General features: G+C 35.5%; 1 protein-coding gene across 1 annotated transcript; it reads right to left on the minus strand.

Annotated features, from left to right (window-relative positions):
- Positions 1-864: 864 nt before the first annotated feature.
- Positions 865-23,670, minus strand: CHORDC1 (cysteine and histidine rich domain containing 1). The gene is made up of 11 exons (XM_074372837.1): positions 23,252-23,670; positions 19,686-19,735; positions 16,949-17,005; positions 15,527-15,684; positions 13,459-13,562; positions 12,662-12,720; positions 8,916-8,986; positions 8,115-8,220; positions 6,047-6,166; positions 5,551-5,613; positions 865-5,257 (listed from the first exon to the last, which is right to left on the minus strand). Exons 1-11 carry the CDS (start codon positions 23,313-23,315, stop codon positions 5,111-5,113), a joined length of 999 nt encoding a protein of 332 aa, XP_074228938.1. The 5' UTR covers positions 23,316-23,670; the 3' UTR covers positions 865-5,110.
- Positions 23,671-72,089: the final 48,419 nt, after the last annotated feature.

The raw sequence follows: 72,089 nt of genomic DNA on the forward strand, positions 1-72,089 counted from the left end.
CAATGTGGTATCCTAGAAGGATCCTGGAACAGAAAACAGACACTAGGTAAAAACTAAGGAAATCAGAATAAAGTATGGACTTCAGATAATAATACTTATCAGTGCCGGCTTATTACTTGTAACGAGTGTACCTCACTACTTAATAGTGGAAATGGGGTGAAATATATGGCAACTCTCTGTACTATCTTCACAATTTTTCTTCAAGTCCAAAACTGTTCTGAAACAAAAAGTTAATTTGAAAAAAAGTGATAAAAAAGACAACAAAATGCAAGCCTAATTAATTAGACTTCCATGCTGCTAGTGTTTTTCAGTTTATTGTACAACCGAATAAAATGTAAATTCTTCTGCAAACTTCTGACCTCCACTCTCAAGAATTTCTGATTTAGTAGGTCCTATAGGTTGGGGACAAAGAATTTGCATTTTAACAGATTCAAAGATGCTGATAGTGTTGGTCTAAAAGTGGTATTTTGATAACCAAGGACCTGGCTTAGAAGATGAAAGCCAAATTTCAAATGATCCTTTGCTCTCTGTCCCATGTTTACAATCTTACCTGTCTTTCTTATGCAGATATCTTATGCTGCAGACTTAAGATTGTTTTAACCATGTCTCATATTAATGGGGGAAAAAAAGATAAGTCTGATGCTGTTTCATTACAGTTAATCTAACACAGATATGAATTCCTATCTATGAAGTCACTATCAGAGTGGCAATGGGCAACTTCTTTTTGACCTGGGGATTCTGAAACTTCTTTGGAAACTGTTTAAAGAAACCAGAGACCCTAAGAGCTGTCAAATTACAAATAGTGAAGTTTTAAATCCAGGTATTATTATAAGCAAAATCATACAGACAAAAGAACTACACACGTTATTTTACAAATTTATTTTCTAACAAAACATATCAAAGTAAAACTTGTTCCTGATAACTAAACACAGTGTTACTAGTTTTCCATGCTATGTGACAATGTTTTTTGGAACCCATTAATTCAACTGACAGACATAAGCAGCATATAGTTAAGAGCACAGAACACAGGGCCAGGGTGCCTGAGTTTAAAATCTCTACTCCGTACTCAATAGTTCTGATGCGAGGCAAGTTCCTTAACCTGTGCCATTACTCAGTTTCTTCCTTGTAATACAAAAACAGAACCTACCTCAAAGGGTTGTCGTGAGGATCATGTCCATATTCATAAAAGTCCCTAGAACAGTGACTGGCCCATAAACAAGTGCCACATGTCTTGATATTTACAAGAGCCAACCAACATGCCAAGTGCTGTACTAGAAAATGGGGATGTAACAGTCAACCAAAACACAGTCAAGGTTACACGCCATCTTTAAGAGGACAAAGACATTAACAAGTTAATCATACAAATAAAATATTAATAAATATGGAACTGCAAACTGAAATGAGCATTACGAAGAAAAGGACCACAGTATTTTTTTAAAGTTAATACACTCACCTAGTCTCATTTTTACAGGAAGGGAAGGTACTGTGAGTTCAGGGAGATTTCCCTCTCCCAGGCTTAATCAGTTATCTTACTTCTATTAGCAGTCTTAAAAAAATAATTTCACAATCCAATCATTTGGATACTGTATTTGCTTAGTCAAAAAGGAATGGCAAATTAAATTATTTTGACACATACTCTTTAAGCAACATAAAAATGTCTTCAATAGACATTAAAGGTGGACTACTAAATTGGAAAACTAAGTCATTAATTAGTATTTAATAAAAACATGTTCTTTAGAAAAACTGTTTCTGAAGGAATTCTTCACAACTAAGAACTCTATAAATACTTAAAATTAACAACTATGCAAAAGAAAAACCTTTGCAAGCTCAGTATTTTAGGAATAATACCAAATGTATATAGCACCAGGCATCTACACTTAAATAAAAAAGCAAGCCATGCAACAACTCCAGACGAGTTTCGGCTGTAAAATACTTGGGCAGTAAGTAAGAAGGCAGTCAAGTAAAACACCAGCTTCCTACTCACCCAACAAACAATTAAAAGAAATGAAAGGAAACACCTATTAATAAAACTTAAAAACAAGCTGGACTTAGCTGGCATTTTAGAACTGAGGCTAGGGTATTATGACATAGGTAAAAGAATCAAATAGTTACCAAATATGAATGCCAGATCAAAATAATTACCAAATATGAATGCCAGATCAAAATAATCTGCAATGAAACAAACCAAAAAAAAAAAAAATCTGTTAATCTTCTAACAGATAACTTAAAAGTACCTGGCCTCTTAAAAAAAAAAAAAAAAGTTGAGTCCATACCTAAACACTCTAAAATTGACACCAGACCTCATACCTCAAAAGGGAGCTTTTCGTAATTTATTTAATATGGATGGATGTATGACATGCGTTTTCAGGCTGGGGAATGACTGACGTTTTTTAAAAAACAAGGGTGGTAGAGCAGTAACCCAAAGACACCTTAAGAGTATCTGCAGGAACTCTTTAAGGTTCACTTCACCCATGGATGGGTGAAGAACTGTCTAAAGAAAACCAAAGTTTTACTTAATAAGAATTAAAATCTCTGGCATAAAATATAAATTTAAATAAAATAGATCATTACAGTACTTTGCCAGTATATGTTAAGTTACAACAAGAAGTTACATTATTGACCTATAAACATTTATCTATGATAGGTTGACTTCAAGTTCTATTTTTAATGGTTTATAAATTACTGGCTTTAATTATTATCAAAACACTAGGGTAGGCCTCAAGAACTACTCTTAAATACTGTTCCACTAAAAATAAATGGTCAAAATTAATGTTCTACTTTAGTTAACAGTATTGTACCAAGGCTAATTGCTACCTCTGCAAATGTTCTATGGTTATGTGAAATTTTATCATAAGGTGAAAATTAATACAGGATATAAAAAACTCTACTTTTTTGGTTACTCTTTTGTAAATCTAAACTTATCTCAAAATAAGAGGTTAAAAAAATAAAAGTTCAACTTTTTAGGACTTTTCCTCCTTTACACTAGCAAATGTGCTAGGCAAGAAAAATCATATTTTGTTTCCCATGTTGCGAAAGCTGTCAGGTTAGTTACCAAGTGTACAATAACTCTAGCTTTGACTGCTTTGCTATAGCACTTTGAATGCTCAGAAAGACAAAGCATTTATAGAGAAACAGCCTAATAAATGTAACAAGCATTTTTTATTTTTTTTAATAGATTTGATAAAGTAAGACTTAGTCTACTTAATTATAACTGTGTCCCTGTATGTACGACTCTAAGATAATTGTCATTTAGATTTTTACTTGGGCAACAAATTCAGAGGTTTATAGGAATAAGAAAGCAAATAGAACGGTCACTAGTGTAACCAGACTAAACACTTAAGGGATGTGTGTGTATAAATAAAGGTCAGTGCTTTGTAACTAACTCTTAGACGAATGACACACTTGCTTTAAATAATAGTTCAAGGGCACATAACATTAAGATCTTGTTTAGGGGAAAACAAGCCACACGAAGGAATCATCAAAAAAGGGTCTGTTCATCATTACCGCAAATCAAATCAAAGTATTAATCTTTCTCCTAAATAAAAAACAAGATTTCATGTCTCCAAATGCACCCAGGTCCTAAACTACGAAAGACAACTTAAAACATCAACCACAACCCCAAGCACTAGAAACTTACATACTCTGTTTGGCTCCAATTTTCACTGCAGAAATTTCTTGCCATGATATTTTAGTGTTATGAAAGCTGGCTGCCAATTTTTCTGTCTTTATTTGTTACAGAGCTAAACAATTAAATAATTACACGAGCACATCTAACAGTTAACTGCTAAACATAGTAGACTGAGATTAACTAACACTGTACTTCTGCAAACTTGTCTTTGTAAGAAATCCATTAATACCAAGAAAAAAAAAAACACTCAAGGAGTTTTAAGAAATAATCATTTTAATCTATATAAACATAATTCATACCCAAATGTATTAAGTTCTTTTGCCAGAGTTCTGGCCTTCATAACACGTCTTAATTTTAGTTTTCTTTGTGAGCTCTGCACTGCCTCAAAAAGTAACCATCCTTTGATGGGTTCAGTGAGCACAAGCCATCAATTCTGTGATACCTACATTTAATCTTGTACAATATATAATCACTGTATCACCTAGAACTGTCAAGCTGTTCATGAAAGCCTAAAAACAAACAAAAACCCCAAAAGACTAAGCTATTTTGTTCATTTAACATGTGATAGCTCTCATAAAGCAAAGCTTAAACATTTGCTTTTCTGATACCCTAATGTATTTCCATAAGCTTTTAAGCCTACAATTTCACAGATATAATTTTCCATTAGGGAGGCCAAATAACATATAAAATTTCTCTTTGTAACTAATAGATGATTCTAAGAGGGTGTAGGCTATAAACTAGGTACAATTCAGCCCGCTGTACAAAGTCCTTATAATCAAGAAAGAGATGTTTCACATTATAGCTTAGTCTTATAAAATGGTGACTTTTAACCAAATTGTTACCTGTATAGTCTTAATTATAATGTTTCCTATACTCTTAAATCATACTGCTTAGTAATATCAGTACTGCTGTAATTTTTAATCCAATTAAGTTGTAAATGAATTCTAATTTGTTAATCAATGCGTATATTCCCCTTTAACTACTTACTACACTACCTCAAGTTAATACCCCCACAAAACGTAGTTGTCCCGAGCGGAAAAGGCAATGCAGAGCTTCATCTCTCCCGTAAAGATTTTCAAGTATTATAGGAACACAAACTCATGAAAATACAAATTGGAAACTCGATGTTCCATCTTTAGTAATTATGGAATAAAAGAGATGTAAAAACACATGTTCCTTTACATTTCTCTGCTTAATGTTAACACTACGAAATACTCTGCTACGAGCTATTTTCTAGCTTCAAGTATAAGACACAACTACAGTTCTATTAATGAGGAGAAACGAATAATCAATCCTAAGTAACTCAAAAGGAAGGTGGGAGGCACAAAAAGATAAACTGACTTTGGCTTTTAAGAACCTACTGTAGACCCTGAAATGCCAGATTCAACAACAACAACAAGAAAGCAAGAGCACAGCAGCAAGCCACCACTTCCCCGCGTGTTTACGATTCTGAAGGTGGCAAGAACTTTTTTCCTTCTCAGCTCATTCTGTTGTATCTTCTTTCTGTTTTTCCTGCTTTTTGGCCGCAGGCAGTTCCAGGTTCGCCCACTGCATAGGTTCAGCTTTTCTCATGGTGATCTCAATCTTTGTTGCAGTCATAGTCACATAACTTCGCTTCACGTCGATCACCTGCGACATATGGAAGGGAATTACAGTACGCCAGGCGGACTTACAGCGCGCAGAGGCGAGTATGCCCAAACAACAAACAAGACCTCACGCCTCTGCCTGTGCTCACTGCCTCTGCTAACAGGCAAAACCCAAGCTTCTGAGGCCACTTCTATCCCGAGATTTAAACTTTTTTGTAGGAAATGATGGTAAATTATGTATTTATGTTGCATCAATGCTTACTAAAGTACTGCCTTTTATTGTACAAATGGTATTTTAAATTTTAAGAAAAATTCTGCTGGATTCTTAATACTTACACCCCATAATTTCACATTGTGATGAAATTCCTTCTCTCCTTCAAATACAATGTGTACATTCAACTAAAAAAGAGAAAGTTGATTTATTGATTAAAACCGAAGTAAACATTTATGATATAAAACACTGATAATAAAAATAAGGAGATACTGATAAAAATCATTTAAACCGTTTTAAGGAACTCTCAATACTGAACCACTTTTATTTGACAAAACCATTAAAAGTAAAGAAAAATTAACTTGGCATTTCATAGTGAGAACTAAGCACCATTATTATTTGATAAATCTTCTAAGCTACTACACAATCTCCATAATGCTTCAGAAATTACTACATAGAAATTTTCTTTAAAATAGTTTCTGTGAAGTAATTTCAAACTATTTTTTCAAATGGGAAAGATGAAAAGATCTTAAAAACAGCTCAGATAAGATCAATATTATATAATACATTAAGAATAATGTATAAAGATAATTTTTACTCAAAGACATCTGGTATACTTACCAAGGTACTATTTGCTACAACTTGACTAAGTTCTGGAAGTGAATTTTTAGCATATACTGAAATGGTGACTTCACCCCCAGTCTGATGCCAGTCATGTCTACATGGAACAGCTTTTTTTCCCTGTAATGAAAAAGAAACAACGAATTTACAAAGTACCACATAATTAATTTCTTAAGAGAAATTCGACCCATCTAAATTGAAGAAAAAATTATCATGTACAACTGAGCTCTCAATGTTTTTAAGCACAAACAACTTCTAAAACTCCCATCAAGAAGTTTAAACAATAAAATAAATCACAATACAAAGAATCTTTACAGTTTTATGATCTGAGAACATTTTTTTTCCACCAACTTTTTTTTAGGGCCACAGTATTAATACACCTTGAAAAAAAACAACTTAAGAACTACTACCCAATTCTGACATTCTGCAATCCACTAAGTAGGGTCATAAAAACATTCTCTCAAGACTGAAGTAAGAAATCCATTTGCTTAGCAGGATAAACCAGACTACATCTTAACCCCATGCAAAGGAACCTTCTATTTATTTTCTACAATTTGAAATATGGGGGAAAAAAACTGACTAGTTATAACTATCTTCTGTTGTTATTGATTACTTTCCTCTTATAATAATATACTAAAAAAGGTGAGAATTTGTGGAAGCAATTTTTTGATTACCATTATGGAAATAATTATTATCTATGAGTGGTATACTGCTACATTGATAACTATTTTAAAGAGGTGACTTGTGATTTATTCTACAACTGAGAGGAATTTAATGCAGGAAACTGTGAGATACTACTGTTTTAAAAAGCATTATTTGTATTTTCATAGTTACACTAAATTTAAATTACTTCTATCATTTACATTTTTTGCCCTTAGCTACTAGCTTAGACTCTCAATATTTGATAACTACATGCATTAAAAACTTTTTTAAAAAGTTTCATCAAGGGTCATACTCTAAAAACTTTTTGCAAATAAAATAACATTTTATTTTTTCAAAGCAAAACTTTCAAACTTTTGGAGAAAATACAAAGAGATCTTATTTTTACTAATACAACAATCCTAGAAGTTTTGTGGTAGATAAATTATTGTAACTTAATGCATATATTTATACTTTATTTATTTATTACTGTATTATTTATTTTGTTTTGGCAGTGGTGGGGGGAGAGGTAATTAGGTTTATTTATTTTTAGAGGAGATACAGGTGATAGAACCCAGGACCTCATGCATGCAAGGCATGCATTCTACCACTTGAGCTATACCCTTCCCCTGGATATATTTATAATACCCAACCCATGTGTTATAAAAAGCAGAAACTATAAAATATGCAAATGTAGACTAAATGAATTCCCAAAGTAATTTAAATATAAAGACACAAACTGAAAAGGTTCATTGTCCTGGGGTTATTAGCATCAATACAGCACATACAACTAATTTAACATAAGATACATTAACAATAGTTAGCAAACACTTACTTAGCAATAAATTGCTTGCCTTCTTAGAACTTACTGAGATTTTGGGGGATTATCTGCATAGTTACAAGGCTTTTAAAAATGCTGTCAGGGAAGTAGGAAGGGATGCTTTCCCTTTTCTTTTGATAAATTTCCTGGTAGCTAGCAGAGGCTTTCAAAACAATTCCAATGAAAGAAGTCTGCAACCCTCCTCTTTGGCCACTAGGTGAAGTATTTGTGCATCTGTAAATAGTTGAATATTAAGTAGCCAAAAGAGAATCTGAGGTCTAGATTAATCAAATATATAAAGACTTCTAAAAAACAAAAAGGAGGAACAGGCTATGGAATTACAGAAAAAAACGCTTCAATTTTGGCAGGCTTAGATATTCCACGAAACCCTACATATTTGCATCAACATACACAATGGCGATTTTGATCAAAGAGCAGTGTGCTTTGTGAGCTTGACTCAGATAAATTTAAGTTTTCAGGCCCATGAAATTTTACCATGTGAGGGACAGAAAAACTGTTTTTAAAATATTAAGACAGAATAATCTCAAATCTCTTCAAAATGACTCATATATATACACTCCAATGCACTATTTTAAAAAGGCTACTTACAGCATCCTTTTTAGTCCACATGTGTTTTCCTGTTGTACAACCCTCTTGGGCTAAGAATGTATTAAAATCAGAAGTTTTTCTTCTACAACAGCTCCAGTATTTCATCCTTTAAATTATAGAAAAGTTTGAGAAATAAAATCTCACCTTAAATTAAGTCCAAAGTATTATAGTGATAAGTGACTTAAGAAAAATCAGTAAGTGTGCAACTTGAGTTATCTTACAAGTATCTAAGTTACTATACAGTTAAAACTACAAGACTAAAAGCTTTAACACCAGAATGCCATTTATTATAGCAATTTTGGAGTTCCTGAGGAAGATGCCTACAACCATCACAAAGTCCAAAGGAGGCAGAGGACGATTTTAACACAGCACTGTGGTTCTATAAGCTACAGTGTAATATACTGAGAGGCTCTCAACTGGGAGCTGTGGAAAAGTATGAGTTTTCTCAAATGACACAATGTTGGTGGCTTAGTGCCCCAGGAACCCAAATTCTGGATGTCCTACAATGCCCTGGACAGTTCTTCAAATAAAAACCTATTCAGCTCAAACAGAAAGAGTATGACACTGTTAGTAATTAAAGGAATAAGGAAAAACATGAGGTTTGAATCAAAATGACCACTTAATTGTAATCTTGTTTGTTTTCCCATGTGTAATAAAAGACAACACCCACATTTTGAGGTTAAAGATTATATGACCATGTAAGTAAAATACTTAATATTGCTGCATGACAAGTAATGTTTAAAGGCAAATTAATATTTCTAACTTCTACCATAAAGTTTTTATTAGTCATGAATAAGTTACCCTTCATGGAAAATAGGCACTCCAGCATGATATACACAGACTTCTTCTAGACTCTGTGGACCCTGATACGTCTAAAGAGAAAAAGGAGGAAATAAATTAGTTTCACATCTCAATGTTATATTTCACACATATCTGTAGTATTGGTGACCTCTATGAACTATGAAAATGCCAATGAGATAATAACAATTTCCTAGAACATTCACATATTTAGCCCAGGCCATTCCAATAAGGAATGAAAAATGATTCCTTTTTGGACATACTTAAGTTTCAGTTCCCTGTGAAAAAGGCAAACAGAAAAGTAGGCAATAGCATATATTAAGATACTTTCAGGCTTCTGGTTATGAGGACACATCTGAACATACTCAGGTATATTCTATAAACTTACAGAATACTGAAACCAGGGTAGCTCTCTAAACAGATACACAGTTATAGCATGACTTATATGCACAGTAAACTCTGTGTGAACATTATGAATTAATATGGAAAATCTAATATGCAATTCTGAAAGCTCTACAGTGGTCATTTCTTATCCCTACGAAGGGAAAAATGAGCTGCAGACCTATATATATATCCAGGGTTTGTCTGGAAGATCCGGGCCCCATTGCTGCTGTAGATGAAGGCTCTACAGATGAATTCACAAAAAGTTATGTTAATAAAACACAGATGCAGCCAGTAGTATATTTTCTGTCTATTTTGGCATTTATAGCAACCACCTAAAAGTACAGAAAATAAAAACTCTGCATGTTTACTTTTCGTAAGTTCAAGCTACTGGGTATGTATATCTCTTAAAGATATTTCATAAGCACACAAAACTCAGTATGTTAAATTCTGAACTTATCATTATTGCCCCCAAACCTTCTACTCTTCTTCCCATCTTATTTGATGGCACCATATCCACTGTCTAAGCAAAAATTCTCTAAGTCCTCTTCAGTTTCTCTTTACCCTCTACCCATATGTACTTATCACAAAATCCTGTCAATTTGACTTAAAAATGTCAGCTAAACTTCCTCATGATCACTAGCAGATAGGCAATGAAACTATGCTAACTGGTTCTAATTAATTTCTCTGCCTTCAATTTCTGTACTCTACTAGCTAATTAAAATATGTATCACTCTCTTGTTTAAAGTCTTTTAATTACATCTACCTCACATCATATACAGTTATACAATAAGCAGTTCCAGGTAGTCTGCACCTTTAAATGTGCCTGTATTATGAGAAAATATGCATGGCTCTGAAATAAACAGATTTCTTACATAGGACACAGAAATCCCTAGTCATAAAGGAAAAGCTGGACAAATTGAATTTCATTAAAATTAAAGAGCCTCTGTGTATCAAAAGCCATTATTAAGACAGTGAAAAGGTACAGCGTATCTCTGACAAAAGACTTGTAGCTAAAATGTATAAAGAATTCCTAAAATTAAAAAGTCAATAGAAAAGCAGATAAAAAAGATCTTGGACTTTCACAAAAGAGAATATCCAAATGGCTAATAAACATACAAAAAGGTAGTCAACATCATCATCAGGAAAGTGAAAATTAAAACCACAATGGGAACACTTCACCAGAATGGCTACAATATAAATGACTGATATTACGAAGTGTTACCATGGCATAGAACAGATGGAATCAGCCTCATTCACTGCCGGTGAGAGTGTGTAAATACAATTACTTTGTACAACTGTGTGGGACTATGTGCTAAAGCTGAGTTCAGACATACACAGTGAACCACCAACTTCATTTCTAGTCACATGCCTAAAAGAAATACGTGTATGTATCCCAAAAGTCATGCACAAAAATGTTCATAGTAGCATTAATCAAAAAAAAAAGATTAAAGAACAGTACAAAGGAAAACTGGCACATTCAAGCAACGGCATGTTTTAAAGTAGTGAACATAAATTACAGCTACATGCAACCAAGATAACCAACAAACATTTTATTAAGCAAAGGAAAACAAAAACAAGAGTATCTATTCTATTATTTACTCTATTCGCATTAAGTTCAAAAGTAGGCAAAACTAGGCTATGTTGAATGAGAGGAGGCAAAAGGAGGGCTCTGCTTTGTGAAACCCCCTTAAGCTATAAAAATTAATTTACATGTAAGTTATATTTCAATGAAAAACTTAAAATTTCTTCAACAGCCTCCAGGACCTAAGGGAAGTCTAACCTTTGAGCACTATAAAAGCCTTTCAGGATCTAACCCCTACTCATCTCTTTTAATCTCAACTTTACATCAACAAGCTGTGCACCATGACTACTGCATACTTTTGCCTTCTGTATACTACTGCTGCATTACCTTTGCTTGGGATATCCTTCTCCTTTCTGTCCTTTATAGAACTGACATTTACTTCTCAAAATTCACCTGGGACACCTGCTCTCTGATCTTCCTCCACTAACCTACCGCTTTCACCGTCTCCCTCACCCCAAGAATTAACGACTCTTTTATCTACTGCTTGGACCTCATACAACTGTGAATACCTGCTCAGTCCATCCCTAAATGAGCAAGGTGATCTCAAATGTAGGAAACTACAAACTTGTCCCCACCCCCAACTCCATTTTCTCTTTCTCAGTTAACGCTGTACCAATCACCTCCATGCTTCACCTGCAGTTCATAATTAGCAAGTCCTGCTAATACTGCTGAGTATCATTCGTTTCACACGTGTCTGTCATGTGCCAGGAACTGTTCTAAGCATTCAAGATTTAGCAGAGAGCAAAACAAAATTCTTTCCTTGTAAACCTTACATGAGTGAAGAAAGGGAAGGGATAGTTAGATGGGACAGACTGCAAGCAAAATAAATGTGCAGAATAAGAAGTGTGTTGTAAGGTGGTTACTGCTGTGGAGCAAAAACCAGAGTGTGGAAACACTGGAGGGAGTGCAACGTTACACAGAGTAGGTAGAGAGAGGCCTCACGGACATGTCTGACTACATCCCACATTTACCACTTCTCAAAAACATACCCCACTGCATGCACCTCCACAACAGCATCCCAGCTGGTTTTCCTTCCTGATTCCACTCCTGCCCCATTAAAAGTTCCACTTATCAGCCAAAGGTATCTTTCAAAAACCCCTCCCTCAAACAAATAATGGCTTATTACACTTAGAATAAAGCCCAAACCCCTCACTGTGGCTTGTAAAGACTCCACAATCTTGCCTATTTCTCTTACCCCTACTTTCACACCCTTGGCCAAGCCCACTGACCTTTCTCATAATTCCCTGAGTAGTCAAGCTCCGAAGCCTCTACACATACTGCCCCCACATCTACCGCAAGGTTTACGTAACTGATCTGCGACAGTACTTACATTCCTGATTTAGTGTCATCACTTCATGAAGGACTTCCCTGACAAGCCTATCTAAATAGCTTTACTCTATCACCTTGTCTGCTTCATTTTCTTCATGTTTACCTGAATTCTTAGCACTTAATTACCTATTTGTTATCCTTCCCTCACTTCAAATTACAGCTCCACAAGAAGAGAGATTTTTGCTTTATTAAACACTATAATCCCAGCCCCTAAAACAATGTCTGGCACATAGCCAGTGTTCCATAAATGCTGACTAAATTAGAATTACTTATTCCTATGATATGGTGCTCCTCACAGTGTCTCTTATCCATCCACACTCACAGCCTCGCTCCACAGCACAGTGTCCAACACATAATAGGCACCAAAATGTTTGTTGAATTGAGTCATTAAATTGTACTCTCTTTTCTCAAAATTGAAATTTTACTTTTATGACACAAATTTTACAATATATACCTTAGAACACCCTCCATTTTTACATGCAGTCCCAATCTTAATTTCATCACTGTCTTCTTCTAAAACGAAGAAGAAAAAAAAAATCAAATTAGAAACATTAAAACAGAACACTTTACTGCAGGTGACATTCTTAAAAGGTAACTTTTCCATAAAAAAATATTTAAAAAATAATCTAAAATAAAATAAAATAAAATAAAATAACCATATCTACATCCTAAAAAAAAGAAAAAATAATCTAAACACAAAAAACACTGATACTTTAAAACAATTCAGGTAACTAAGTTTTCCATGTGACCTTCTGGGTATCATATTTAAATGTTAACAGGAAACCAACTACTGTGAACAGGTCTTCCCTATAGCCTCAGAATGATACATAATATGACACATTTCTATTCTACAACGTAATATTACATCCAATAAATAACCTTGTACAAGAAATCATGAAAGAGGACTTTTCTCCCATGATACCAAATATAGATCAGAGAATACTGAATATATTTTATATCACACACAATGAAACATACACAATTATCAAAGAAATTTAACTCACTGTTAAAAAGTAATGAGTCAGGAAAGAAAAACAATTTTAATTAACATTTGATTTTCATTTTTAATGAGGACATAATGGAATAAATCACATACATATTCTGTGGTATTACTGGCATTTAATAAACAAAAAAAATCTTCACTGTAACATGCTACTTTTTCATATTTATATACAGTGAACTAAACTGCTCCTGTCTCTTTTAGATAATTAATTGAATAGAAAAAATTTTAAAATACAAAACAAATCTTACCTTTCTTACTCTCTTCATTCCCTGATGACAGTTTAAGTTTATCAAGTGCTTGTTTTAGGGAGGCAGATATTTTTAATTCCAAATTTGTCATCGGTTCATCTGGGCTGGAGAATTTGGAAATTTTATTACCATTACTGATGTACCAAAATATTTCTCTATACTAAAAATAAATATACTTAAGGGCCTACTTATGAAAAAAGCTGAATGCCTCGTGAACCAAGTTTTTCTCATTAAAAAGTATTTTACAAATAACTGCTATAATGTATCTACATTTCTAAGTTTTAGTGGAAAAAATTAATATCATAATTAAGTCTCAAATAATCATGCTATTGTCACATTAAATTATAAATCAGTAGGGTTAATGGGAAGGAAGTAAAGACTAACAATCCAAATTTGTCAAGATAAGTAACTCCAAGGAAGGGTCTATGAAGTACCTCTACATTCCACGCCTAAGTAAAACAATGAGCATGGAATAAACAGGCAATAAATACGTACTAAGTGAATCTACATTCCTACCGGTGGAGAGCGTTCCCTTTATGTGGACACTAGTATATGCATCTAAAAATTCAGAATCAGTTACTTCACAAGGCAATTTTAGTAGGGTTAAAAAAGCAGTAACAATATCCCCTAACATTTCATAATGGTTAAATATTATGTGCACAATTTGTTTAAGGCCGTAAGTACTAAGAATATTAATAAATGCATCAATAAAACTATATACTCATACTATATCCTTAATGAAAACATAACTACTGACATAAGAGACATTAAAAAAGTACATAAAAACTTATATCCTCATAATCCCTACAATACTGACAAATGAATTTAGGATAAAATAATTTCTCATTTTCTCTTTAGTGAAATTAGCTCATTATTTAAAAAAATTTGACTCATACTGTCAATTATAGTAGATTCCACTGTAATATTTAACAGTGAGTCATGCCAGAATTGTTATCTTTTTCTGATAATTTTGTTTCACTGGCAAATAAGCCAGCAAAACACTTGATAAAACTTCTCATGATTATGAATAAGGTGGAAACAATAAAGTCATCCTAAGTAGTTTTGTTAAATAAACATCGAAAAGTTTCTTAGGGTTCTTAGCTTGGTCCAGTATTATTCAATATGCTATAAATTTATTTGAGTAAGATCAATAAAGAAAAAGTGGGAAAAACCATGAGTCTATAGTGTGAATAGAAATATGAATAAAGCCGTACTTGAGGCCAAAAACTATCTGGTTTTTATGTCCTGTATTTTGGTTCTAAAATAATTCAATACTCAAATACAACATGAAGAAAACCTTGTCTAACAGTGGTACCCAACATGCATGTGTGGGGATGTAAAACAGAGTCTAGTAGATCAGAAGGTGAGTATAAAGAATGTCCAGTTCTGCAAAATGAACAAAAGGTATTTTAAAAGTACTTAAACAGATCTGACATCTAAATCAAATACATTAAAAATTTATCAGTAATGAGATTAACAGTTTTCAAGCAACTGAAAGTAAAAGGTGAGTGGACTAAGCTTGTTTTAAGTGGCAAAATATGGACAAAAGAGACAGAATTTGGCATAATACAAGGAAAAATTATATACTGACCTAGTAAAGATAAAATAAACTGCTTTAAATAAAGTTGTTCTTCACTAGAATTATCTGAAAGGATACTAAATATTTTTCGACCAAGAATGTCCTAAAAAATATTCAAGAAACAGTGGTGGAATGGAAAGAAAAACCTCTAAGTTCTTTTTCAGCTCAAACCCATTCCCTGAATAGGACAATTCCTTTCTCGAATTCCACTGTGCCATGGTGAAGACACAAACCAAGGCACAAGGAAGAGACGTGGCTGCCCAACCCTGAGCATAACTGTGATGGTACAGTGAACAAATCTGCAGTGAAGGTTTTTTGTGTACAGGCTCTCAAGTTGAGGGGGAATAAAAAGGAAAAGTATTATCTAAGAAAAACCAAATGGTTCAAAAGTTAGCTACAAATGGTATTATGCAAAATCGTAAAAGGAAATACCAGGAACAAATGCTTTTATTCAAGTGTGACAAAAATATACGACTGTATAAAGTGTACCTTGGCCTTTTTATTGCTTCTACTGGTTTAGGGGCTTGAATGATGTGCTCCTGAAATCTGGGTTTTAGTTCAGATAGTTCTTTCTTCTCAGAAGTCTTGACCTCAGGTTTGACAGGCTCCGGTGGCTTCTCACTATTATGCCTCCCCTTCGTACAGCCCTGTTAGTGAAAGGTGTTCATTCACTGAGTTATCCTATCATCTATTTCACATGTCATGACAGACAGTTTTTCAGTTCTTTATTAATAAACTCAATTGTATGTTTTCTCCACTTTTAACACATTGACTTATTTTAAGAAACTAAACACAGAACTCTAAACTTACTAAGAACTCCAAACTTACTATATATGTAAATGAGTTCTTACATATGAATAATGCTTGAAAAAAAAAGCCTTTGAATTACACTTAATAAATATCTACTTTACTCATTCTATTAAACACACAGCATAAACTTGTTTACAGGAAACAAATTCTGGAGATCTCACAAAGAGAATTCTAAGAGGACACTAATGAACTCATCTACAAAAGAAACAGACTTGCAGATGTAGTAAACAATCTTATGGTTACTGGGGAAAGGGGGTGGGAAGGGATAAATTTAGGAGTTTGAGATTTGCAAATGTTAACCACTATAAAAATAGACAAAAAACAAATTTCTTCTGTACAGCACAGGGAACTATATTCATTATCTTGTAATAACCTTCAATGAAAACGAATATGTATGTGTGTGTGTGCGCGTATATATATACTGACTGGGACATTATGTTGTATATCAGAAATTGACACGTTGTAACTGACTATACTTCAATTAAAAAAAAAAAGAGAGAATTCCACAAATTATTTACACAAAAGGGTCTCAATTTGAGCCTCAGTTCTCCTACTACGCTAGCTAGAGGATTAAATAAAACAAGAGTATTTCCCACATCTGGAAGTTGGCAAACATTTAATAAATATTAGCTACCTTTTCCATATTCCACTGAGTCATACATACATTTTAACTTCCCTGAAATCCTAAGATCAATGGCATGTCATTTAATTAACAACTTTAGTTTTCTTTATTAACGGTATATAAAATAATGGTGCATCTCAATGGTATCTTAGATACGATAAAATTTGCTATTCCTAACTGAAAATGCTTTAAATTGCTGCATATAGCTTCCTTTTTCTTGATGTTCTTTTAAGACTGACTACTAACACCAAAAACAAACCTAAACTGACAAGTGGTTAATTAGTATTTTGGAACTTTAAATTCTAAAACAGATATTTCTTATTTTAAAGGTCATAAAACAGAGCTTTTAAAAGAAAGTTACTATCTGTAAGTTAACAGGGACTAGTCGATAGGTGTCCAAAATCAGTCTCCTCAAATTTGGAGCTCCCCATAATATGTACTTTTTAGGAGACAATCTAGAAAAAAATATTAATACTTACTACAATGCTTAAAAAATCAGAAAAATCAGTTGTTCGTCTCTTACAGCAAGACCAACCCTAAGAAACATAAAAGGGAAAAAAAATGAAAACCATCCACATGAAAACCACAACCCACTAAACACTGTATTGCACTTATCTCCTTGAATCCCGAAGGGACCTGCATGTATATAACATCATAGTTTTAAAGTGTTGTAAATAACTCATCTTATCAAGTGATATGATTTTTAGTCTTTGATTAAAACAAAACAAAATTAACTAATGTTAAAAGTGATTTGTGTTATAGTCTATCACGAAAGGAAGCTCTTGAAAATACGGAAACAAACTACTTCTGTTTTCAAGAATAGTATTTTATTCTAGAAGAAAAAGATATTATCATTTCTAAAAGCATTAGATACTTTAAAGGATCTATGGAGTAAGTAAAGTGCTATACTTAAAAAATTCAGTAAGTTAGAGACAGTAATCATCATAATTTAGTTTCTAAGCAAACTCAGCATAGCTGTTCCTCAACAATAAGTACTCTATTTTCAGAATAACACAGATTAATTAATATAGCAGTCTAAGCACAGTTAGAGATCAAGGTTAAATGATCTTCTCAGTTGGAAGCACACAAATACAGACACTGTACTGCAGTGTGTGTGGTTTCTGAACAAAGTATCAAGTGGTTAACCAAAACATGGCTTTAAGTCGTTGCCTACAATCCCAATGGAGTATAGAGAAGGAAGTAAAAAGGCAGCAGTCTCAAGGCTTGCGATGTCTAAGAGCCAGCTTTGCATGAGTCTATCTGGGTTTCACTGTTTTACTCAATACATGTATGCATGAAGAATTTGGTAGGGACTTTTTTCACAGTATGTAAATTTTTAAAAGAAAATGTTAAATATTCTGTAATTCAAATTTTCCTTTACTTTAAAATTTAGGTTTTTTTACTCTGAATAAAGATATAGATGGAAAATTACTATAAACTTAAATAGAAAGTTTAATTGGTGTTGAGAATATAGTCACTAGAAAAATTATTCTATATGGAAAAAAAGCTTTATTGTCTTAATCCTATATGAAGAATTACATTAGGTATTCTAGGAATATTGGGATACATACATGATACAGACTAGCTGTTCCCAAATGCCATTCTGGTATCTATGGTAGTTCCCGTAAAATGTGTAAAGGAAGGATAAATTTAAGTATGTGAGTACAGGGTTGCCAACTGCCTTTTCTTAAGAAGGACTGTCCTCTTCCTTCTGCCTCTTCTAGTTGGAATATTAAAGTGGTTTTTCTTCTGTTAATGTAATGTAACTTCTTACTTGGTTAAACAGAAAACTGGCAACAGTAGACACTACACTGATTTACACATTTTGCCTGAAATCTACCAGGTTGTGAAATTCAGTGGTCTTGGAAAGTCTAGGTCTTGAAGAAATGTTTATAGAAAACATAAACAGTAGAATTGGAGCAGAGAAACAAAATTACTTCAAAGTGAAATCATTAAGACAAATGAAGTAATTAACATTTGGGTGGTAAGAAGAGCAATGGGCTGAATGACTAGAAAGTCGGTGATATCATTACTAGCAGCAGCAATGTTGGAAGGTAGGCTATTTTTAGAATAAGTTCATTTCAGAACTCCTTTGTGGTTGCCAATGACACACGTAAATGGAAATAGGTTGTTGAAGTCATTGACACAGAAGTGACAAGAATGAATTAAGGACAAGAACGAATGAACTGAATGAGAGAAAACAGGAAGCCAAACACTGAGAAGTTTAGCAAGCCCATGGTTAGGGGATAGGAGGAAAACGTCACAGGAAAAAAAAAGTACAAGAAAAACAAAGAACAAATGGCAGTCCAGGAAAGATAAAATCCCCTCACCCCAGCAAAAACACATATTCTCATAGAACCACAGCTTCTATCCCCATAAAAGTTTGTAAAGAGGCTAAAAAGATGTTAAGGAGGAGTCAGGTCTCAATTTGCCCCTTTGATCATTTGTTCTGTTTTTCATTTAGAACCAGATTAACGTAAACTTGTTATCTATTTGTACATTATTGTTTACACTTGGCTACCTAACAGTTAAACACCAAAAAGGTCCAACTACTCTATGAAAGGTAAAATTAGAAGTCCAAAGGGCATTAATAACATTTAAACACATAGGGTAATGTTCCTTAGAATACCTAAAACCATGGCAGCCACATTTTCTTTTGATATATACAATGGAAAATGTACCACATTATCATAAATTTTAGGAGATCAATAAACCCAACACAAAAGACCCAGTCAAACAACATGTTATTATTTCTCTAATTCTTCAGGACATCAAGAAGTACAGGCAGAAAACAGGGGCATCTCTCTTCTATACAGAATTTTACTCTAGACTTACATGTCTATCTTGAGAGTGGCACTGTCAAGTGTTCATAACAATCTTTCATAAAATTCAGATCTGCTCTTATCAGACAGCAGCTTCTTGATATATTGAAAGATTAAGATTAAATACAATTGCTTTTATTCCCCCTCAAAATTAAGAAAGAGAAGAAATGAGTGGTATAGAAAATGAGAGTTAAGATAGAACTGAATTTTGTAACTGGAGAAGCCCTTAAGATCACTTTGCCTTTAGTGGAGCACTTGCTTAAAGCACCCCAAAATAGTCATTAAGAAAGCAGAAAGTCACCAGCTGAGAAAAAAAAAAAAAGACGAAAAAATATTTAGTATTATACCTAGGAATTGACTCTACAAATGAGACTGAAATGTATCAAGTTCCTACCTTTAATGCATCATGAAAGACTGGAACACCTGGGTGGTATGTGCAAGCATCTGGTCAAAAACAAGAAAGAAAAAATATATACCACTTTATAATGAAGAAAAGTCATCATTTCCTTCAGGTGTTAATCCTTTTTCCATACACAGACAATACTTAAAAATTCACTAATGCTCAAGTTTGATGCATGACACACACCACTTAACATTGTATTAAAATAGTAAAGGTTAAAATTCTAATTTTGAGTATGATAGTTATACAAAAACAGAATAGTTCAAGTATGACAAATTATATTCTGTATTCCGCTAATCTTTGCAGTAAAGTTTGTTTAGTACCATCATCTTCCAATTCTGTTTTTACAAAAATACTATCAAACTTAAGTGTTCTTATGTGCATTGATCCATAAAGGTTGCCCAAGAGATCACCTAAAAAGGTATTTTGGAAGAACAGGTTCAAAAATTTAAAAAACTGAAATAATACCTAATTGCTAATTTAACTTTCTTAAACAGGTGTCAACTCCTAGATATAAATCTCATTAAAAATAAGTTTAAATCCTATGATGTATTTTCAGGCTTGTCACTGATTGTTATTCTGTATTTCTCTACCCTGTCCACACTACACCATCCATTTTCCCTTAACCCTCATGAAACTGGGCTTATTACAGTTTGTAATATGGGATATTACATTAAAAAAACAGGTAACAGGCACATATTCCCTAGATAAAACCATGAGCTCAGAAAAAACAGAGGTCAGCTCCACACCAATGCAATTTTCTTATAAGGTTACTTTGCTCAACCTTTCATATTTGCTTAGCTTTCAACTGTCTACAACCTCTGGTTTTTGGTGCTGCATTAGAATGATTAATTCCTGGGACTTAAGGGAAATCTCCCTATCCTTGCATTAACAGTCAGTATGGTTTCATTAGTTAGTAACCAAGTACTAACATACATAACACAGTAACTTAGTAACACAGATACTATGCTAGCCCCCAGATGAGGAAGAAGCTATTAATTCAAGGCAGTAGTAGAAATGAGGACGGAAAAAGGAGGTTCAAAGCAGAAATGATTATGCAGAGGAATATGAAGTTGAGAGGGAAATCAAAGCAGAGAACAGAGTATTTTCTAATACCAAATTTACATACAGTCCGAGGCATAAAATGCATAATGTCTGACCCAGGAAGAGGCATAATCACAATGGACAGTTCTGGCAGAACAGCAGCAGGAATGAGTCAGGTCTTATCCATACAACTGGTATAAACAATTTGAAAATCACTGCTTTCAAAAGTAAAGAACAAGCAGATGGACATTTTCCTCTCTAGTTTGTCTTTATCATGTTTGCCAGTTTTGCTCAAGGTAATATTTTATGTCTAAGAAGCTACAACACAGTAAGAGCCAAGGGCTTTTTAACACTGGGTCCGACCGGGGCTCAAAGTCTGGCTCTAGGTAGTTGTTTCAGTTTCCCCACACGTGGGGACTGAATAAAATACTGTTTGTGAAGGGGTGCTTCTTCCAGAATAGCTGTTTAACATATGCAAGTTACCATGTCTCAGTAAAATTCTCAGTTAGCTTTCGTTTCAAACGAAAATGTCCTAACAGCTAGGAAGGGAGTCTAAATTAGTCAATACACAAGGTCAAACCTCTCCCATCCTATAAAACATTCTCCTAACCGACTTCACAGTTTGCTAACAGCTCTTTTTACTAACCCTATCCTCATTTTCTTAACTTTCCAGTCAACCAACTTACTTGGAGTATTTATTCTAAGTCTCTAAAATAACACTAATTTTGCTAAAGCAAATAAACTTTCAGCAGTCTTAATGGACCTCCCTGCTGAATTTAGTACCGCTGATGCTCCAACATTGAGACCGTCTCCTGCTCTGGATTTCTGGGCTTCCACCATCTCTCCTTTCCCAGGCACAGTACCATTTCCCAGACACAGAACTGACTTAAAAAAAGAAAAAGAAAAAGAAAAAGAAAAAAAAAGGCCATACGCCCCCCTTTAAAATTAAGCTGGTACATACATCCTATAAACAAACAAACTGTCCCATTCAACGAAGCCTCAGGCTTTCCCTTTAATATTAAAGTAGACTATGTGCAGACACTGCGGCCATTTACTTTTTTACATACGTTACCAACATCAAAGGGCTCTGAAACCCCTCATTTCTCGATTTTTTAAATCCATTTAAATCTCAAAGTTTTCTCCCTGAACTTTATATTGTCATAAAAATGTGACTGAACTTATCTTTTTCTCATAATTCTGCCAAAGGTCTTGGCATTTTAAATGATGTCCCCAATTCACCTGTGCACCAGGACAAATATTTCAGACATCTCAGAGGAGAAAAAAAATTTTAAGTATCAATTTTAATCGCCTACACAATCAGGAGCCATGTCCACCATATTGAACTATGCTTCCCTATTAAACGGGTATAATAACGTGCACTTCACAGGGTTATTGTGAAGATTAAATGGGATAATGTAAAAAAGCGATAGACCAACGTGTGGCATGTAGAACACACACAACAAATAGTCGAATTTCACAAAGTGTCGTTACTTCCTACAATATTTAAGGAATCAGCTCACTTCTTTATCCCATTCCCCAACCAAAATTCAAATCCATTGGTCATCTTCTGTTGTTCACCGAGCCTAGTCACTTTCACTTTACATCCTTAGGTCTACACCTATGTGCTGCAAGAATGCATTCAATCCCTTAATGCTGAAGACCGCATGGTACCAAACTAGGGAGACCGCAGCAAGACCCGACAAATCCGGCTACAAAGTATAACGAATATACCACCCACCTGGGCGGATGTATCAAAACTTTACACCGTAAAGATACAGAATAATTTTTCTTAACCAAGAACAAACTTAAGGTTCAAAGAGAGTGGGTCGACTGCACAAAACGACAGCAGGCTTGTATCAGGCAGATAAACTTCTGCATATATAAATACAACAAGGCCGAACTTAAACGCCAGGATAATCCGCCCCCTGCCAACCCTCCTGTTTCTGTCCGCTGCCCTACACACAACACACAAACGCACACAGCAAATCAACTGCAGAGCGAGCCGGCAGCACCTGGTTAACTTTTTATTCCCCCGAAAACACACAGCGCCAAGAGAGCCCAGGAGCACTTCTGATTCCCCCGAGTCAGACAGACAGACACAAAGACACCCCGACGCGAGCCCAGGAGCACACGGTTAACTTGACTCCTTCCAGACGCGGGCGGGGGATGGAGCCGGGGATGAAGATGTCCCACCGTCCAGGCGGACGAGAGCGCGAGCGGACCACCCGGGGAAACACGTGCGTCGGCCCGGAGCCGGCGGGGAAGCGGGCCCGCGGGCTGGGCGGCTGCAGACGGAGGCGTTCGGACGCCGCCGCCCCCGAGCCCGGCGAGCGGCCCCGCGCACACCGCGGGGAGGCGGCGGGCGGCTCGGGACGGGCCCAGGCCGGGGGCGGTGCGGTGACGCCTCGCGGGAGGACCGCGGGAGGACCGCGGGAGGACGCCGGCTGCCCTCGGGCCCAAGGGCGTCCCGGGGAAGAGGCGGAGGGGCGGGCGGGCCGGCGGCGCGCTTCTCTTACCGTCGGAATTGGTCTCGGGATCGAAGCGCTGGCCGCAGCCCCGGTTGTAGCACAGCAGGGCCATCGCCTCACGTTACGGGTCAGGCTCAGGCGCCGGGAACGGCCAGACGCTGCCTTCTCCGCTCCTCTGCCGCAACCACCGGTCTGCCTGCTGGGGCGGCTGCCGGCTTCCGGAAACGGCCAGTTCCGCTTCAGGAACCTTCGCGAATTTTCCGGTCGCGCAGGCGCAGAGGCGATGGGAAGAGGCGGCGGCGGCGGCGGCGGCGGCGACGGCGGCGGGACGCCGCGCACGAGCGGGGGGCTCCTCCAGGTGGGTCCCCGGCGGGTGGCGGCGGGCGTCGGGGATGCCACGGGGATGTTAGCGGAAGAGAAATCTCAAAGGCGGGGAAGGAAGGCGTCCGAGGCGCTGGCGCGCTCTCCGGGTCTCGTCGCTCCTTATTGGCTGTTTGTATCTCGCGCAGCAAATCGGCTGCCCTGCCCTCTCCGGCCGGCAGCCCGTCGTCCTTCTTTTGAGACTATAATTACACCCAGGGCATTGTCCATCTACTTGTTATTGGCTGCCTTAGAGTCAGTGTAGAGTCGTGCAGTATTTCCGAATCCTCTGCCTAGTAAACGGGGAGAGGAATGGTGGACGAATCTCCCTCTGTCTCCGCTGTCCTGTTCGCAGAAGTATTGAAGAAATGCAGGCGTCGGGAGCGGTTTCAGTAACGGAGTAGCTGAGGTCGTATCACGTGGAAGATGCAGAGCACTTAAAAATCAGAATATCAAAGAAAAGTGTTGATCAATCACAGTGCTAGAAATGATGGCCCTTGCTGTAAAACGCTGGGGGTAATTGTTACTGTTTCTTATTAGCCTCCATTTAATCAGTTTTCGGTGCTTAATTCTGCAATCCTGGAATCACTAGTAAGATTTTGTCAAGTGCATCGTAAAATTTGTAGTGATAACACTAACAGGCACACGCAAACAATCTTAGCTCCAGCTTGTATATTTCCCGAACTTGGTGTATTTGAAATAAAAGCAAATGCTTCTTAATAACAGGTATATCCTGAGCCATCAAAATAATAGTACCAGTATTTCTTAAGTAAAAGTATAAAGCTATACAATTTTTCTAGCGAACTCAAGTCTGTAAATGAGCCTCATTTTTCCATGTTCCCTTCCTCCATACCTAGAAGTGTTACATTTTTATGCAGTAATCCCAACGTACATATGTACAATGTTGCATTCTCCATTTTACGTAACGTATTTTTCTATTTGGTTTCATAACCACATTATGAATGATGTAGTATTCTTTTGAATAAATACAATATAACTATTCTTTAATCTCACCAACTTTATTGTACGTAAGCTTCAGTAATCAACCTATTGTATGTTGTTTTTCTTATTTTGGGTTTTTGAGAAGTAGTAGTACTGGAGTGAAGTGTGTGGACTGACAGTGCTGGAGTAAAATTTATGGACTGAAAAAAAATGCATAATGGAAGAGCTGTGAATTGAGTTTTATTCAGGGTCTTACTAAGACCATAGTCCAGGAAACAACTCAAATAGCTCTGAGGAACAGCTCTGAAGAGGCAGGAGAAGCAGTCAGTATACATATGATTTTGGCTGGGGAATACATACAGTCAAGCACACATCTCAATAAAAGATTACTTCTAGTTAGGAAGAATAAGTAGCTCAGTTAATGGTTTTAGTGCTCCCCCCACCCCAACCCCCTGCCCCAACCCCATGTATGGGAAGATGCAAGAATTTGCTTTTATTAAAATTCTTCTTGAGATAGCTATCTATCTAAAGGGCGTGTTTTCCCAAAACAGAGTGCCTCATCCTGTTCTTGGTCTTAATTCCTTTCAGGGTGTACTGCTGGCCAGTGACTAGAGTGGCTAATGACTTGATACTTGTAGAACTGGATGGTGGGCAACTTTCTTTGCTTTAGAAAGGCTTAAGCCTTTAAAACTAATTTTAAGATTTTAAAGGTGTGTATTGTCAGCTCTTTCCAAAAGGTGGTATCAATTTCCTATTTCACCAGCCATGAATGTGAGGAGGAGAGATGAAGAGGTTTAGAAAGTTTTGGTTGTTGTCAAATCCATTTTCTGAGTGTCCTAGCATCATTGTAACATTAGTAGGTTTATTAGTAACCTAACTCATTTAAATGGTTTTAATGTTTATTGTCAGTTTTTTTCAACTATAGCATTTAACAACCCAAAAATAATAACTGCTTATAATAGATAATTTGAAAATACAGAAATGTCTTAAAAACAAATCTACAATACCTCTACTATTCAGCAATAAGTATTGAAATCACTAAAATAACTGATAAAACTATTTTCAGTGTTTTTTCCCTCCTAGGCAAGTAATGGTATAAATGGTAAAAAAAAAAAAAAAAAAAGAATTGGAGTCATAGTCTATATGGAAATTTATGTTCCTCTTTTGAGTATTTTAACAAACTATAAAATTAAATTATTCCTAGTAAGGGGAGAAAATACAGAGTACATTCTACCCCACTCCCAATCACACTTCCATCTCCATTCCTACACTCTGGTACTGACGACCAGGAAGTGTTTGAGAAACTTTGTGATGGTAACGTGCACAATTTTTATAGCCTTTAAATCCAGCCCCACCCCAACCCCACCGGCCTCAGCCAACACACACATACTCTTACATTGTATCTTGAGATTCTTCCCATGCTGTGAAAGCAGTAAAAGTGGAGCTTTGGGAGTCAGACCAGGATTCCAATCATAGCTCTGCAATATAGTAGCTAAAAGACTGTAATCATTTCTGGAAATCTCTCTGGGCTTCAGTTTTCTCTTGTGTCAAATGTAAATGATAATAATTCTGTAGAGATCATGTAAATGCTGCTGGTAGTAAAAGCATGGAAATCACTTGTAAAGCCCTCAGGACAGTGCCTTGTGCATGGTAGGTGCTCAGTAAATGAAAACCATTCTTACTTTGAAATGTGCTACAGAAATAGTATGACTAAATGGTACTGAGAAATAAATGTTTGTTGTTTAAGCCATGTGGTCTATGGTGTTTTTGTTATATTAGCCCAAACAGACTGATGTAAACAAAAAGACCTAAATATGTTAACATAATACAATTGTCAATTATGCTTGGTGGGAAATGGATGTGTATTGTATTACTCTCATTACTTTTCTGCATTTAAAAATATTCTTCAAAATAAATAATTTTTGGTAAGACATAAAATTGTATCCATCTACAAAAAATGGATTTAACCCATTGTTATTTAAAAATTGTAGCAGTATTTTTACAAACAGTTAACATTTTCTTCAATAGGGAAATGATCACTCTGGAATTTTTCTTTATACTGTTTTATTTTTCTTTGAAGCACATATACCATATAACATGTATTTATATACATTTGTGTGTGTGTTTGTTTCTATGTTTATTATATTCAGACTACAACATCAGCTTTTCGAAGGGTGGACTGTCGGTTCACTTCTGTATCTCTAGGCCTAGAACAGAGCTATTCAATGTCAACATGAGAAACAAATGTGAAGGCATATATAATTTTAAATTTTCTAATAGCCACAATAAATTTTTTTTTAAAAAGTGAAATCAATTTTAATGGTTTATTTTATTTATCCCAATGTATCAAAGCATTTTCTATGACCCAGTAATTGCTTTCCTTCACACTCATAGTAATGCATACACAAGACATCAAGGTCTAGGTATAAGAATGTCCAGAGTAGCACTATTTATGAAAGTCAAAAACTGTCAATAATCAAAATATTAATTAACTATAAAAAGGTAAGCACAAATTGTGGAATAGCCATTCATTGTAATAGGACACGAAAATGGGGATGAATGTTACAGATACAATGAGATGGATGAATTTCATAAACACCATGTTGAGGGAAAAAAATCCAAAGGGGAGAAAAATGCAGTGTAATTCTACTAATATAAAGTTTAGAAACAGGTATAAACAAGCTATTATTTTTAAGATGTTTAAGATGATGACTATGAAGAAAAAATTAAGAAGTCATAACCACAAATGCCAGGATGATGGTTACTTTTTGGGAGGTGGGAGGGAGTGGTGATCCAGAAAAGGAATGGTTCTGAGGTACTCGTGTATTTCATTTCTTTAGACAGTGGATGCTCACTTTAAAATGATTCATAAAGCAGTGCATTTATGTTTTATGTAACTTTCTGCTTTACTATTCCCATATCACAAGAATCTGAGGACTAGATATTTAAGTATTTGAAATTTCTATGGTAATATAGCTTTTAAATATTATAGCATACTTTTTTTATACAAAAGATTAACTGCAATGATATGAATACCAATTTTGTTGAAGCACAGCATCATGGCACAGTAAGAAATCTATGAAGCAGAAGCAGACTTAGGCTTAGGGATGGTACATGTGTAATTTTATTTACTTAGGCTGTGCTGTGATGGTGGCTAATTAAAGTAGAAATCTGATTGTCAGAATTTGCAAATATTTTTACGTGGAATAACAACTGAATTCTTTTTGTGATGAAGCCTATGTTGAATCAAAAACAAAAAGACCTCTTCATAGTAGTACCTGTTTTTCTTTTTGCTTCCGTGCATCAATCAAATTTTTAAAAATGTCCTGAACTTCTCTCACTACTCTGTAAACCAATATAAACATCCTACAAGAGTATATTTTGTGAATGATTCTTCCAAAATTTGGCTACGTTAAAAAAAGTAAGCTGAACATCTTATCTTTAACTGAAATAGTTTATACGTTTGGATTACTGAAAACCCTTCAGCTTTTGAAGTCCTTAGAAAATTACAATTTTAAAAAACAAAGATTACAAATAAGAATACATTGAAATTTATCCCAACAAAGCAAGGGAGGAAAGAAAACATGGATAAATAATAAGAGAGACTAGAGATGATAAATTTGTATACTAAAAAATAGGTTTATGTTTATACTCTTTAGCATGTGTGCATGCATGCACAGACACACAGAGTTATTTGAAGAGTACAAGTTTCCATAGTGTTACTCACATTTGAATTTTCATGTAGGCTACAATCCTGATGGAAGTAATATACTAAATTCTCATATCAAAATTGTGAAGTACTTTTTCTTATAATAAATTCTCAATTATTTGTTTTTACTTATATTTAAATTCCCACCCAAGATGGAGTCCTTACTAGTTTCAATAGCATCACAAAATGAAAGGTGAGAATCCTACACGTTTTGTGCCCCACCTCACGTTGTCTTGGCCCACCATTTTACCCCAGTCATTGTGGGTGTAACCAGATGACATCTCATTTCAGCTGCATCACAGAGCTTTCGCTCTCTATTCCCAGACTTCTATGGGGCCGACACGTCAAATACCTGAGAGAAAGCAGTCAGCCCTTCCAATGCTTACCAAACCCGAAAGCGGGAGGAGTACGCATGTAACGGTGCAGCCCTTGACCAGTTTTCCAATGGAGACTAATGGATAAAGTGCACCCGATTCTGCGTCGCAGGTGGACAGTTCTGAAATGTATTCTACCAGGCTTTTTAGAGGAATTCAGCCCAACTACTTACCGCAATAATCCTTCTGTGATAATATATCCTAAGATTCTCCTCCCCTTCTCTTCGCAGTTTTTCACTCCTCTTCTTTGGAGAAACTTCCTAATAAACACTTTACCAGCTTTTGTCTCCAGCTCTGCTTTTGCAGAGGACCCAGGCTGAAACAAATTGAAATATGTTGAAATGTGTACATTCGTATTGGATGTCTTAAAAACTAAAACCTTCAGAAATGAAATTCATCTTATCTCAGAATTTTATGGACTAAATACTCTATTAATAGGAAAAGAAAAGACAACTTTACAGGCTGGAAGTTTGAGGTTGTCAATCAGGAAGAATGATTTCCTTATGCAATAATTGCTGGCATTTCCATCAACTTACATTTTCTTTATTGTCTAAAATGCAAGCCTTTCTAAACAATTTTAATTTTCATTAAACAATGGCTCTTTTAGATGGTGCATGTGAATGCTAAATGATTTATTTTGCTCAGATTTGAATAAACTAACTAAAATTTTAAAAATTTGTTGCTTATTCATTTATTTGTAGCCCACTTTTCTGTAATCTTATAAATACAGAAATAATCACTGACTTCTGGTTTCTAAATTCCTAATTCTACATTTTTTCTGAAAAGAAAGCCCATTTTGGATTATTTTATCTAAAAAAAGATAAAAAGTCCTTGTAAACTGAAAAATCGGTTTACATGAAAGCAGCAGAAGGAATACTTTTAAATGTTAAGAAATTTATTTTTTTTTAAGACAAAGAAACTTAATCATGGATAATAACAGATTCAGTAAGTCTTGTGAAGCTTAAACATTTTTATAAAATACATTTTTTCCCCACAAGGTGGCAGCAAAGATTTACTTTAGAATCACGGTACAGTCTCATACCAAATGATGTGCAGCTTTAAAAGCTATAATGTATAAGGAATAAGGGGGATATTTGTTACTATTCCTTGGAGGTACCACTTCATCAGAAAGGTTCTATCATTGGTGGCTGTGGTTTCTGTGACTCCTTATACTAGTGGCCTCTCTTAAACACTCCACTTCCGTTTCATTTTTTAATATACTTATGGATTAATCTTAAATTACAAGCCTGAATATGTCACTCCTTAACTAAAGAAATCTTCAATAATTCCCTAAGTCATATGGAATAAAGAATAATCCTTTTAGTTTATTCACTAAATTCAGTAATGATATTCTATTTACGAAGCACTATGATGGGCACTAGGAATAGAAACAAGATAATGCATCGCAAGTATGTAGAGATATAGACCCAGCAAAGCATTTACCTAGAGAAAAGTATGGTTTGGGGCTGTTGAAGGACAAAGGAAGGATGACGGAGACAAGTGAATGTGACAATAGTCACCCGGGTCTGAAAATCAGGGGAAAAAACTGGGCTAGACAGAGCAGTTTTGGAATCATATTGAAGAGCACATAAATATAATTGGTCAATTTTTAAATGACTTTTTAAAATTTATACATGATAATTGCAAAATATTTTTTAAAAACTATAGAAATAATTGATGCGAAATTCACCCAGAATATCTGCCTGCTACTAGGTATATATTTTTAGATTTAGCTGACACAGACACAACTTTTATGTGCATACTCTAAATGTCTGTCTCTCTATATAACAGATCTTAGGTGGGTCATCATACACATCCTGTTGTAACTGCAAGTCACTTAACAATAAGTCACAAAGGGGGAGGAGGAGGGGACAGCAAATGAGACTGAAACAGAAGGTCAGGAAGCAGCCATAAGTATCAGGAGAATAGTGCTGTGGATGACAAGAATTGAACGACCTCCAGAAATGGAATAATTTAGTGTCGAATTCTGCGAAGTGATTAAATGAGAAGAGGACTAAGAACAAATAATTGGCTGGATTTGGCAGTTAGTATCCTGCTGGTGACCTCTGCTAGAACAGTGTTAGCCTGACTGCTGTGGGACAAATGGGATGAGATGCGAAGGGGTGAACTAGTGTGAGAAGTCTCCTTTCAAAACACAGGATGGTTGCTCCATAGAAAGTCTGAACAGAGGAAGTGTTTAATGATTAGTTTGTTTATTTTATACGGAGGAGATTAAACATGAATATTATTTGTGAAGAAACAACCTGGTAGACAAAGAGAGGGCTAAAATATAAGAAAAATAGGGAATAGTTAATAAAACAGGATTCTGGAAATGGTCAGATGTGATCAAAACCAGGTGAAGCATCTGTTTATATATGGAGAGAGTATTGCTTTTTTATTTCTCTTAAGATGTAACTCAATTTGCTGCTGTTTTGAAAATACAAACTTCAGTCTTATTCAATGTAAAATATATATTAGATTTGATTTGCTGAAAAGGAAATGTATTTAATTTTTGTTTTGTTTCTCTTTAAGTTTTCCAAAGGTAATTCTAAAATTTTGTTAAATTGTTTGTTTAACCTGTGATTTTTTATCAATACATAAGAAAAATAAAATTAAGGAATATAATAGAGAACAGTTGGATACCAATATAATAATCAAAAACAATAAGAAGAGCCAAGATTTAGAGCAAGAAGACCTGACATTGAGTCTAATGTATAATGTTGGGCATGCTGCCTTACTTCTCTGGTTCATATACTTTCTAACCTAAAAATAGGTCACTGGGAGTGTCAGTTGAAAAAAAATTTGTGAAAATGTGTTGTGAGCCACAAAGTCTTGTAAAAATATTAATAAACTTTTTTAGAAGCATTCATGTAAAAGTATATCACAATTTTTATTTAAGAAGCTTTACTGTAATTACAGTATACAATTCTAAGTTTCACAGATTTTGATATCCAATTCTACAGCAATTTGCTTCTTATAACTAAGCACATGTTGACACAAAAAAGTGCCCCAGCGAATGTTTATTAAATGAATTAATAGTGAATAGTCAGTTTTATCCTGAGTCTTATCAAAATAATTTATTTTTATTTTTAAAAATCAGAAGGTCTTCACATTTTAAATATAGATACAGAGTATTTTGATATCTGTTTTCAGCTAATAAGTATTTAACTTTAGATTTTCATGCTAAGGTCATTTTACCTTTTGTTCATAGATATAAAATATTTTAATTAGAGTTACAACAAAAATAGATTTTTTTGTGTGAACATATTTTAGGGAAAATAAAAATATATTTGGCTGGATAGATGTCATTATGTCAGTTCAATCTGTTGACCAATTTTCTTTACATAACTAGCCATTCACAATTTTGCCACTTTATTTTAAATTTACTGAAATTATTCTTATTAATACTCTTTTTAAGCAATAAAAATTTTAAACCAAGTATTGATCCATTTATTGTTTTTTATCTGTATAAAATGTTATCATTTATAACTCATACTATTGGGAATTTTCTTTGGTCACCATTTTTTCTATCAAATTCAATGTGCTTGCATCAGATTTTATATATCATAATGTTATACTTGGAGTTTTATCTATTTAAAAATTTATTTGTCTTTCTTACTTGTAAGAGTCATAGTCATCAAAATTTCAAAGACTGAAAGTGTATATTTATTTTTTGTCTAACCTTAGAAACAGTATAAAGGACAATTGCCTTCAGATAACTTTTTTTTTAAATGGAAGTACTGGGGATTGAACCCAGGACCTTGTGCATGCTAAGCACACACTCTACCACTAAGCTATACCCTCCCCACCTTCAGATAATTTAAAATTAAGCTAACGTCCAGGGCTGGTTTATTGTATGGATAAGCCAGTTCTTTAGTTTTTTAAGTCATCTGTGTTCTAGCAATGTTACTAATTCAATGTTTCACATATATAACGTACCTTTTCTTTTCTTAAAGTCTGCAAAGTGAGTCAGCTTAATAGGTATCATGTAAGTAGACATTTGAAAATTATATGTTTGGTCAATTATCTGTGGTTCTGAATAATATATGCTTTTGCTTTTCTCCATTTCTTTGAATTGGTGAGAATTTCAATTATTTTATGGGAAATATTAGTGTAACACTACTCAGTTGGTCATGAGATAGTTGAAAAAGAGTTCATAAAAATCAAAGCAGAATATGTTTAGAGGACTGAAGAAAAATAAGATAATATTGTAACATAAGAACAGAAAGTTTAAATAAATATAGTTTCAGGAAAAATGTCCTAATATTAAACTCATGCTATGAAATACCTTCCCATGGGAAGTGTGAACACTTCAGTTATTCAAAACCAGCCTGGAAATAGCATTAAAAAATCTACCCTAGGGAGTAATTTTATACAGTGGTTGAGCCGACTAGGAGCCTAATAGGCCTTTACCTTATCTACTTGGTATGAGAAGTAAATAGCAACTTTTATAGAGTACTTGCCATTGCAAAGTAGAAATTAAAAAATAACATGACCAGCAGAAGTAATGTGATTCTTTTAAAAAAATGCAGTCACATTTTACCAACCTATAAAATACTAAGAGTAATGATGATTTTCAAAGAATTTGGAAAATAAAAAATGTTATGAAGTATTGTCAGGCTCTATTACATATTTTATTCACACATACTACTTCTCTGGAAAAATAATTCTATAAGCTAGAAAGTGGAAAAGAAGGGGAACTAATATAATGAAGAGGAAAAAATAAATGAGAAGGAAAGCAGAAAACCTCTTTTAGGCCCCCTGAAGGGCTTCAGGCTGTAATGGGACCAGTTCGAGGAGTATTTATTCATCCTAAAACAAAAAAGGAATCCAGATATTTCTGTTTCAAACGTGTTAAAGAAGTTGTGGGAGTTTGAGATTTGCAAATGATAACCTCTCTATATAAAAATAGATAAAAACAAGTTTCTTCTGTATAGCACAGGGAACTATATTCAACATCTTGTAATAACCTTTAATGAAAAAGAATATAAAAACGAATATATGTATGTATATGCTTGACTGGGACATTGTGCTGTACACCAGAAATTGACTGACATTGTAACTGACTATACTTCAATTAAAAAAAAAGTTAATACTCTCTATTTTTTGTGAATATTGATTTTTTTTTTACTGGTGACATTATCTTTTTAAGACCTCAAGGGAAGGATATTTGGCTGGTTAAACTTTTGAATCTCTGTTTCATATTATTTCAGTTCATTTTTTATCATTCAAAATAAGAATGTCTGGAAGACAATGACGTAAACTACAACTCCAGAAGTTAAGGGTACAGTTGACTGTTGAACAACATGGGATTGAACTTCGTGGGTCCATTTAGTGGATTTTTCAACAGTAAATACTACACTACTACACGATCTGAGGGTGGCTGAAGCCACTGAAGGTATGGAGGGACCACGATACAGAGGTGCCTACCATAGGTTATACTCGGATTTTTGACTGTGCAGAGGGTGGGCACCCCTACCCACCCCCACCACATTGTTCAAGGGTCAACTGTAGTTCAATCAACATATATTTCCGTAATATTTATAATATTCCATATTTACTTAAAAATTTAGGGCTCTTTAAAAATAATTAAAAACCAACTAAATAATGCCTAAACATGTGCATGTTTATGCTTCAGTTGAGCCACCTAAATACGATTTCTTGACTTTTAATAATAGCTGAGAACATGGGGTTGTTTTGCTGTTTCATGTTCATTACTACATGTGGCACCAAGAACAATTTACTTCGTATCTTCCAGGCTCTTTACCTTAAATAATGGTCACAAAAACTGAGGTGAATATTCTCCCAAGTTTTCAGATTAGGAAAATGAGGCATAAAGAAGTTACTTATCACAGCTGGTAGGTTGCAAAGATGTAACGTAATGAACAATTTTATGTAAGGAACAATTTTTTTTCCCTCCAAATTCCAATCTTTATTATAAATCACCCAACATAACGACATACAGGCGTCATTTTTTTTTTCTTCTACAGAAAACACATACTTGAGGCTTATCTTGTAGTTTTATCTTCTAGATTCCAGGCCCTGAGGCTCTCAGCTATAGGAACTCTGGAACCACCATGGATCTCTAGACAGCGTGGCATGGGCTGAATGACCCCCACGAGGTCAACTTGACAGCTTGACCACTGAGTCTTACAAGCTAGCATGGACTTGGGCGGACAGACTTACAGATATCTGGGCAAAGACCACCTCTCCACTAAGGAGATCAAAGTCTTATTGGCAGCCACTAAAATCGCTGAATTCTCATGTTAAGAGAGATCTTGATTATTTGGGGATTCTCCCACCTTTCCTTCTAACCCACGTCCATTTCAGGACTCACCAAGACAGAAGAGGGTAGTGTCTCTGGGGGCCATGATTCTGACACGGCCAGCCTCAGCCCAGTTAGACTCTTGGTGCACGTTAGCAGATGATAGATTCTCACGAGACAGTAAGATCCACAGGAAGTGTGAGATCAAGGCTCCTCATCAGAGAATTTCTACATCTATTGCTCCACGGGAATGGTTCTGTAAGGAACAATTTTAAAGGGAAATCACTCTTGTATATTGCTAATGATGATTTAAATTACTCCTTACTATGGTATTACTTAAATATATAAAAACACAGAACTAAGTATATATATATATTTTTTTGTTTAAAGCTCTCATGTATTTGTATAAGCAAAACAAAATGAAGCAAATAAAAGTAACATTACTAAAAATTAATTTAATGTCATAAATGAATGTCTTGTTCAAAATAAATAATTTCCTTAGGTTGAAAATGGTACTGACTTTTTAAAAAAGGACTAATTTTAGTTTGCAATGACTGTGTGTGATTGTGATAACTCAGGTCTCTGTAACTTTTTTCTACTGAACTACTTTGAATACCTTGTTCATTCAATACACTGACGTAGTTGGCCTTACTTGGCACAACTCGCTAATTATATGTAAATGGTCATATATATATGGTCACTTTCTTATTAGACTCTGATGATGAAAAGCTCTTCCTTGTTATATCATTATCATAAACACAAACTGGGGACTGAGTTTATGAAGCTGTTTATTCTTAGGTTTAAGATGATCTTCAGGTGATCTGGAATACACTTATGTTAAATATCTCGCCATATAAATTAAACCATAAAATTAAAACAACCCTTATATACAACAACCCCTATACATACATAAAACACCATAAAACATAATTTGGGAAATGCTGATCTTGAATCTTTCTATTTAAAGCTGGCAGCATAGTCTTTTGTGAAAATATCTGCCTAAATGTATCTATAGCCTTTTGAAGAAATGGGTAGAAATGGGTATATGTAATTTACCTACAGGTATTGGCTTTTGTATAATTAATTTATTCTGAAGGGTTTATATGAAATCCTTGTCACCAGATTCTGAATTCTAGTTAGTACTATAATGTTCATCTAAGATAGAACATAATGCATTTTGTATTATTATTTAACCAGAATTCATGGAATATCTACTGCATGCTAGTTTTGGAAGTGAAAATAAAATTAACACTTGGTCCTTGGCCTGGGGCAGTTTATTAATCAGTTTAGAAAACAAGACATTCACATTAAATTTTTAATATCAGTAGCTATCATTTATCAAAAGCTTACTGTTTTCCAGGATCTATTCTAGTTCTTTACATGTATTAAATTATTTACTCATACAAATAACTTTGTAAGGTGGGTGCTATTTATTATTTCCCTCCTTTACAGAAGTAACTAAAGGGCAGGAAGTTCAAGTAACTTGCTCAAGATCCCACAGCTAATAATTGGTGAGGGGAGCATTCAGACCAGGCAATCTAACCCAATAGCCCGTGCCTTTAATCCTTATTCAGCATTGTTTCCTCCAAAAGGAAATTAGTATCATTCAGTTTGTTGATCAGAGCCAAGCTTTGAGTCAATTGGTTCTACAGGTTGCATTTTACCATCTTATACCCCCTTGCCAATCCAGTCAGTAGATTAACACAACCATTTTTAGAAATTCTACAATTGGGGGAATTATTTGGTTATTATAGTGGCCAAATTCGATTACATTTTAAGGAAAAAGTTCTACTACCTAAACATTTTCAACTTTATTTTGGGAGGACAACTGACCCTTTTTTGGACTGCCCTGGATTGGGCTGGTAAAAGCATTGCATTTAATAAGGAGATTTTATTTCTTGTCTGGCCACGTTGAAACATAAAAAAGAAGCAGGAGAACAATGTATTACAATCAAATAAACCTACTAGAGTTGGAAATTATTTGGCTTATATTGATACATTTTAAAGGTTGTTTCTATATTCAAGTCAAATTTGACTGTTGACACTTTTACATTCATAAATTAGTCCATTCAGGGATAAAAGTAGTTTTTTGTTTTGTTTTAGTAAGGTCAATAATAACAATAGTAGAACTTAAATTTGATGAAATCTTTTCCACTAAGTGCATTTTTACTATTGAGTAAAAAATTCCAAATACAAAATTTAGTTAACACTTTGAGGGGGGGCTTTTTCTTCCTCTGAGTCTGAGCCATTTAATTAACAGCATATACTATAATTTTATAATTGCTTGTCCTCATAGCAACTAAACCACAGAAACCAAATGCTTGCAGAGTAATATCTTAGTTACTCTAATAAAAGTTTCATGTTCTTATTGTTTTCTGTATCTATTTAATTGTTAATATAACAGTGATGGTATACAAATGTGATTTGTTTGGTTATGATCCTCAGAGAAGAAATGGCATAGATTTGATCTTTTAAAAGATCTTTTAAAGGAATTACTTATTTCAGTCATTTTAAAACCAAAAGAAAAGCAGCTTGTGGGCAGAAGGAATAATCAGAGTGATGAAATTAGAGGAGAAATAGGATGAGTTTCAATAAAATGTGAACATTTATTAACTGATCTATGTATGTTTGCAGCCTGAAGCTATATATCAGAGTTTTAGTTACACATATGCATAATATGTAAATGTTTATGAAATGATTTTAAGTTACATAGCTTAAGCAAGCAATTGTTCAATATGTTTACTGATTCTTTGAAATTTTAGTAATTTAATCAGCAACATTTGGTTAGGGGCATTTTTAATTCATTGAGAGATGTACTGTCTCCACATTTTAACATTTGGAAGTTGAGGTACATTGTATGATCCTTGTTACATTTGTAGCCTCATTGCCAAAACTTGGTAAAGCAATAAGTTGCCATGTGGTCCTCCCCCTGCCTATGAACTTACCTATATAGGTGCATATTTATTTAATTGTCTACTCAGGCAGGTTATTTACAAATTGATAACCAAACAGAAGATTGAATCTGAGCTTAATCTGGAACCATAGCTGTATCCCCAAATTCATAAAAATTACTACAATGGGATGCAACATTAAATGAAAAATATTCGGTTCAGAAAAGCATAACATAGATCTGTAGGATGAAAATTTATTATAAATTAGGCAAATATTTGTTGCTAGAGCATTATCTGCATATTTTTAAAGCATCAACCAAGTGATTTACAGGACTAATTAGAGAAAAAAAATACACAAGAAGATAAAGCTTCATTTTATTTTGTCACTGAAACATTTGAAAAAAGGATTTCTGGTTACATTCCAGGCAATGCAATTAAAGTTAGGAGAAATTGCCAAATCTCTTGGAACAGATCACAGAATTTTCAAAGCTAGCAAAGGTTGGTGTGATGACTCATACATCACGAAAATCTATCGCTCAGATACTGAGCATGCAAAGTTCAAAGGCTTCCAGCTGACTTCCAAGAGAAGCTGTTAACTTCCAGGGATACAGAAATCCTATAGAGAGAAAAGGAAATCTTGAATTTAACTAAATAGGAAATACAGAGGAAATCTTGATATCCTTTGATATGCCAAAAATTATACAGTCAATCCTAAATGTGCTAAAGCAGGCAGGTTCATGAGCATAGAATACAAAAAGCAGTATTTCTCTGTTATGTAACTGCATATGCCTGGAAGTGACTCAAGAGAAGCTTTGAAGTCAGAATTATTATGAATATCCCTACACTCCCCAGGGGTAGGAAGACTTATTTCACAGCGCATGTCCAAAGACCTCTAGCCTCTAAAAAGGACGTCTGTCTTGTCTCCTAAATCCAGATGGTAATTCCAACAATGAAAGTTAGACCTAGAGCAAGAGCTAGGGTGAGAGTGAGAAGGAGATGCTGAGAGAAGAGTGAAGTAATAGTTGAGAGTCTGATAGAGGAGCCAGCGAGAAGAGGCTGAAAGGAGGCAGGCAGAGAGAAGGGAGGAAAACCAATGGAATGCAGTGTCGTGGAAGCAAAGCAACGTGAACGATTCAAGGAGGGAGGAATCCACCATTAAATGCTGCTGAGATACTGAGTGGTGTGAAGGCAGAAACGTGTCCATGGAACTTAGTTCTAGGGAGCGAACTGAAACTTAAAGAAAGTGGTTTTCATGGAGTAGTGGGGTAGAAGACAGATTAGCTTGGTCTCAGAAGTTAATGGGCCAAAAAAGTGGAGACTAAAATAACTTCTCTGATAAGTCTAAATGTGTGAAGGAATGAGCTCAAAGAACACTGGAGATGAAAGTTTTTTTTAAATTTATAAATGAAAGAATTTAAAGATAAATTAGTAGATAAATTAATAGATTAATTCATTGTGGTTTAAATTGCAGGTTATGACTCATTAGTGTGTTGCAGCATTAATTTAGTGAGTGATGACCAGCATTAATAAAAGAAGGAAAAAGAAAAGAAGAAAAAATACCAGGCTCAAGCATAGGAAGTAAGATTAATCTTATTTTATAAAATTTTGGGGGTTTTTGGTACAAATTGTCAGCTACAAACCACAAGAGATGTACTTTGTATATTTATATGTGAGACTTACATATCGTGTATATATTACATAAAGTAAGCACATAATAGTCTATATGTATCATGTGCATACATTGGGTTGCAATGTAATGCATATATTCATTGCTGTGGGTCATAGTAAAGAGAAAAAAAAATACTCTGAAAGTGAAAGCATTAAATGTCACCATAGATTCTGAAGAACACGGGAGGAACTGGGACTTAGGTTACATATAGAGGAATTGTCCTTCAAGAAGAGGAGAAATGTGTACTTTTTTTGTGTCAGGAAGGCAGGAGGAGAAGATGGGTGCACATGCAGGTTAATGACAGATTTGACAGCATAATGCTGAAGGAACTCCTGCCTGATGGCTCCCATCACTTGACTTAATATGATGTAATAACTGCTAAGAGTGAAGGGTATAGACAGAGTATCACAGTTGGTAAAGAATAAGGAAATTCACAATACTTGTTATAGAAATTAGATCAAGAGGATTAGAGAAGTATATGAAGACTGTGTGTAGGCGAGGTTGTTGGTGGAATTTGTAGGAATGCCAGTCCATTTACGAGTGTTTAGCCATCTGAGGGTGACACAGACACAGGTAACAAAGGCTGTAGGATTCAAGGTTGGGGTTTTTCTCGTTGAGGCTTTAAAAGAGCAAATGGACAAGGGAGGTTAGTGCATTGGTACCAAGATGATTGAAGTGAAAGGTTGTAGAATCAATCGAAAGCATAAGAAGTTTGATATTTTGGAACAAGTGGAGAGGTCAATGGAGCTGAAGGCTCAGAGATTCAAGAACAGTGAGAGTTGGGGCTTCTGAGCAAGCAAAAGGGAATTTTCATAAGAGGATGAAATGTCTGTGACTTTTGAAGTGGAAAGTTTTTCAATGATACATTGAAAGGAATTATACTATTGAAACGAAATATGCTATTAATGAAAGGACATCAGGGCACTATTACAATGTGATGTTGGATGGATTGTCCATGTAGACATTTCCTGAGACGATGGCAGGAATAGAGAAGGAAAGGAATACCCTGAGCTGTGTACCGAAATCTTGAATGAGATGAGTTGGTCAGGAGGTTGGTAGACGAAAACAACAAAGAACAGGCATTTTTACAAATGGCTGGAAGAGCTTCTGTGGAGCAGGGCAACAATGAGAATGCAAGCCCCTCTTCTAACCCATGAGAGGAAGATATTGCCTGTGAGTCCCAGCTCTGGACTCAGACGGCCTGGATTCCATTGCTGGGTAAAGTTACTTAATCTCTCTATGCCTCAGTTTCACATCTCTAAAAAACGGACAAAATCCTTACCTCATAGGATTGCTATAATAATTAAATGAAATAAACTTATGAAATTCATGAAATAAATTCATGTGCAGTATACACATACTATACATAGGAAGTACACAGCAGATGTTTGCTATTATTATTGGCTATGATTTCCTAGAACATTAAACAGTTTCTACTTGGGAGAATTGTAGACGGTTTCTCAGTAGACATCCATTTTCAGTTAAAGTGATGTTTGGGGAAGCCGGTGGGGCTTAGGGATTTGCTGGTTTTATAGGGAGTGTTCCAGAGAGCCCAATGGAATTGTCTTGGAGGGGAAAGAAGCATGGGTGGGATGGCAGGTGTGGGAACAGATGTACTGAGAGTCACAGAGAACAGAGCTAGGGATAGCTTAAAGAGCTTACATCTTCACAGGGCCACTGCCATAGTGGTACCCCATCCACAAAGACTCCGCGCGGAGGCTGTGACAGGAGGCAGGACATGAAGCACTGAGTGAATTTAGTACCGATAGTCTTTTGAGGGAGGAATGACAATTTTTGCCTTCACAGAATTCATGCATCTGTGATCTGGGAGGTCTTGTAAGTGTGGGGTGGGGTGAAGTATTTCCTTTCCTCCTGGTGTCATCAGCCACAGTGAGAGCAGCTGTGACTGGGAACTATGGGAGAATGCGCACAAGCCGCATAGTCTCTCACGGAAGTACGAGAGATGCGCTTTGGCCGTAACTTCCACACGTATTCAGGTGGGAGAGCGCCCATCACCCCAGTCACTATTGTTTCCCGATTTCCATCAAGGTCATCATCACGACCTTAGACTACTGCTTACTTGTTTACTTTTTGTTTGTTTATGGACTTACATTTGAAGTCCAAGAAAAGCAGTGGTTCTCTCTCTCTTGCTTACCGTAGCATCCACAGTGCCTAGGCTGCCCCCGTTATTTTTAAATGGAGAAGATTCTCCATTCCTCTCAACCCCGAGGACTTTTATAATTCTGGGGGTGGTATGCCTTGGTCTGATATGTGAAGTTACTTTGCCTTATAAAAATATCACATTGCTGTTAAGTGCCTACAACTTGGGATAATTTACCATTTTGAATTTGTCTTTCTTCTGATACACAAAGTGGAATCATGATGAGTGACTAAGCACCAACTAACGATTCTGTTGTGCAGTAGTGTAAATAATTATATTCTGTCTACATTTAGAACCATTTCTGTGAAACTTGATACATTTTGTTCTTTTTGTCAAGTCCTCAGTGAGGCAGGGCATTTGGTTCATCCAAGCGTCCCCTGCTTGAAAAGTGCTGTACTTGAGAAGGGGCAGAGGAAGTACGACCACTTATGGATGGTTTCTTCGCTAAACTGGACTCTGCTCTGTAACAGCCCCCTTGGCTTTCTCTCATGGCCCTCAAAATGAATTAAAATTAGCTTCAGGGTTGGAAATATCCAGATGCTTCATGAAGAATTCAGAATCTATACCATTTTTGGGGGGAGAGAAATGGTTAACTGGAAACCTTTCTTCAGTGTAAGTAAACAGACATTTCAGAAAGCACAATTTTCTGAATAATAATAAAGTGCTACCTTTATGTAGATATTTACTGTGACAGTCCTAAGGAATTGCAGGTGTTTTCTGATAGCAAAGATTATATTTAGCATTTTTAAATTAAGTATCTGCCAAGATTCTTCTTTATGATTCACATTTGGCAATAAGATGACAATGAATATTGACAATTCCTATCTTTTGTCTTAGACTCTGCTCCACATCAGTCTAGTTGGTTCGGTTCCTTCAGAACTTAACAGGGCCCTGCACTCACTGTTAAGTTCTCTGCATTCACTCCTCCCCTGTTCTAATTTCAGTCTGTATACATATAGTTTGTATCTCTCTCCTCAGATTCAGATTCATATATCCAATTTTCTTCCTGACATATCCACTCAAAAGGGCCAATGTTGTCTCAAATTTAACAAGCACAAGAACAGATCTATTGATTTCTTTATTCAGCAAATCCAGTTGAAGTCTTTTCCTTACAGTGTTTGGCACTACCATCCATTCACACTCATAAAGCAAAGTCTGAAGTGTTTTTCTTCATTATTCCCATCTATCCCATTAGGAAGGTCAGTCAACTCCACTTTAAAGACATGGTCACAATGTGCCCACTCCTCTCTTTCCCCTTCCACCCATCAAACCAAGTCACCATCATCTCCTTGTAGATTACAGTTAACCCTTGCATAACCTGAGGGTTAGGGCCTCTGACTGTGCACAGTAGAAAATCTGAATATAACTTTACTTTTGGCCCTCCGTACCCATGTTCTGCACCGCGGATTCAACCAACCACAGATCGTGTAGTACTGTGGTGTGTATTTATTGAAAAAAAAATCTACTTCAACTGTCTTTTAACTGCATTGCTTTCAGCTTTTGTCAAGCTCTCCTTGCCAGAGAACGATTGCTTTTCTCTTCCAATTACTTGCTCTAGTAGAAATCTAAGGTACAGCTCTCCTGAGCCTGGCCCAGGTCAGATGGGCATCGCAGATCAGACAGCTTCACCAGAGGGAAACATTGCTCTTATCTGTCAGGAGCAGCTTTGCGGTTCAAGTAGGGGCAGCCCAACCCAACCCACAGGGACAGGGAGAAGGAACACCATTCCCTGAAGGAACATCAAGGCACTGTTTCCAAGAGGTGAGGAGATGGACTTTGGGAAGGCTAGGCTAAAACAATGCATGTCCACCACTTCCACTGCTGTCCTCCGACAGTACATTCTACACATATCAATATGCTTATTTTTAAAACTCAAGTTCTGTTGTTTCATTACCATTTAAAACTCGTTCACAGTTCTCACTGCATTTAGAATACATTTCCAACACCTTTTAATGGCTATAAAGCAACGCGATATCTGGACCCTATTCATTATGCAGTCTCATCTCGGGCCACTTTCTCCCTCACCCACTTACACTCTCAGATGAAAGTTCTTTTTACGGCAGAATTCTTTCCCCACTTCCGGGCATGTGCACGTGCTGTGCTCTCTTCCTGCAGATATCTTGTGCCTAGTCTTGCTGTCCCATTACTAATTATCCTTCATGTCTCAGCTCAAACGTCACTTCTCCAGAGAGGTTTTCTGTGCCTACTCATCCCACACTCTTAATTTTCTATTATAGAGTCTTTTTTTTTCTTGTTTATGTGTGCCACAAGCCCTGAACATCAGTTTTTAGTGCATATCTTCCTGGATGGAATATAAGCTCCATGAGAAGAAGGACACTATTTAAAAAAAATTTTTTTTTCAGACTCAGAACTTACTGCCATCTCTCTGGGTTAACATAGTCCGAATCACTAAATCCCTAAGGCTATTTATGCCATGGTTCATTTTTGATATTTACTTACACATTCCTGGATACCTACAATGTTGTGAGATACCTGTAACATCTAATTGCTTTCACTATTAATGCTTTATAATGCTAATTCTATATCAGCATTAACAAAGTTCTCTAGTTAATTTCTTAAATAAAATAACTTTCTCTGTCTTTAAAAAAATACCTTTTTTGAAAAATGTATATTACTTTTTTCTCTCCCTTCCTACATTCCATTCCATTCCCCAACAATGTAGATCTAATTTTACCCACTTCAAAATCAATACGTCCTCTAGTTACTGTATCTTGTAAGCTTTACTTTTTTGGTTCCTTGACATTTTCAATAGCTTGCAAGGTCTCAGTAGGTCATATTTAGAGACTAGACCACAACTCATGAAAACATAAGACAAAGTGACAGGATATCTTTCAAAATACCAAATGTAGAAGGAACAGAATACAAATGTTTCCATTTGTGCTTTGGAATAAATTCAACTAAGAAGCATGTAAACTAGCAGTATGCAATGTACAGACAATATCTGTAAATGTGTCAGGGAGAAGAGGCTAGTGATGTTTCCACTGGACTGAACAGCATGCTTATAGTCATATAAGACTTTTCTATTCCCTTTGAGAGGCTTCAGACTTTATTACTTACATTTGGGGTATAGAGAATATAATTTTTGTTATGTGGTATTATAATGTTAGTAAAAATTGAATAATAAAATGTTTTTGAATGAGGATTAAGTAATTTATCTGGCATTAAAAACTTGTAATGATGAACCAGAGAATAAATTACTTTTTAGAAGTGGATATATATGTCAACTTACTTTTTTTGACTTAAAAGTTAATGTGAAAACTATTACTATAATGTAAAATATAGTGCTATTATTAATGTTTGTGTGATATGTATTCCTCAATTGGAAATCAAATTGTTGTTGGGGCTATGCCAACAGATGTGCAGAAACAAGTCTAATGGGATAATCTTGGGAAGGAATGAATAACCCGTATCCTCAACAAGGTACCAAGAATTCTTGCTGGGATGCAGTCAGGCACAGGAATTAAGGGAACAGACAGGCACCGTGAGGGAAAAACGGGTATTCAACTTCACTGATAATAAAAAGGGGTTTTGTATGATAGATTTTGTCCAGCTAGTTTTTTAAAGCACCTTTTCACTTCTTCCGAAGTAGCTGTATATTTGCTAGGAGGCAAACCACCTATTTGTGGTCATTATATCTGGATCCTTACAGTTCATAGAAAGTGCTTCGGATGGTTCAGATCTTATCAATAGCTTAGTACTACAGGCCTTCATCTGATGATTTTAAGGGATCTCAAAGATAAAATCATATAATCCTCTAAAAAAAATTAATAAGCTTTATCTAATGGAAAAGAATCTGAAAATACATGCCTTATATATGCATGTATAACTGAATCACTTTGCTATACACTTGAAACTAACATTGTAAATCAATTACACTTCAATATTCACATATTTATGTAACTTTTAAATGCTTCCATGTTGATATGAGAAGCCTGAATGTTAAATTATGCACTCTGTAAATATCTTGATCTTTTAAGATTGTTTTCTCAGAGTTTTGCTTAAGTTTTGTTTTGATTTTTTTTGGTTTTGATTCCACTTACTTGAAAGAACTCTTAGACTTTTGCTGCAGGACATACTAAATAATGGAAGAGTGAGTTATGGAAAGCAGGCAAGCAGGTTATTTTATTTTGTTTTGCTGTTGCTTAAAATGTGAGCTTGGGAGTTTCCCAGGCACTTAAATTGTCCTATGGACTGCTTATCCACAGATGTAAAGTGTCTAAGACAGACACCCACAAAAGCATTCACATTGTCTTAATATGTCTTCATCTTTACCTGTAATGACCAATGTCATGTGTGGTGACAAATTTATATTTATTATCAGTAGCCTAATTTTCAATTCTATGATCATATTCAAGGATATAACCAGGCGGGTAAGGTATGTAGACCCATAATAGTCCCCTCCTCAAATATAGCTTTTTTCTTTGTGACCTGGTGAACACTCAATCACTTTTCATACTGGAGCAGGAAATGGTGACATTGTGACATCATTTGTATTTAGGTGGTAACATCACAGTGTATTTGATATGTGATCATATGAAGTTGACAAGTCACTACTTCCTAAAAGCTGTCATGGCAAAGGGAGGAGACTTTGGGAAAATTCAAAGCTTCCTTGGAAGATAAATTAAGTCTTCCACAGCCTCCTACCTCCAAGTATGAGTGCTAGAAGGCAGAAAAAAGTGTATGATTTCACCTTTGGTCACACTCATTGCTGGTTGAGTAAAATATTTTCTTTGGATTGGTTTTAATGACTTTGGAAAGTACTGGCAATGTACATTACAGTTCCAGTGGTCTAGCTTCCATTACTATGGTCTGGAAGGTTGAATGCTTGGAATGCCCATTTAAAAGGACCTAATGACCCTTGAAAGATGGATCACTGTTTCTGGTTGAAATTATATTTTAATGGAATTCCAGCAAAAAACAATATGCATTTTAATAAGCTTCATGAAAGTGACAACATTTTCAAAATGCAAAAGAAATAGCAAAAGTGATGGCAGTGTTTGAACCAGAAGTTGAAAGTTCTGGAATGACGTGACAAGCTTGAAAGTTCTGGAATAACACGACAAGCTACAGAATGTGTAAGTCGTATTCTGGCTTTAGCTTGATAAAAACAAAGGAGTTTTCAGGACTTATAGTCAGGGTCTCAGACACACAGGATGTACACTATTAAACAAAGGTTACCCTAACCCTGGGGTGAAGGTGGTAGGGAAGCGTGTTGGGGACAGACAATGAAGTAGGAGAGAGATGAACTGCATGTGTACTGTAATGGAACACAGATTTGTGGTCTGCGAGTAATGTTTTAATTATTCTATTTTTCCTGCTCTATCCCCATTATCTCGGCATGTGTTTAGATCAGGAGTTGGCAAACATTTTCCATAAAGGGACAGATGGTAAATATTTTAGGCTTTGCCACAGGCCATGTAGTCTCTGGTGCAACCACTGCCACTGTAGCCACAGATAAGACATAATAAAACGGGCGTGACTGTGTTTCTACACGATTTTATTTACAAAAATAGGCGATGAGCTGATGTGACCCACTCCTCATCTAGATTCTTACTCACCAAGTTAGATTTTTGCCTGGACCATGACATTAGCCTCCTTCCTATTGGTGAAGAAGAGTCTTTATATCTTCATTCATTTATTCAAGAAATTTCATAGGACATCTAATATGTACCAGACACCATGTCATACATGCGATACAGGAGTGGAAAAGGATAGCTGACTTTCTTTCCACAAGAAATTTTTGTCAAGAAACAGATGATCAATAAACAAAGGAGCAAGTAAACAAGATAATGAAAAATCGTTTTAGGTATAACAAAAGAAATACATGCTATAATGAGAAAGAAAGTAATTGGAGGTAGAAATTCAACTTTAAATAGGGTTGTCAAGGAACGCTTTCTGAAGAAAGTGACATTTAAGCTAAAACCTGAATGATGGAGAAAACTAGCTGTATCACGAGCCTGGGGAAAGAGTATTCCAGGAAAGCGGCATAAAAAGTATAAAGGCTCTGAGATGGAAAAATGTTTGGCATATTCTGAGAACAGAAAGGAAGACCATGCACTTAGAATATTGGGTATAAAAATGACGTTGTAGATAAAGACAGCAGAAGATCAGGCAGTCCCTTGAAGGCCAAGATAATGTATGTGGAATGTTTTCTAACTGCAATGAGAAGCTGCTGAAAATGTTTTATGAGGGAAGTAACAGGACGTTATATTTATTTTAAAAAGTATTCTGTCTGCTAGATAATGAATGAAAGGGAAGAGGCACGAGTGGAAGTACGGAGATTAGAAGTATCTGCAATGGTTCAGATGAGCGATTCTGAGAATGGTTGTAGTGCAGAGAGAGACCAGAGGTTGGATTTGACATGCATTCTGAAATACAACAGTAGGAATTGCTAATATATTAGCTGTGGCAGTAGGGGAAGCGAGGAGTCAAAGAGAACTCTTCGATTTTTGAATAGAACATTTAGGGGGCTGGTGGTGATGTGTACTGAAACTGGAATGAGCAGGAGAGAAATGGTGGATGGAGGCGGAGGGTGGGAAGGGATAGATGGGATTTCAAAATTGTAGAATAGATAAACAAGATTATACTGTATAGCACAGGGAAATATACACAAGACCTTATGGTAGCTCACAGAGAAAAAAATGTGACAATGAATATATATATGTTCATGTACAACTGAAAAATTGTGCTCTACACTGGAATTTGACACAACATTGTAAAATGATTATAAATCAATAAAAATGTTAAAAAAATTCTGCTTTTGAGATTTGTAGATACTAAGTACTATATATAAAATAGATACACAACAAGTTTCTACTGTAGAGCACAGGGAACTGTATTCAACATCTTGTAGTAACCTATCATGCAAAAGAACATGAAAAGGAGTATATGTGTGTAAATGTATCACTGAAACATTACACTGTACAACAGACATTGACACAACACTGTAAACTAACTATACTTCAATTAAAAAAAAGTAGATTAAAAAAAGAAGAAGATTAAAAAAAAATTCTGCCTGGGTAAATTGGGTTTAGAATGTCAATGAGAATTTAAGGAATGTGTACAATGGGAAAATTGAGTATGTGTTTGTGATTCAAGGTAGAGTTCCGAACTAAAATTTTAAACTTTTACTGGGATTAGCACGTAAATGGTATTTAATACGCTGGGTTAGGCATCCGCTTCTGGGCACATGGAGTAGAGGCCCAGATTTACCCACACACCTTAAACAAGTAGAAAGTAGGACAAAATACAGGAAACAATGGTTTTTAGAAATTGAACAGCCAGCATCTGAGAGAAGGAAAACAAATGAGGTGAATCCTAACATTGATCAGACTTTCTGCCGTAAGAGGATCTGTAGGATGCAGTGCAGGGAGAGGGGACCCAAACGGAGCTGCACGGTTTCCCTGAGCTGAGAAAACAGAGTAGAGCATGCAGAGAGAAATCTATAGGGCAGCGCAGCGCAGAAGAGAGGAGAAATGCGGACAGGAAGGCAGAGTGCGAGAAGCTGGGTGGTTCCCCTCCAGTCTTCAGCTGGGCACCGAGCAGCACTTGAGGTGAGAAAACTGCCTGACACTGGCAAAGAGGCGTAAATCCCTTGTTCCCCTCTCCTCCTTCCAGGTGCTAGAGCTTACAGTGGAGACACCTGGAGACACAACAGTCAAGTGCTTGAAGTGAACACTGTCAGTGGTAAGACAGGCTGGTATCACGTACCCTCCCATACGATGCGCTGAGAACCGCACTTCCCTCTGTGGTATTATTTCCAGAAATCTGTAATACCAGTGTAATTATGAGAAGACATCAGGCAAACCTAAAGTGAGGGGCATTTTACAAGGTTCATGACCACAATTCTTCTGAAGTGTCAAGATCATAAATAGTAAGAAACGACTAAGGAACTGTCACAGATCCGAGGGGACGAGAGACATAACCACTAAACCCGATGTGCTCTCCTGGAACAAAAAACAGACATCAGTGGAAAAGCTGGGGAAAGCCAAAATAAATTAGTAGTGCTGTAGTGATGTCAAATTCTCACTTGTAATAATTATGCCTTGGTCATGTAAAGTCTTAACATCAAGGAGAAGCTGAATGAAGGGTATAAGAGAAATTTTGGGGGCAAGGAAGGGCATAGGTCAAGTGGTAGAGCGCATGCTTAGCATGCATGAGGTCCTGGGTTTAATCCCCAGCACCTCCTCCAAGTATAAATAAATAAATAAACCTAATTACCTTCCCCTCATTAAAAGAAAAAAGTGAGAGAACTCTCTCTACTCTTTGCAAGTCTCTTGTAAAGTCAAAAATTATTTCACCATCCTTTTTTTTTTTAAATAACAAAATTAAGACTTTTCAAACAACAGAGCACTAACACATTGCTGCTGGGAGCATCTCTGACTACAGACACACACACAAACCACTGAGATTTACTTCGTCCTTTAATATAAAGGTATTGGGGATCCAGAGTGGGCCAAGCACAATGGAGTTTATAGAAGCAAATGGAAGATACATGCTCTTTTAGTCGCCAAAGGGGATTATGAGTGTTATATCCGTGAGTAGAAGATGACTGAGAAAGTTTGAACTTGCAATAATGGAATTGCTCAGGCATAAGTGTCTTTGAATCATTTTCAGAGTTTGATTATCTTCAAGGTTGAGGTGTATTGGGAACACCAAGATTTTATAGAAAAATAACAAAACTATAGCTGAAATACTTCTAATCTCTATATGTTTGTGCAAGAATTCTCTCTCTCTCTCTCTGTTTTTTTTTTTTTTTTTTTTTTTTTTTTACTGGTCTTGGATGATCACATGCATTGTAGGCGTCTTCACTGCCTGAGTGCGTTTCTGGTTTGATTCGAGTCAGAGGCATAGGTATTAAGGCAGGCGTGGCCAGGTTTCCCAGGTGTCCGCTGAATATTGTTGATGTATTAATCAGTATTAATGCTGTGAAATCAGTATCTGTGTATATTCTGTACCACTTCCATGTTCCCGTACAGTGCCTCCTATTAAGGAACACATTCAACACAGCTACTTTTCTATCTCTTCTCAAGGTATTATTAAATATATTAAAATAAATAGACTGAATTTCAAATGAGTGAAGAAAGAGGTTATTTACAAGATTTGTATGCTTCTGGAGTCCTCCTGGGATTTTTTGCTGGCAGCGTAGCCTGTAAATATTTAATATTTTCCAGAAATTATCCTCAGAGACTCAATCCATTAACTCAAGTGCATGCTATGAAAATAGATTCATATACTATTGACAGTATGTGAACAGAGGAAGGAAAGAAAATGAAATGATTTTTCTATCAAGGGCCATGATTTAGTCATCTCTGTGTTCTATAGATTTAGTTCAGTGCTTGACAAAACTGGATGTTCTAAATTAAATTTTGTTGAAATCAGTGAATAAATGAATGAATATATCATGCAGGGTTTTATTTAAAGACCTTAGAGCATCACAACCTTTCCTTTTATCTCCTGGAATATCTTTAGTAAAGCCGGTTTCTAGTGCTGTTAAACTATTTCAGGAATGTTCCCCATATACCAGTAGATGGCAGTCTGTCTTCACTTCTCCTCTTCCTTTAACAGAAAAAAGGAGGCAAGAGATTGAAAAAGAAAGGGATGGAAATGAAAACAGATAGAGATAGATTTTTAAATTCAGCACATTGTGTTTATTTAATTTTTATGAATGGAGTTTTAAAAGTGAACTGTTAAGCAGGGAAAATTAAAAATATGTCTTAAGTTAATTGGAAATAAGTCATCAAACACAACTGACTTTGTGCTAGCTCATCAAATTTCATACCAAATGTGTTACATTTTGATTTAATGACACTGTGTATTTCCTTCCGAAAAATAAGCTCACCATTAGCCAGATGGAATGTATGGTTTTTCCAGGTAGCGGTCACTTAGTTTCTTGCCAAGCTGAGTACTCCAGGTGAGGTAGGCTTCAGTTTTTAAGATTTTGGGACTCCACTTTGTTATCAGTCTGGTACCTTGGAGAGTGCTTAGGGAACGCTTCAAACTGCTTTTGTCTCCAAAATGCTTAAAATTTGTTGAGCAGCTTAGGATGCTGCAGACATCCGGACAAATGCATGCCCTAGCGCTGAAGCGTAATACGGAGAACTGCCCCAACAGGACCTCATTGTACACTTCCAGAGATTCCCAGTATGTGAAACACATTGATGCATCCAAATTGCATCTCTGCTACAGTAGTTGCTAGGGAGCCAACTGAGATCACCAATTTCATTTCCTTTAGAAAATATCTCTACTTGAAACCTGAGTCATGAGTTCCAGAATAATTTCCTCAACACTTCCCTTCATTACATTCATCGTCCCCCCATCTACTTCAGCTCTCTCACAATGACCCCACTCCAATGGGGGAAAAAACATGACTAAAGCATGGGAACAATTCAGAATTTTAAATATTTCCACTTGAATTTTTGGTATCCTCTTATGTAGTCTATTTTACAATTCGTCAACAGTTAAAAGCACAATCACCTTAAACATCTTTCTAATCTACAACCATTGTTAACCACAGAACACAGGTCATGGGAAAAATACATTTTTCTTGAAGATGGGTGTCTTCTCACATATTTCTCATGAAATCAATTCCTCGCAAATCGACTGCTGTATGGATAGTTTGTCTAATTATATATTGTATCCAGATCTGTATTTTTATTTAGCTGTTAATATTTAGGGAATTTATAAAACTAACTATACAGTTATAGTAGAAATAGAAGATGGAAGGAATAATGTGAACAAATTGCAAAGGACACAGAAAGACACTTGCTGTTCACAATGAACATATGTATTATATGTGTTTTTCCTTGACCTGTCTGTATAAAACAGTCAGAATGCACACAAGACAACCACTGCAGATACACACTCTATTACAATTTTTGATGTTTGGGTATGTTTCCCCAATAGACTTTGAGAGTTGAGGGCAAGAAATGTTCACATTAATTTATTCATGCAAACATGCTTTTATTGCATACTTAATATTGGACATATTAAGTCATATTTATTGCATATTTAATATGTGACAGGTTAGGGATAAAATAATGAATAAGGCATAACCTCTGCCTTTAAGAAGCTTAAAGGATGTAAAGGTAAAGCAGACACAAAAAATAAGGTAAAAAAAATCATTAGTGAGGAGGATAATCCATGGTGGTTGTACATGGTGACTATTTTTTTTAAAAACAGATCATTTTGGAATCTTAGGAAACTTAGCAAATAAATTATCTGGAAGGGGAGGGACCCTTTAATATGTGTCTATTCATACATGGATTATAATTAAGAATATTATGAAGCAACACTTAAGCGTATTATAATGTATGAAGTTCTTTGAGGTTTAAATTTAACTTAAGAAAGGCTCACACTCATAAATCTTTTATTGACGATTATCGTACAATGGACTGCAGATACAAAGATGAATAAAGACACAGTCTTTGCCCTTAAGAAATTTACAGTGAAAAGGGAAAACTAGACTCATAAAAATTAGAGCAACAAAACATCAAAGAAGCTGAACTGAAAGAAGCATGCAATCACGTATAGGCTACAGTGGAGAACAAAAGGAGAACAGCTCTGTCTGTGAGGTTGTGGAAGAGAGTTATTTATATGAAGCTTCCTGGAGGAGGTGACAGTTACACTGTTGTGAAGGATGTGTAGGAGTTCACCAGGTTGACAAAGTTGGGGAGAAAACTAGTAGCTGATAAATAATATGTTTAAATGATTGAAAAGTTCTCCTACCATTAGATGTAACAATCGCTAAAATTCTTGTCAGAGATACAAAAGTGAGTCAACAAACAATTCTTACATAGTAACCATAAAACCACAGAGTGATATTATCATATGATATACTATGTATTTACAGTAATATGATGTAGTATGTATTTACTTGTACAAATTACTAGACCATGAAGAAAACATGGACCAAGCAGATATACCCAAGCATTGACTAGTATTTAATTGTTAAGCTGCCTGAGTGCTTTGGTAGTGTGCTCTGTCACAAGCAGACATGTACATGCCTGGATTTAAATAAAGGCCAGTGTCATAGCATCAGCTTTAGAGCTAATGACATATTTACAAAATTTCAAACATGTGTAATCATGAAAGCAAGCTAACATTCTCTTCAAGGTTTATACAAAAACACATTATTATACTGGAGATCAGCAACAGGTGAAACTCTGGCTTATAACACAGTTTAATGTTCACTTATTAATTTCTAGTTTAATTTAGGTACTTAAAATATGTAAAAATTTAAAGAGATATTTGCAAACTCATACTCATAGCAGTATTATTTGTGCTAGTCAAAAGGTGGAAGAAACCCAAATGTCCATCAATGGATAAACGGATAAATAAAATGTAGTATATAAATGCAATATATACATACAATAAAATATTATACACCCCAGGGAAGGAAGAAAATTCTGACACATGCCACAACATGGTGAAACCTGAGGATGTGATAAGTGAAATAAGCCAGTCACAAAAGGACAAATACTGTATGATTTCACTCAGATGAGGTACTTAGAGCAGTCATTCTCATAGAAAGAAACAAAAGGTACATTGGGGGTGACCAGGGGCTGGAGGAGGAGTTGTTTAATGAGTATAGAGCTGAATTTTGCAAGATAAAAGCGTTCTGGAGATTTGCACACCAGTATGTTTATACTCAACACTCCTACATTATGCACTTAAAAATGGTTAAGATGGTAAATGTCATATTTTGTGTTATTTTACCACAATTAAATACACACATATATTTAAAAATTAAGCTAGAATAAAAGACTGATGGAACCCCTGCAGCCACTCTGGAACACAAATTAAACACCACTGATTTACTGCATCGGCTCAGAGGTGAAACCCTAATGTGGAGAACCTGACCAAGTGGCCCACGTGTGCCTCGGGTGTTTGTGCTAAAGCAGGTGTAGGGCTCTCTGCACCAGACTCTGAGTTCAGAGTTCTTTCTGTAATAAGACACTTTCTTTAAATCCCACTTTGTCCTCAAGAAAGTCTGTTTCTATTACTAGCACTCCTACAAATGAAGGAAATTAGTACCTATTATGTCTGCGTTGATTTTTCCTTTGTTCTGGCAGATGGAAAAAATATTATGTTTGACCCTTCATTTTGAAAAGAATGCTAGAAAAATGCAGATCCCGAAGGAGACATTTCATATTTAAGAAATACATGAATTTATTTCCATATTATTAAACGAGTTGTTTTTTAAACTTGGCTATCTTCGCTTCTTGTGGTATGAGCACTAGTACATTTGCTAGATTTCTTTTAGGTTAAATTGTGCTCATAAACTTCTATTACAAAACAAATGAACAAAAAATGAATTTTATATAGGGCCTGACAATTATTGTATGAGAGATTTTATGCTGTTTTAGAAATGAATGGCACACACATTCCACAATACTGCATCTTGTAAAACTAAATGGCAGAAAATTAAAAACAGATTGAGAACATGTTTAAATGAAAAAAAAACAAAACAACCCAACCCTTATACTGCAATACACTTAACCAAATATAGATTAACTCTGGGAAAACCTATAACCACTGCAATTTGCTTAGTTGTGTTCATGTGCCATGATGTAACTAGGACGAAGTCTGCAATTATGCAAGTAGTAAATGTAACAGCATTCCTTGAAAATCAATTGTACATGTCATGATATAATAGCATATACTTAATTCATTCCATAGTTACATCAACAACTGTATTTGGATTTGTAAAGAAAAGCACTTTTTTTTTTTTTTGCCTTAATGGTAAGACTATTATTAAGCACCTGCTAAATGTGTTACAATGCACGAAGTGCTTTGAGGCTTAAAGTTGACTTAATAAAGGCTCTCCCTCAAATGGTTAATGGAGGAGAGAGACCAGAAGTCCTTAACAAAGATTCTGTGGTGATTTGGTGAACAATTTTCTCGGCACCCCTCTTTCATTTACTTTATCTTTTGTATATTTTTTGCTTCTTCTCCCGCCCTCCTGCTTTTCCACTTTTCGTATTTGATCTGATGACCTATTGTCTCCCTCCTGTCCATCCTTTTCATTTTTGTATTCATGTACTAATTATATAGCTTTCCCTTGATTTACAAATGTTTCCTTTGTTCTCTGTGACTGACTGTAGGAGACAATTAAGTATGTGAAGAAATTAAGGGAGAGAAGAGTGACCAGTGGTAGTTAACTGTAACGTCACTGAAAAGATGGAGGCTTTTGATTTTCATCATAAGAAGGTCACTAGTTACCTTTGCTGTCTAAATAACTGTATTTGAATATAACACTGGGAATAGCTGTTTAAGGAATGAATTTGAAAGTCGGAATCAAAAAATAGATATTTACCTTTGCTTAGATAATGTAACAAAGAAATAGGAAAGCGATGCTCTACCAAATGTAAAGAGCAAAACTCAATCTACGTTTTTCTAGAAAAATTAATTTCAATGAGAAAAATATTTGAGACATATATGTTTTAGTATGTCTGATTCTAAGATTAGTGCTTATAGTATATGTTTCCCCCAAATTAAACATCTAATTATTTTTAGAATCTAAATCTCCTCAAGGTATGATAAATTTCCATTTCCTCAAAATGACGTAGGCTAAAGAATTTTGGTTAATGGACAGTTCTTCTTAACTGAGGCTTTCCAAAGAGCTCATATTTTGCACTGGATACTAATGTTTTGAAACTTCTAACAAAGAGTTAAGGTTTATTAAATACCTCCAATAATTAATTACCAGTTCCTTACCAAACCTTCTTAAACATTGAAAGTACAGAATTAGAATTCTTCGGGCCTGTTTTGTGTTCCATCATTCTTTAAAGGTATAATAAATTTAATAAGAGAATCATAGATATATTTTCAAAGAAAGTGTATTTATAATTATACAGTGGCTTTGTTAGCACACTCCTTCTTTACAATTATCTAGTGCTTTTGTAAAACACTATGTACATTCAGCTCTGAAGACCTTGATTGCAGAGTTAAGCTTGTTCCTCTTTGATTTCTTAGCATACTTCTTTGCATACAGCAAATAGTAACTATCTACAAAAATACTGAATTTGTGACTTCGGGCTTTTCGTTCTGACGCAGGAGAGAGGCTAAAATCCTACAAATCTACCTACTAATGGTATTCTGTCAATCTGATACTACATCCAAACAGGATCAATAAATATTTGCTCTCACTAAGCTTTGGGCTGCACCCCACAGGCCTACAAGGCCTGTACCAGCCCAGCTTCAAGACCAGACAAAGAGCCCGGAGTCAGTGACAGAGTAACCACCGGTGGTTTAATGGGCAGGGGAGCGTACACGTCTGATGCAAGGTCCCAGAGCAACACTCCACTGTGTGCGGCAGATGGCGGGTACAACATGGCCTGGCGGCAGCCTTGGCTCCCAAAGGTATGGGGAAGATACCAGTTATAGGGGAATTGATGTCAGGTGGGCTCACTTGTTACCAGGGAAATCAGCAGAGGGTCATGCCCCTCACCACCCCTCTGATAAGGACAATCACCAGCTGGGGCCTGGGGCAAGTATGCAGGAAAGTTGCCACGTCAGTAGGGTGCAGGTGAAGCAGGCACTTGTCGAGCAGGGGATATACAGAGAGCAAGAGGATGGCCATCTTCAGTGGGCTGACTATACGCTAAGAAAGATATTGGAAACCAACCCAAACAAAGAAGCCCTTATCGACATTAACCTAAATTGTTGAAATACCTACATCTGGAATTTGTGGCTCTCAGCCTCAAGAACACGCTAACATGGTTGAAAACTATTCAGAGAAAGTACACAGCTTTTACTAGTAGAGATCAAAATTATAGGCTTTAATTTGACTGACTCTACTTATAAAACGGTATCTTATATTAGAATCGAATAAGAGACCTAGAGAAGAAAATCATTTGGGGCCTCATTTTCCTCTCATGACGTTAAGTACTTACATGACATGTGAAACTGCTATTCTAGGCAACACAAAGGAAAGACAACAAGAGAATATTTACATTCCTGTGATTATAATGGTTCCACAATTAAGAGTCATGTTGGAATGACAGCCAAATAGAAGTGGGATCACTTAAGTAAAAATCTACACATCCTCCACGTCTTCTCATGATTATATGCGCTTCTCTCTTTATGTTTGCTGAGGAGGAGAGAACAGCCCAAGCTATTCAGCTATTTAACTATGATTTTTGAGGCTAATTTCCCAGGAACGTAACATTTATGAGGTTTGTGATGACCAGAAAACTTGTAAAACATGTTTGTTATAGGTTATTGTATTTGTTCACTCAGCCAATAAAACATTTTTTAATAGAAAATTGAATTTTCTTAGTTAAGCTATACATTAATTTATTAGCTCTGAGAAAATTAACTCACTGCTGTATAAATGAACCCCACCATTATGTAATCAATTCAGCACCATGTGTGGGTTTTCTGGTTAAAAAGAACATTTTGACTAGCTCCCCTTTATAGCTGCCAAAAATCAGTGTTGCCTCTGACAGATCTAATTTAAATACAATGGGAAGCTTAGAGCCTTTTACATGTGTGACAATGGCTTAAAATAAAGGACTTTTAGTTAGAAAACATAAAAGCTGGAAGTAGTAATCACCTGAAATTCATGAAGATGATGAATAACGTTAACATTGACTTATTTACTTGGAAACACTCAATCTTGAAAGAATAAACCTGAGAGAAATGGGGACTATATAAGTAACTACTAAAAGATGCTGAAGGCTTAAAAATAAATTAGGTCAAGAAGATTTTAGTTAAGTTAATGACAGATGAAATCAAGATTAAGGTAAGGGAATATCACTAAATTTTTGAGTTGGTATTACCAGAAATTACTGTTTCTTCATCAAAACATCTTTAGGTGCTACCATCAAAGTATTATTGGATTAGATAAGTTGAATTATTCTGGCTAGTATCAGAGTTCTGTGTATGTAAGAAATATGCCAAATGTTTGCAATTAGATGATGATATTTATGATGTTTAAAGAATACTCTTTTTTTTTGAGGTGGAGGTAATTAGGTTTATTTATTTCTTTACTTTTTGGAGAGATGCTGGGGATTGAACCCAGGGCCTCCTGCGTGCTGGGCATGTGCTCTGCCACTTGAGCTATACCCTAGTCCCCTACAACATTTAAAAAATATTCTAACTTCTACCTTCAAACATGCACTGTGTAGAGTCTCCCTTTCTGTTTCAGGCAATATCATAACTTTCTGGTCACTTTTGGCTAAAAAAAGAAGTAGAGAAAAATTTTAGTCAGTTGAATATTTTAAGTTTATATTCTTCTCTCTGCATAACTTGCTAAACCTCTGCCTGACAGTCTCGTTTTAAAGCAGGGCAAAAGTTCATCTCTTTAACTCCTCTCCTGTTTTTTGTTTTTTGTTTTTGGCTAGGATCAGAGAAGGGAAATGGGCAGTCATCTTTTTCCTTAATTAGTGCCTTTGTAATCTTCTTGACAGTTGGTGAGATGGGTACAGCCGGCACTTAAATGGCGATTCTTTTACGTGGAATGTGTGTGAGATCATCACGGATTTTGGAGGATTTCCCACCAAACAGTTCCAAAATGTGAAAGCCATTCTCGTCATACCTTCCTTCAGCTCTCTCTACCCGCAGCATATCATTTCTTCTGCTGCTGGCAGCAGCTTCTGAAGTGGCCTCCCAAGCCTGTTTACCTCCTAACCTGGCTCGTGGGAAATTCCCACACCCTGATCATGCCGGACAGTTTTGAGTGTTGGATGTGCCACTGCTGTCTCCACACTTCACCTTGCACGGGCTCTCCACTTCTCTCTGCCCCCTTCACAAGTGGTCATGAGGGCCATAGGGAGATGTTCACCCAGACGACCAGATGCCATCTTGGTTTTTGCATGCACCCCAATGTCTTTAAGTAGTTCTCTGAGAGCCTCCTTATTGGGATGAGAGGAACAACCTTTATCCTCCCCGTGTGAAGGGAGGATGTGTAATTTTACTGGGATATCTACATTTCCTACAATTCTATTCATGGACACTTGTATTTCCTTTTTTTTTTAAAAACTCTCTTATAGTCTTGAGGGGTACCAGTAAGATTAATCGTGTCTCTTTGTCTTAGTTAAGCCCCCCGGAAGCTCTGTTTAGGATGACTGTGGTGGTGCTTGGATGCAACTCAAAAGTAGCAGGAAAAGTCAGAATAACAGTCAATTACATATATACTTAATCTTCCAATGTATTTTTTTAATTCTTCCCCCTTCCCAATTTTCAATTTGAAAAAGGTACTCTTCTTTAATAAAATATTAAAGATTTTAGAATCATCCTGTCCTCCATGCTTACTCTCTTTAAACCTGCAGAAGACTCATTTATCGCTTAAAATTCAAACCCTTTTAAACCAATTTCTTATGAAATTAATTATTCATTTAAATAGTTCTCAACTTCTCCATCCTTGGAGACCTATGATTACATTGTGATAAAAGAAGAATAATTTCTATAACTGTGAATATTATTATAACTAGTATTTATTTAAATGGTTGGAAGGATTGTAGTTTCTCTCTTTCTCATAGACATGTAAGGGCCAATACAGAGTATGTACATCCATGGGAAAAAGAGATTAAATTCATATGGAGTTCAGGTCTAAAAGTTTTTCATTAATATGTATACTCATTTCGTTGTAGTGTTCAGAATGAAAATACCTTCCCTCTCCCCTCAAAAAGAGCCTATTTCTAAGGAAACTAAGCTAAGAATGTTTCTTTTATTTAAAGATAAATTCTTTACTTTGAAAAGTTAAATTTGATAGCTTATTAAAAATTCAGTTTGTTAAATCTGATTGAAGATTCAGTCCAAAGCTGTTTTGAAAGACGAGTATTTTAATTTGCATGCTGTAGTTTTCTATGCATCTATTTTATGCAGCTGTCTTTCAGTTTTGTGAAATAGTCAAGCAATTGTTGATAGGTGTGTTGAATTTAGCAAGACTGCCTTCCTTACTTAAATGATCTATTTCCGTTAAACTGCCAGTTAAAGATGACCTCATGCTTGCTGACACATTATTAGCGATTGATTGTTAAAGGAATGTTGCTACTTCCTTATGCTGCTTATTCTGCTTCTTCATATATCATATTGACCTTATTTTTTGTCCTCTGCACATTTTCTGTTTTCTTTGCGAAGGACACAAGATAAATGTTCATAAAACCGGTTATGAATTATATCACAGAAAAAAATCCAAATATGAATTAGCAGCTTTACGCCTATCAGAATTTCTCTTCTAAAAATGTAAACAGAAAAAAAATAAAAGCCTCCATTTTTTAGGTCAAAATTTTCTCTTATTTATGGCTACCATTTATTTTATCTTTGAGTTACCATTACAGCATACTTAACAATAAATAGTTTTATATTTTTCTAACATTTTATTGTTATAACATGTCATCTAATAGAAAATATTTTTAAAGTTTTCAATCAAGTTAGTAACATCTTAAAATGATTCAATTAGTTCATTCACCCTTCTATTCGACATTTTTTCCCTCAACACCTGCCATGTGCCAGTATTGAGCTAGATCCTGGCCATGTGCTGGTAAACCAGAGACAAGCTCTGCATGACAAACTCATCAATTATTTGGTGTCAAGGAGGCAAAACACATACACTCTCCCAAGAAATCACTATAGTTTACTTGAACTTCTAAGAAAAATCTAGTCCAATATAGCTTTTCAATTATGATAGCTTTGCTCTTTAAAAAGATCCATGCTTACAAGTGAGGTAAAAGGGACGCTTGAAATTTTATTTTCATGAACAGTTTGTGACGACTATGAACAACAGGGGATGCATGTGCCACGCCTTGTGCCCTTAGGATGAAGCCTGCTTCTCCAATCTTATGAATCACTGCTCTCACTCTCCACTCATGTGCCAGTCTTACTGAAGTCCTTGCTCCCGAACACGTTTTATTCCTTCTTGTGTTTGTCCTCTGAGTGTACTGTTCCCTGTATTCTCTATATGCCCTGCACTTTCTCTCTGCCTCCCTCCCCTACAGAGCTAGCATGTCTCAGTTTAAACTAATGCTATGGTGCCCAGAAGCATCAGTATTACCCAGTCTTGTCAGAAACGCAAATTCTCAAGTTCTGCCCCAGCCCTATGGATTCAGGATCTCTGAGGTGGGGCCCAGCAATCTGTGTTTTAACAAGCCCTCCAAGGGACTGATGCACATGCCCAGTAACACTGAGAAATACTGGTTTAAACTTTTTTTAGAAGGTCTTCCAAAACCCTCCACAGATGAGCGTGTCTGTGTTTATAGACCTCTTACGTATATTTCTAACAAAGGGTCAGCAAATTATAGGTCCCAGGGCCAAACCCAGTCTGTAATGGAAGTCATTGGAATAAAATCACCCCCATTTGTGATGTCAATGGCTCTTTTGAGTTACAACTGCAAGATGCAACAGAAGCTGCATGGCCTCCAAATTCTAAATTTTTTTTAGTGTCTGCCCCTTTGCAGAAAAGAAAAATAAGGCTAATTCCTGCACTGGAGCATAGCACCTATTACACTGCATCACCGTCAGCGGTTTGCTTACTATCCTTTATTGCCACGCACCCTCTGAGTTCTGGGATGCACTCACCCTCGTGGAGCTTGCACTCTGGTGTGGGTGGGATAGACGGCGAACTAATAAATATTATTTCCCTTATTCAACAACAGGATTGGAATTGGGTATTGTTCTCTACAGTGTCTCATCCGGTGTCTGGTCCATAAATACTGTTAATTAAATAAATTACCAAATGAATGAATGAAAATGTGCCACAGAGTGACAGGAAAGGCAGTTCTGTCTGTACATGAGTCAGAGTGCATGTAACTGACTTGTCTAGGAATTATTTTTCTTTTCCCTGTTCATAGCTAATATCCTGAGATTCTACATTCAGTGAGTCTCAACCCTCATTTGGCGTTTGATTGCCATAAAAAGTGTTGCGGACTTCAGATAATATTAAAACATTTAACTCAACTTAAAAAAATTTGAAGTAATACATCCTTTTACAAAAGGAAGCAAGGTTCATATATGTAGTATGCATACATGTGAGTGAGTCACGACATATTTCTGCAACTCCAACCATTGGGAATTACCCCATTCTACCTTGCTATGGTATTTTAAGCTGTAGGCTGTAGATATGGAAAGATACTTTGGATTTTGGTTGAGTTGTTCATTATTCAAAGTATCAGGATAGGCTTACGTAAAATAATATTCATCTGTATTGGGAGAGTAGCCATTTTGCTTTATGTTGTTTACATTAAGAAGAAATTAATCTCAAATCACTACCAATTATATTACAATCACACTGATGGTAAAAAAATTCTGATTCAATATATTACTTAGTTCATCAGCAAATTCTATCCAATATGATCTATCCAATACAATGGTAGAATTTTATTCTATTTCATCTGTATAAGATGCAATACAAATTGCTTACAAAAGTAAATCGAGAGCTTTAAGTGGTTAGTGACTTTCAGATGGAAATAAGGAAATCGTGGACACCTAAAGATTTCCCTGCCTTTGGAACCAATAATTAACTCTACCTATGAAGTTAGAATAAATATCCAGCCAATAAACGTACCAGATTATTTGTACATTAAAATACCTACTTTGATTTGTTTTACAATCAAGATAAAATTGAGGATATATCCAATGTAATTTCCAAGTGGCCATTTCTAATTATGTGACCCAGTACTCAGCCTATTCGCAGGAAGACCCCAGCAGCAAGATACAGCCCCTGAGGCGAGGGAATTAGGGAGATTGAGTGGCTTGGCCCCCTATCAGGCACATGGGTATTCAGCACAAAGTTACAGATATAAAAAGTACTTAGCACAGGGCGTATCAGACAGTAAACACTGAAAAAATTATTGCCATACTATTAACCAGAATCCAAAAACTGACTTTCGAGAGGGACATGTTTTTTGATTCACAGATGAGAGATAATGTCCCAGAGATCTGCTCCTCTCCCTCAAAACAAAACAAAACAAAACAAAAAACAAACTCATGGAGTGGGTATCATATCTTTTGAGGTAATTCATAAATAATAGTTAATATCTGAGAGATAGAAATGGGAGGCAGTTCAGAGACAGAGGCAGGCGAACTGTACATTTCTGCTGCCTTCTCCTTTCCCTTAGAATTACTCATTCTGAGTGGAGCAGCTTCCAAAGAAAAGTGGGCCTGGAAGGGGAGGACAAGGTCTTGTCTTTGCTGAGATCCTGGCAGGAAGCACATGTGCAGAACTTACTTCTTATCTGGACCAGCTTAGACCCTGGATACTACAGAGAAGATCTCTTGTTCAACTAACTAGAGCTCTGTGCTTCCTGAAAAGAGGCCAGTCCACTGAGATCTGTGGAGCACTAACAGAAAGCCGGTACCTGCCCACCCACAGCTGCTGTAAGAACTTACTAGTTCCTCAGGTCCTCAGATAGCTCCCCAAAAGCTGAAGTGTTCTCTTTCCCTCTTTGACTAGAAAGACATTAACCATTATAATTTATGGGAGTAGAGGATTTTTCTCTTTCAAACTCAATTAGTGGCCACATAAAACTCAAGCTGATATATCTCCTGCTCAGAGAGCCAGAGACAACTTGTCTCCCACCAGCTGTGGGATTAGCATCACTTGGGACTGAAAGCAATAGGAGAGGAACGCATTAAAGAAAGAGTGCCTTTGGAAAGGGATGTAGAAGGTCTAAACTGACGAGAGAAAAATGATAACGGTAATTTGATCAAAATAAAAAAAAAAAAGTATGGGAAAATATAAAAGACAAAACAACCATGTATAATGGATAGAGGAATTACTGCATAAATTATGCTGCATCTGTGTTTTGGAAGTTTATGCAGCATTAAAGAAAATTAATACAAGCTATGTAATTTGATCTGGAGATATTTCTATGAGGTACTCATGAAGAAAAAAGCAAAATGTAGAAAATTATGTATAATGTGATCACATTTTTATAAAATAAACAATGGAAAATCTAGATGATTATGTCTGTGTGTGCAAATATATATGTTTGGTTTGTGTATGATTACATGAGCATAAAGAAAAATGTAGAGTAATAAATACTAGATTTCTAACATGATTTATGGGGTAGGGCATAGGGAGAGCTTGTGTTGATGGGAGATAATGTGGGTAAAGACACAGAAAGAAAGGGGACTGAGGGAGCAAGCAACATGGGAAAAGGATAATCAACAGTAATTTGATCACATACAAGTAAAAAAACAAATAGGTCATTTCACAAAAATTTAAAAAATACAATTAAAATAATTCAAATACTTTTATGTGAACAAAAGTGTTTTTAAAGGAAAAAGTGGGGTGGGCAGAGGTATGCCAGACAAATTAAAATTGAAGAAAAGCAGGAGAGGCAAAGTTGTTATTAGACAAGTTAGGAACTTTAGGTTAAATGGGATGAAAAGAACATTGTGTAATAATAAACAATAATAAAATACAAATTTTTAATGGAAAAGGACAGTTATAACTTGCATTTGCCAAACAACACAGCAGCTATTTATATAAAGGCAATTTATTAGAAACACAGGAGAATTTGATTTAAAAAATTAAATTAGGATATTTGGGTTCACATTTATAGATTATGCCAAATCAGTTAAACAAAAAGAAGTTAAGATGGGAAGAAATTGAATAATATAATCACATTTGAGTGTTGGGGGGGGCGCAGGGGGAGAAGAAAGAGAGACAGGGAGGGAGGGAGAGAAAAGACAGAGAACTTTGCATCTCACAAATAGGACGCAATTTTTTTTAATGTCGATGGAGTATTTTTTAAAATCAGTCTTCTGCTTGCTGACAAAGAATAAATGAAAACATTTTAAGAGATTTTACAGGTCACATTCTCTGATAGTTAATCTACTAATCTAGAAGTTCTGAAAAATCAGCTACTTAGAAATTAAGAAGCATTCTCTTAGCCCCTAGATGAAAGAGGAGCTCAAAAGTGAAACTATAAACTATCTAGACAACTGTAAAAGGAAAACTCTTTACACGAAAACCTATGGGACACAGCTAAAGCCACTGCCATAAAATTTTTAATATTTTAAATGGTTTTATTATTAAGTAAGAAAGTCAAAAATTATGGGAACTTAGTACTTATCTTGAGAAATTAGACAAAACAAACAGCATGCTAAAACAAAGCAGTAGAAAGAATACATAAAAGTAGAATCTGAAAAAATGAAATAGAAAATAAATAAAAAAGATAAGTCTGAGAACTATTTAAAAGATCAATAATATAGACTGCGAGCTTAGTTAAGCAAAAAAGGGAATCAAAAAGACATGGTGATATAATCCAGATACAAATGAAATTTTAAGAATTATAAGCAAATATTCCAACCTTTGGAATAGCTAGATTATGTAGATATATTCCTAGCAAAGATAAATTACCAACATTGACTCATGAATAAGCAGAAAACTTGGGATGCCAATTATTGTGAAGGATATTTAAAATATATCACTAAACAAAGAACTGTGATTAGAGAGTTTCAAAGATGAGTTTTATCCAATCTTTAGAGAAGAGATAGTTCTAATTTATTTAAATTATAGACCATAAGAAAATAGGAGAAAGTGCCTAAATTCATTATATAAAGACAACATGATATTAGTATCAAAACATGATAGAGTGCACAAAGAAGGAAAACACAGTTTCAATGACAATTCAAATTATAGATGCAAATACAGTATTATCAGTTGGAATTTAGCAGTGACATAGTCACAGATAGGATTCCAGGAATATGAGTGTGAATACAAAATCGGGAAATTTAACACATTTTATGATACCAAGATGTTAATGGAGAAAACCAAATGAATACAGCTCCAGATGCTGAAAGTTACTTGATGAAACTTAGCAGATATTCTTAATCAGCCCAGACTGAAGAAAGAAAAGGAACTTTCTTAGGATATCCTATCTTAGGAAAGGATGAATAGTTTTCATGTGTAAACAATGAGAAGCCCATTTTGACTGTTAATGTTTAACTTTAAAAAATACATTCTAGCAAATGCAGTAAGACAGTAACATTAAATAATCAGTACTAATATTGGAAAAGAAGAGTAAAATTATCCAAATTTTTGATAAAACTTGAAACCTAAGGAAATTAAAACTCTGCTGGCCCTCTTAAGGGAAATTTTCAAAGTGGCTATGTACATTATAACTACACAAACATTAATAGATTTTCTTTATATTTGATGTAACCAGCTATACGTGAAAATGAAGTTATCCTATTCAAAACGGCAACAAAAATGATAAAATAATTAGGAATAATTTTAACAAGAACAGTGTAAGACCTATATGAAGACATCCATAAAACATTTCTGAAAGAAACTAATCAAAATATAGACTAAAAGAAAGATTTACCATGTTCCTAATGGGAACACTTAATACCATAAAAGTGACAATTCTTCTCAAGTTAATATATGAATTACAAGAAATTTTAGTAGAAGCTCTAAGATGTTCTTTGAAATTGGATTAAAGTGATCTACAATTCCTTTGAAGGAAAAATATTCAAGAATAAAATATTGACTTGGGAATGTGTGACTAAATTAGTAAAATAGAAAATAAATTTTAGTAATAGGCTATAGCATATGTGTGAGTGTGTGTGAATGTGTATGTATAAATGTGTGTACAGTAAAGGTAGTATTTATCCTTACTGTGAAACAATGTTTTTTTCTTTCTTCTTTTACTAATTGTGCTGTTAAAATTGTCTTTCCTCCTGGAAGAAAAGAAAGATCTCCCTACCTCCCTCCTACTGTCATACACAAATACACACACACACACCCCACACGAAGGTTAATTAATAAATGAATACATAAATAAATAAAATTATTATAAGTGAAATACGATAAAGCCATCATAAAATTAGGAAAAATGTTAGTAGAATGTTTATATAATCTATGAGTCTGAGACTCTTAAAATAGTATATGCAGAATGTTCACTTAGTATGTTCACTTGTTCATCTAGTCTTCAATCATTTAATATACATTCACTGTGTTTCTATTTTGTGAAATAAGAGACATAAAATGTCAAAACTAGAAGAGAAACCAGGGATGATCTAGTGTCTTCAACTTACAAAATAGTGAAACTAGGGCCCAGAGAAGCTGAGTTGCTTGTCTAGTGCAAAACTTCCTTCACTGACAAAGCCAGAGCAGGTTCTTCTTGCTCCCAATTCTCCCTACTACACTTGTGCTAAGGGCAGTATTCAAAAGAATTTACCAGAAATGTAACAAAGAGATTAAAAAGTCACGTTTTATCACTGTCATTTTAGGACTAACTCGCAAGTATGCATGGTCGGCATCTTTGTCACCCAAGAGACAATAGGCTTGGAGGGAGCTAAGGGGCTATAGGAAATTCACCTGACAACAGACTTCTCTTGCCACAGTCAGAATGGAAAGCATTCTCAACCTTATCACACGCTCCTCCACATTTCCTTACAATGTAATTTCATCCTTGTTAGCTACAAATATTGAAGGGAATTGAAACTGACAAGGCTCCTTGGTAATAATTTATGAAACTAGATTAAACATTCATTGATTAGCAAACCAAACTTCATGCAGCATTTCAAAGTGAATCATTCAATAATCTTGTAACTAATAAATGTAGTCCAGACATATAAATTGCCCAATTCATACATTCTATGCTTTAACATGTGAGGAGATCAAAGTATGATGTATCTTACAAACAACAAAACTGAATTTTTTTCTTATGCTATAGATCAGATTTGGTCGATTTCCATGTTTCTACTGAGCAGAGAAGAGGAGAGAGAGGGATGGGGTACCATGCAACATAAATTGGGCATTTGTGCAGCAACTATAAAAGAGGAGTACACATACTAATAGATTGAGGTATTTTAGTCTTCTCTCTTATATATTTAAAGTAAATTACAAATACATAATTCAAAGGGATTTGAATTTTGTTTTCACAGTGACTAAATTGACTTCTGGGTGTATTTTAGTCACTGGAAGAACAGTACATTTTTTAAAAGAGCAGTTTAAGCTTTGAAAACTATCTTATTTTTGAAAACTTACTCTGGTTTCAGATGGCTGATTCCTTTTATTAAGAAATAAGAAAAATGTTGGCTATTTGCTATTGACAAACCCCCTAACCTTGGCAAGAGTATAACCCTCTAGATTGTAGAACTTTCAATTATCATTACATTTGAGTGGATCACAGACTAAAAATTATATTGATATCAAAACTGGTATTAGGCTTCTAAAATATATTCATGTGAAAAGGTATGGAAATCAGTTATACAGCAAGTAGTGATTTTTAATATTAAGTTTAATTTATACATACTTATGTATTCATTTATTTAGCAAATAGTAATTAAACATTTATTTAAAAAAATAAAAGCCAGGATCCTCCCAGGTGTTGGAGATACAATGACTAAACAAAACAGACTCATTTCCTACTCAAATGAAGCTTAAAATATCAGATTAATAAATTGGAAATTATAATACAGTAAGATAATTGGTAAGTCTTGAGTCAACCAAACAGTGGTCTCCACTGTTGAGTCCATCAAAAAACAAATGTTTTGGGGGGAAGGGTATACAGAGTTCAGTGGGTAGAGTGCATACTTAGTGTGCACAAGGTCCTGAGTTCTGTCCCCAGTGCCTCCATTAAATAAATAAATAAACCTAATTACCACCTCCCAAAATAAACAAATAAAGCAAAACAAAATGTTACACTATTTTGTGGATGTCACTTTTATTTTTTATTATGGGGATAAGGAAAAAAATTTGTGGTAGGTTGCATTTTCTAAAAATGTTCACAGCAGTATTTCTGGTCTTACAGACTCTTAGAATCCTTGCCATACCAACAATCAAGATGCGGAATCTAATTTCTATCCCCGTCAACTTGGAAGGGGGTGTATCTGCTTTGACAAATGAGTATAGCAAATATGATGCTATGTAACTTCCAAAGCTACATCTAAAATTGTACAGCCCATCTCGTGCTTGGGATGGAACACCCATCGCCACTGGAACCCAACCACCATGTTGTAAGGAAGCCCAGGTTAAATGGAGGTTTGTGTGTCCATGTTTCAGTTGACAGCCCCAGCGAAGGTCTCAGCTGACAGCCAGTACCAGCTATGATAGGAGATGTGTGAGGGAGCAGCCTTCAGGAACCTACAGGCCTCAGTCTGTAAGCCATCTCAGCTGATGCTGAGTGGAGCAGGGACCAGCTTTTCCTTCCCAAGCTCTGCCCAAATGGCACATATGTGAGCAAAATAAATGCTTTCGGTGTTTTAAGCCATTAAGTTTCAGGGTTTTTTTTTTTTAATGCAGAAATAAGTAGCTGGAAACAAGTGTCTCCATCTCTAAACTGATTAATTTCAGTAAAGTTAATTATTACAGTACAATGTAGTGAGAAAGTAAACTCCTTGGAAACTGACCACTAGTACTTGCTATATCTATTTATTTCTCCAAATTCATTTCCTTTTATCCATATATACTGTTTATAATCCAGTCAACTATAAACTTTCATTTTTTAATCTTTTATTCATTCCAGAGACATTTATTGAACACCTACTATGTGCTAGAAATTTATTTCTAGATACTAGGTTTCCCAGAACACACTGTGCTCCCTCACAGCTCTGTATCTTTGCACATACTGTTTTTTCGATCAGAATACTTTTCTCTCCCTTCTTTGACTTCAACTTCACCCTTCCATAACCAGTTCAGATGTCACCTCTACTGTGAAGCTTTCCCTTCCTCCACTGGTAAAAGCTGTATCTTTCTTGTACTCAGATCACTGTGCACATGTCTGTTAAAGCTCTCACACACAATTATGATTCTCAATTTTAATCTAACTGACTCCTCACTGGATCTTAGATTTCTGGAGGTCAAGAACAAGTTTGTTTTTATCTATGAACCTCCTGCACTCTGCACCACAGATTCAGCAACATAATACATGATGGTTGAATATTGTCGAAAGATATTTAAATATTGATTAAGTACTAGCTTTTTTTTTTTTTTTTTTTTTTTTTTTTTTTTTTTTTTACTATTTTTAGTACTCTATGAGAGCACTGTTGCATACATGATACGACTGTGTCATCAGCTAGTGGAAGTACTGAGCAGAGATAATCAACAAATTTCATGTATGTCACGAGTCTGTCAAGTAGTCATAGCTTTTGTCCACAACTAGCCTTAGCTGATTTTAACAACCTGGCAGAAGATTAAAGATTTCATTGCCCTTTTGTAAACCCCCAATATATTTAGCTCTCAGATAGCCTTAACATGATCTCATAAGAGAGAATTTTCATTAACCTACTGAGCTGCAGTAATGAAAAAAGAGATCTCCTTTATGTACAACTAAGATATATTTTTCATGAAGTGTTCAGTACACTTTCTGCTTAACAGGATGTTTCTTCCAAAAAAATCGCTGTGATGGCTAATGGTACTTTTCTTTTTAATCATAAAGAGCCTTCTGCATTAGGAACTGAGCTGTTACCATTTACCGAGCTGCAGTTCACTGGAGCCAAGATGCAGATAGAAGGCCTCTCTTTGATCTTTCCTGTCTCAAAGCTCAAATGGAGGTACCGTATGTACTTTTCAGTCACTTTCATTCTAAAAGTGTTCATTAAGAAATAATGCCATAAAATCAATGATGTTAGAATGTCTGCCTTGTGAACATGACCATTACCAGGTAAGTAGGAAACCTGAGGGCCCTTTAGGGAAAGTTTCCCAAATTATGAGTGCTACTTGGATTGGCACCTCTGGGGAAGAGAAAGAAACAGTAAATAAAATGACTAATTAAGACTCTGCAAAACAGCCCAATAACATGAACTACAACAAATGGTGCCCTTGAAAGTCAGAAAAAAATCTTTTTCTCAAAGTTCGGTCATTGGAGGTGTGTATTTTAACAGACTAATAAGTGGTTCATCGGGCGAAAGACTTTGATTGCTCTTTCATGGTCTAGCTTCAGATGTCTTACTTATCCATTCCAGAGAGACTTTGGAATATTATAGATAAACACATAGTTATGTCCCTGGGAAGACAGTGCTAAGAAATAAGGCATTTTTCATAAGTAAAATTTTTACACAGTCTGGATCTGTCCCTAAGTAGAATAGGTGCGAATGCAGTGTGATTTTAGGAATTCTGATGATAACTCTTACTGTTCCCCAAATGCATACACTCCAATTTAATATTCTCTGGTGGCTGAAAAATTTTTTTCACAAGAAAGATTTTCCTATTTCATTACTGACACGAAGATTGAAAATGTGAACATTCTAGGGAAAGGAACTGGTAATGTCTGTAGTTCTTATTAAGTTGTAAGTGGCTAATGACATCTTTTCCTAGAAACTGATTGTGATAGAGTGGACCATGGACTTTGGAGAAGAAACAGGGGCTCTTACTTATAGACAAGTTTGCCCACTTTATCATTTTGCCTAGGACCAGCTCCATTCCCAAATAACTGAAACTTAAGTCATTTAAACAGTGGGCTGTATTTTATTTCTCATATCTAAAATATATTGTGCATTCTCTTGATTTATTAAAGAGAGCATAGTGCACAGAACATACTTTCTTCAAGACCCAGAGTCGTTATTTCGTTTGTCCTGAAATTATCCTAGGTTGCCAT

Source organism: Camelus bactrianus, chromosome 10, assembly GCF_048773025.1.
Source record: "Camelus bactrianus isolate YW-2024 breed Bactrian camel chromosome 10, ASM4877302v1, whole genome shotgun sequence".
Lineage (NCBI taxonomy): Eukaryota > Metazoa > Chordata > Mammalia > Artiodactyla > Camelidae > Camelus > Camelus bactrianus.

Excerpts from the sequence above, each read along its gene's own strand:
- CHORDC1 (XM_074372837.1), bottom strand. The coding sequence starts at position 23,315 with ATGGCCCTGCTGTGCTACAACCGGGGCTGCGGCCAGCGCTTCGATCCC. Across the intron at positions 8,221-8,915 it reads GTGCCTATTTTCCATGAAGG|GATGAAATACTGGAGCTGTT; the intron begins GTAACTTATTCA and ends TATAATTTAAAG. Across the intron at positions 6,167-8,114 it reads TGTGGACTAAAAAGGATGCT|GGAAAAAAAGCTGTTCCATG; the intron begins GTAAGTAGCCTT and ends TTTTCATTACAG.